At 41.2% G+C, this 72,089-nt stretch overlaps 1 protein-coding gene across 2 annotated transcripts; it reads left to right on the forward strand.

The window, feature by feature from the left end:
- The first annotated feature begins 2,251 nt into the window (after positions 1-2,251).
- MME (membrane metalloendopeptidase) lies at positions 2,252-57,782 on the forward strand. Of its 2 annotated transcripts, none has more exons than XM_080410201.1 (23): positions 2,252-3,436; positions 6,627-6,796; positions 8,197-8,232; positions 14,963-15,124; positions 16,735-16,815; positions 17,574-17,669; positions 17,775-17,893; positions 18,909-18,974; positions 22,328-22,462; positions 24,819-24,920; positions 27,971-28,107; positions 28,203-28,296; positions 29,667-29,795; positions 30,733-30,831; positions 31,806-31,886; positions 32,853-32,956; positions 34,661-34,719; positions 39,833-39,952; positions 40,646-40,779; positions 42,737-42,802; positions 46,163-46,258; positions 46,663-46,739; positions 49,746-57,782. In XM_080410201.1, exons 2-23 carry the CDS (start codon positions 6,637-6,639, stop codon positions 49,843-49,845), a joined length of 2,253 nt encoding a protein of 750 aa, XP_080266327.1. In that variant the 5' UTR covers positions 2,252-3,436; positions 6,627-6,636; the 3' UTR covers positions 49,846-57,782. The 2 variants fall into 2 exon arrangements, with proteins under 2 accessions (XP_080266327.1, XP_080266328.1); XM_080410202.1 differs by having other exon boundaries at positions 2,252-2,613.
- Positions 57,783-72,089: the final 14,307 nt, after the last annotated feature.

Raw genomic sequence — 72,089 nt, forward strand, 5'->3', positions numbered from 1 at the left:
CCACTGATTTTTAAGAAACAGTAGTCCTATCTCCTCTCAAATTAGTATTGAACAGAAACCTTTATTTTTCAAGGATACTGATTTAAGGACAATGTGCTCTTTCATTAACTCCTTTTTCATTATCTGACTCTGTAAATCGCATGCCGAGTTTTATTTGGTTCTATAAATTTACCATGTATTTGTTTCAACCTTGTCGTTGTCCATAAGAAGTCCAGAGAATTATTGGTGGTAGTGCCAGATCCTATTACACACACCCCCGAAGGATGAACCTGCAAACTCTTAATCCTGCTGTCTTTTCTCACTGAAAGTAGTAAGATTACTTGAGTGTAAGACAACTTGAGAAGATTGTAAGGACAGCCTATTTATTCCAATCTCTAAATGCGAGGGTTTAATTATTTTTTTTCAGTTCTGGGCTGAACCTTATGTTGCTGGTTTACTTTTTTGTTTCTTATCTCAGCGTTGTGAAATTACAGTACTAGAAAGATGAAGGTGAATAAGGTGAATAAGAGCACAGCAAATACTTAAGTGTTTGACAGGAATCAGTACAAGCTGTAATCTGCTTTTTGGTTCATGTTGGCATTGGGTGTACACCTTAGCAATCTCTAGGGCATTTCCAGTTAACCAAATGAAGCTATAGGTCTCTTATTATCCCTAAAAATACAGGACATAAAAATGACCAAATACACTATTGATCTCACCTAGGAATGTGTAGAAGTTGTTCATATGTGGAACCTGAGGGTCAGTGAAAGAATGAACTTCATGTGTATAGGACCTACTGAAACCCTCTGTTCAGCTGAGGTGCGCTGGGCTGGGTAGCAGAACAGCACCGTGTCCCCGTCACACCTCCCCGTGGGCTGAAAGCTGTGAGCAGCAGGCAGCAGGACAGCCATCCTGTGGCAGCGGCGGGGCTGTGCTGACCACAGAGCATTCCAGCTATAGCATGGGCCTAATTATAGAATCGTTTCGGTTGGAAAAGACCCGGAAGATCATTGAGTCCAACTGTTAACCCAGCACTGCCAAGCCCATCACTAAACCGTGTCTTCCCTAAGTTCCACCTCTACATGTCTGCTAAATACCTCCAGGGATGGTGACTCAATGACTTCCTTGGGCAGCCTGTTCCAATGCTTGACCACCCTTTTGGTGAAGAATTGTTTCCTAATACCCAATCTAAACCTCCCCTGGCACAATTTGAGGCCATTTCCTCTTTTCCTGTTGCTTGTTACTTGGGAAAAGCAACTGACCCCCACCTCACTGTTGTCTCCTGCTACAAAACTTGCTTCTCTGATTGTCCACAGGAGCATTGATAATAGGTCTTTGCTTATTCTTAGGCAGCATATTACACTATTGACTTGATGGGAGCTTTCCCTAAGTAAGGTCCAAACAGGAATCTCAGCATTTGACTCACAGATCACACCTCTTGCAGCCTGTGTACATAAAAATGTCAAACCCCTATTTCCAACCATAAAGTTGTACAAGAGCAGTAACTCTCACATTGCCTGTTGGGTGTGTTAGCCCTCTTCAGACTATTTACAGATTTCCAGTCAGCTTTCTCCCTTTTTCTCTCTCTCTTTGTGTTGAATTAGGCAGTTACACTTTTTTGGTTCACCAACAAATTTTGAAACAAGTCCTTTTTTGCCACTTCAGTCTGTTCACGCACAGGCATCACCCTCTCCTATTCAAGCTTCATTGTAGTTAAGGCTGTACAATAGGCATCTAGTTACAAAACCACATGTATTTTTAACGACTCCTCTATCACCTTGCTTGGTGGGGTTTTCTATTGTTTGCATCAGAGTGTCTTTAAGGTACCAGGTAATGTCACGACTGACCTGCAGGAACAGATGGCTTATTCCCGTAACCAGAATGGAACTCTGGAAGAATCAATGTAGGAAAGGTTGAAAGTGAGATATTTCTATTAATGTGAACACTGATTCTGGAAAGGATATAATCAGCATTTTCCCTGCTCCTGCCTGTAAGAGAATGAAGTATTTTTGTTCTCTAGACTTTTTGAAATGTTTTTCTTGCCTATTTTTGGTACTTCTATTGCCTTTTCTCTTTGGGGAATAAAACCTTATTTGTTCTTGTTCCTTCTTCAGATGCTTATTTTGTAGAAATGCCTCATTTTTACAGCTAATGCTCTGTTAATACCTTATCAGCCTCCCCTCTTCATTGCATCTGCTCTGCGGATCATTTGCTGTGCAGTTTCATAAAGAAGTCAGTATTCAGTTTCCACTTTTCTTAGAGAAGGAGGAATGTTGCCCCTCTCAAGCAGCAGACATTTTAGCATGTGTAGCTGGTCATAAAAGATTTCAGAAATTTCAGCTGCCATTTCTGCCTCAGAGGTAATAAAGGTGCTTTTAGGAAGGCAGCAAAAGTGAGTGTGATACCTGGTTTGAGCGAGAGGAATGACAGCAACTCATATTGTTTCTTCTGATGTTTGCCAATTTGTTAGTAAAAATGAAACTTGGGAAGAAGGAAAGAAATATCTTTTGATGTTTGGTTGGCTGGGAAATCTTATGACAGAGGTTGGAGCTGCCTCTCCGTGCAAGAAGTCACAGCTGTCTCCCTCCTGAGAAGAAATCACTCAGTGAATGAGGATACAGGATCTTGCAGAGTGTATGTGACTGCATTAATTTGACAAAGGCAATGAGTCTGCATGGAAACAGGCACCAAGCGTTGCAGACATGCAGCCGCTAACCTGCCCTGTGCATCATCTCTTTCCTTCTCTTGAACTGACGGGAAAGAAATGAAAAGCCAGAGAAAGGAGGCAGGTGCAGGCTGCTGCTCAGCTGTCGCTTTGCGTGCGGCCTCGGTGCCTTCCACTGCCCTGCGCAGCAGCGCGGCAGGCAGGGGTGGCCTCCCGAGCCCGCGGTCCCGGCCGGGAATGGGGCAGCTACCCCGGACACTGCGCTGCTCCGCACCGCCTGTCTCCCGGGCGGCGCCTCCTTCTCCCTCCTCTACCTAAGCGCTCGGGGAGACTTCGCGAGGTGAAGAGCGTGGTTTGTGACTGTCGGGGTGGGGGGGCTTGTTTGTTTCCTGCCCCATCGCATTTTTATGATCGCAAGGAGGAAGGAGCCTTCAGGTCACCCGGAGAACTGCTCGTCCGGCAGCCCGCAAACAAGGGCTCCTTTGATTGCCAGCAGCTTCGCTCTGCGGCGGCAGCGGCCGGCAGCCGGCGCGGGGAGCGGGGAGCGCCCTGGGCTTTGATGTCCCGGCGATGCCGGCGCCCCGCGCCCCTGCTGCTGCCCGCGGGCGGGCCGGGCGCTGAGCCCCGCCGGCGGCCGCCCGGCGCCCCGCCAGCCTAAGCCTGCGCGCCGCCTTCCCCCGGGACCCGCGGGCGCTGCCCCGCCGGCTCGGGGCGCCCCGCGCCGCCTCCGCCCGGCGCTGCTCGGGGATGCGTTTGGCGGCCCCGGGGCCGGACCCCTCCGAGCGCCAGCCGGTGAGTACGGGGAGCGGGGCTGGGGGAGCGGGGCGGGCGCGGCGCCGGGACGGGCGGGCGGACGGGTCCCCGCACGGCTCCATGCCCCGGCCGTCCGGCGGGGATTCCCACCGCCCCCAGGTTAGAACCCTCCCCAGCGTGCGCGCTCGGGGCGCCGGGCGCTCGGGCCCGGGGCGGCGTGCCGTCGCGGCCGGGCTGCGGCTCGGGCCGGGCTCCGGCCGCGGGGCGCGTCTCGTCGGGCAGCGCAACGAGCCCCGGGACGCCGAGGCGTCCCGGGCGGGGCTGAACCGGCGTGCGCTCCTCAGCTGCGGCGGGAGCCGAGCGCCCTCCCGGCGCGGCCCGGCCGGCTGCAGCCCGCGGCGGCCCCGGCCCGGCGGCCCCTCCCCGCCCGGGGCGGCCCCGGCCCGCCGGGCCCGCGGCGCCACCCAGCGGAGCGGGAGCCCGCGCCCGGGGCTGCCGGCGGGCGGCAGCGGGGAGAGGGGCAGCCCGGGGACCGGGCGGGCTGGCGCCGTTGCCCGTGGCGCTGCCGAGCCGGCCCTGCCGCTGGTCTCCTGCTTCTGCCGTGCCGGGGGTAGCTCATCCGCACAGTAGGCGCCACAGAAGTTATTCAGCAAAGGGAAGCGTGCCTGTGGCGTGCTGCGTTTTCTGTAGGGACTGCGCTGAGCACCGAGCAAGCCGCAAGTCGGCTTTAACGTACACATCCCAAGAAGATAAGCTAATGCAGTAACTCTCTCTACCACCTAGACCAGGATGGGTCAACATAGTATCAGCTCTCTGCTGTATCTCAGCTTTAGCAGGCGTAGCGGGGACCACAGAAACCAGAAGAGAAATGTAAGAAAACCATAATACCTAGGCTTCTGTCTGCTTAAATTATTCTTACAGTTTTGCTGTGCTTGCGCTTAGCACATAAGGCAGCTTTTACCTGGTGTTCTTTAATGCAGAGGGGATAAGTTTTAAATAACTGAAGTAAAAATTTGTCAGTGGGATGCCTTTAAATGTAAGGAACAATCCTGCAGGAACAGAAAGATTAGCTCACTTGGAAAAACTTAGCTGACTGTAAGGAACATATTTGTAAGGAACATGAAAGGTGCAGCATTTTTTGCTGCTCTAATAAACTGTTATTGGTGCTCTAAAACCACCATCAGAGTCAGAAGATAAGCATCATTTCTTATATTAGGCTTCACATATTCAGAGGATTCTGGGGACCAGTCAGCATTTAGTCAATATAAGTAACATCTTTCGCTGTTCAGTATGACTGAAAGTCATAGTAAGGAAGAAGGATATAATGGTTACTTTGCTTTTTTATTACCTATAAATTTATAGCTCACAGTTAATGCCGAGCAAATTTCTCTATGTAGCTCTTTTACATGGTTCTGTGGGATTTCAGTCCTGTGTCTCAGAAACCACTTGCTAATTTGACCAAAAACCCACTCTTCAGAGAAAAATAGCAACTTGTGAGTAACATGAAAACTGTTGTAATGATCCCTATAAGTTTGGAAGGGCAGGGGCTGGGCAGACCTTGCAGGATTCCAGCCTCCTGAGCCACAGAAGGCATGTGATTCTGGCACTGCCAGTCGCTTCATGCATTTTGATGTCCAGGGAGTAGTGACAAAAAGGGAGATGAGACACAAATAAAATGTTCTCTCATTTGTCTAGAGAAACAGTGTTATCGAGACAGCGTCTAGGGATCCACTGAGAGTTATTGTGTAAACTCGTGGAACACAAAATCTCTGTTTACTGAAGTCTGTTAATACTGATTTATTTGACATCTTTATTAATAAGCATACACGCTTTAGTGGCATGTTTTTGCAGTGGCAGAGCTAGCATTCTAGGTGAGGTGGACATCAAAGAGAGGAAGAAATTATTGGAAACTAAGGAATGTGAATCAGGCAGAAACAGAAGTTCCAGATGGAAAGCAAAGACTGGTTGTCTGAAAGATTGTAGCAGCTTGAGGAGACACAGATACAAACCAGCAATACAGCTAAACCAGTTTAATTAAAGTTCAAGTTTTTTACTTGAATGGATGCAGAAACTAAGAAGGGTTCCCTTACTGCTGCTACACCGACTTCCAGAGAGTGGGGGGGGGGGGGGGGGGGGGAAGGGTGTAATGAGTACTAAAGGACTTGAATGCCCTGAGCTGCACCACTGGTTGACCTCCTTGTGAGTAGTCTGGTGAATGTAGGTGTTTACATTATTTATCCCAGTGGAATTCTCGTATTCTTCCCCATTGAATGGAAAGGGTGTGTACTCTCATCTGTCAATGCAAAGATCCCCAGGAAATGTTGTAAATAGAAACTGTTGAGTTTTCATTGTGAAATACTGAGAAATACATTGTTGTATGTATAGGAATTCAAATCTCTGTCAGCAGAGGAAAATAGGGCCCTAAGTAAGTGGGAGAAGATGAAGAGACAGCAAAGGACTGAGTACTGCAAAAGGTGGCCAGGTTGCCTCTACAGAGTAACAGAAATACAATCTTAAAATCACATCCACGTTGCGTGAGTGAGTGTGAGTCCATTCATACTCCCACCAGTTTTGCATATATGTGTATAGATGCTCCTAGTTTACAGTGTTCTAACTCAAAAGAGAGGCTCGGTCACACTTCTATAAAAAATTACTCTGAAGACTCACTATCTTCAGTGTGAATTTGATAGGCTCCCAGCAGAGCCTGAATTATTTTCTTTTTCCCTAGAGTCACCTGTAAAGCTGTAGTCAAGAGTTACTTGCATAATATTTTAAGGAATGACAGTGAAGCACAATGGCATATTTTGACCTTTGTCATTAGATAAGTAATTGGCAGATAAAGTTAATATTTATTCAAGCAGGGAGACTTGCTTTTTGCCCTCTTATGAACTCCTGTACCATCGTACAAGATTAAACCACACGTGTACGTTTTTAAAACAGGGTTTGGTTTCTCGGCTTTCCTTTTCTGTTTGGTGGGCTCTTCATGTGAAGGAAAGTAACTTTTCTCTGTAAATGACAAGTGGTGAATGGTTCATACTTGTGTGTGTGTGCGCGCAGACGTGTGAGAGGGGGAAAGAATTTTTAACTTCATGACTGACATTCTAGTAGTGTTATAAATTATTTGAAAACTCACCTAGAAAACATCTTTGTTGCTGTGCAGTTGAGGAGCCAGTTTCAAGACCTATGACTTGGTGTAAGTCCTCCAATGAATTTCCCTTTTACTTTTCAGACGCTGGGTTATGGGCAAGTCGGAAAGCCAGATGGATATAACTGAAATGAATACTCCAAAACCAAAGAAGAAACTGCGATGGAGTGCCCTGGAAATAGGGCTAGCTGTTGTAGTGATTCTGCTAGCCATTGTAGCAATCACAATGATAGTTCTTTATGCAACATATGATGGTGAGTACACGTTAACTGTCTTTCAGTGTACAAATACATAGGGATATGGAAGTATTTTAAGAAATTATGAAAAAAATTTGTAATAAATGGAATCTAGATGTTAGTAAAAAAAAAAGAAGTTACATTATATTAAAATGTTGTATTAGAAAAGACTGTGTTGCATGGTGTATATAGCAATGCTTACATAAACCATTACAAAAATAAATGCAGTCAGATCAGAATTATTTGCCTGATAATAGAAAATTGTACCTTACCCAGTGTGTAAAATTAGATGATGAATAACTGTCACATCATAAGCATATTTCGTATGTATGTCACTAGACAGCCTGACACAATTTATGAAATGTAAAGCTGCATCCACACTTAATTCTTGCTGGACACTGACACAAAACTGCTTATTTCCAACAAGGACTCTATACATTCATTTGTTCATACAAACTTGTGGTAAACACAAAACAACTGCTTGTTCTAACTTAGCAATACCTCTGTTTGCAATTAATGCTTCAGTAAGCAAAAATGTCTACGAAATACAACCCTGCCGAAGAAAGCCAAATTACAGTGTTTCCTCCATATTCCTATATATGTATGAAACCCCTACTTTCTGCTTTTACAGGCTCTTGCAGCAAAGCCTCTTTGAGTGTAGTCATACTAAGAGGTTTTGTGATTCAGCAGCCATACCAAAATATTTGAAAATAAATACTCTGATAATTTTTGGAAAAAATAATACAGAGAAACTAGAATTTCCACTTGGGGTCAAACGAGAATGTTTCCATATATTGGAAATGAAATGTTTTGTTTCATTTTAAAGTACTTAATTTTGTTTAAACTTTTTTTATTATAGTCTAGTTCAATTATGGAATGGAAAAATGCCATCCTGAAATGAAAAACTAAAAAATGTTTTATTTCTAAGTCTCAAAAGGAAACATTTTGATGTTCCTGCAGCTTTTGTTTTGTTTGGAAGACTTCAGAGTGAATGTCTCAGCATTTTTGTGTAATTCCTCCAAAATCTTCTTGCCATTGTAAGGTATTGCTAAATTTAAACTGACTTTGCAACTGTCCTCACTCAGTCCATGTACTATTTTTCTTTAAATTTCTTCTTTGTTACAAAAATAATATTTTGACCACCTCTGATTGATAGGACATTTTCCTCTGATGACTACAAAAATTCCATATGATGAGTGACTAGCACTGAATGACCCTAAAAGGACGAAGATCATGGTATTTTTAGAGTCTGATCTTATAAATATTCACTTACTGAGTGTAAGATGTCCATTCATCTTTATCTTACTGTACACTGCAATTAAATGCAATTCTGAAGTGACTGTCAATAAAAATAATATTTACAGTAGGTTTTATTGTATTGACATTCAGTAAAGAATTATGATTTTACTGTCTTTTAGATGGGGTTTGCAAAACATCGGACTGTATAAAGTCAGGTAAGAATGAAAATATATACCTTCTAAATTAATTTATGTATTTTTAAACATAATTACCACCATGTAATGTCCCCATCTAACTGCAGACATGTACGGCACATTAAGGCTTGGGATCTTTTACCCCAAATAATTTTCTTAGCATAGTTCTACAAATGTAAAATCTTGTTCTGTCAGATCTTACAAAGTGATCAGGGTCTGGCTAGTTTAAGACTTAAGACTCTCCAAAGAATGCCTCCAGCTTCAGAAAATGCTTTAAGTCAATCAGAAGATGGCTCTTCCCCACACCCATCTCCAAGTCAGAACTCAAGCCGAGGCTATGTCTCTAAAGAAGGTGCATTAAAAGAAAGTCTTGACCATTGGTAGCTGCCATGTTACTGTTTGAGGAGATGCAATATTAATCTTCATGTTAAAAAAAAAATCAGAATTTTATAGTCTGACAAGCTAAATTCATCCTTTAATAGCAACTGTATAAACATTCTTAATTTACATCCTGAACTCTACTAGAAAGCTACTAAAACGCATCAGAGAAATACTGAATTCCATATTATATATACTCTTCTAGGAAGTGGTAGTTTATCCATGCTTTCCCTTTCTCACCTATAGTTCCTTCTTTCTGTTTTCTCCTCCAGATCAATTAGTGCTGGTTTCCCTTTTTTGCCCAATTTACTTCTACATGTCCCTGTTCTCTTTATAACACTACCTCCGCCTCATTAATACAGACTTATCCTAGGCTTGGAAGCAGCCTCTCTCTCTCACGTATGTGCCAACATACATTTCAAAGCGACTCTATGCCAGCTCTGCCCTGTTTTCTCCTTTCATGCCATCTTCCATGGTCAAACAGTTGACAGTTCTTCATGCCCTTGCAGCAGTCTTCTCCACGTCAGGAGGAGAGCCCTACATTGCCAATGTGTAACCACCTTGTCATATCCGTATACCCCCTGTAACAGGGCTCTTCTGATTATGTGTTTTTCTGGGAGGCTTCTGAGGGTGTGACCCCTGAAGTCACTCTCTTGGTGTTCCTTTCTGGCAGGCATTCCTCTTTTGCTTTTTCCACCCCTGTAGAATAACTGGGCCACACAGTTCATGAAGGCTGTGGCCAAGTCACAGAAGGTGGCAAGAAACCTAAAACACAAGCTCAGAACATGGATCGTTTCCCAGCACCTACACTGTGACCTCTCAGCTTACCAAGCAAACATCTAGCTTTTTGTTCAGCCTTGGTAACCTCCCATTGAACAGCATCATAAACATTTTAACAGCTGTTATCTTCATATAAGGTGGAACTCGTAACTTCTATGTAGATTCTGTACATCATGACTGGCCCCTCTGGAAGTTAAAAGACAGCCCTAGGAGAAGCAAGACACCCAGTATGTCAGTAGGAGACACAGAAAAGGTGGTGAGGAATCAAAAATGATTTGACAATCAACATACAAGAAAAATGTATATGCTTGCAAGCAAAGTGTATGCAATTTAGGTACAGTTGTTAAGGATTCTGAGGTATACAGCACCCATGGAGAGCTTCCAAAAGTTTTTGATTCATAGTCCCCATTTAGACTTGCATACATGCCAGAAACAGTGGAGAAAGGTCATTTTATTGGTTTTCTTACTGCCATGGGACTACTTGTTTTAGGGCTCATCTTAGACAGTAGCCAAGGTGGCTAGGGTAGTTGCTCCCACACTTCAGTCCTGCTGGAGCCATCCACTGGTGAAGCCCCAAGGCAGTCTGTTGTCTCAATAACTGCACATTGTCATCAGCACAGCCTAGGTATCTTACAGGATTTATTTCGCATGGTCATCACTGTCTTTTAGTTATACTTCCAAGGTGTTTTTCTGCCACCATGAAAGCTCATGCTGTGGTTTGTAAAAATGATCTAATTACTTATCTTACTTGATTATTTTTTTTTTTTAATCTCTGAGGATGCTCATTTTCAGCTAAATAAGCATCCCTTTTTAAAAGAAGTTCAGATAGACCCTGTAATGGCAAATGAACTCAAAAAGAAAAGCAGTAGAAGGTTTGGAGAAATGAGGCATAATGTAAACTGAAGATCTAGCAAGAAGTGGCTAAATGAATTAAGCAGAATAGTTTCACTTTTTTATGCTTCTGGTAGAACATTTAACAGCACACAAATACTTAAGGGAATAATTAAACATTCTTACTGAATGTTATATTCTCAATACAGAAGTAAAATTGTGAAAGGATTACAGTAAAGACATTAATGGGAAAACAGCAGGCTTACAAAATTACATAACAGGGTGAAGAAGGAGTATTAAAAAAAATATAGATTGTCTCGGTTCAACAGAGAAAATCACAAAATATAAAATGAGAAAAAAGGGTAAACAGACTAAAAGGTGCCCAAATTAGAAAGGTACAGTGTGGTTCCAATGTCATAATCTCTTTTCACTTTTTATTAAATACAACTTTATTTTATTCACACATTTCTTTCATTTATTCACTATCGTCTGCTCCATGTTCTACAAATTGCCTATTTCAAACATTAAAAGAATACATCCTAAAGAAATCGTGAGAATTCAGTCCCAAAACATGTAAAATGCCAGGGCAATGCTATAAATGTATTCTATGAAAATGTTTTCTACTGTCAGGAAAATGAGTTCTGTATCACAGAGCTTTTCTGTAAGCCACATTCTGCTGCCCCTATATAGGACATGGAAACTGACCCACTGCAGACAGGGGAACTGCTCTTGTGAGTAACTGCTACTACATGTGCAAGAACTGCACACTCCAGCCCGGAAGACATACAATTTACAACCAGGCAAAAAGTAGCTTTTGTATTTTAGCAGGTGTTAATACTTGGTATTTACATACCATACTGTAAGAGTCCTGGGAGGCAACCAGTGCAGCCCATTAAGTTATAGTGTTTGTAATTAAGTTTTAGCTGTGGGGCTGTACTTCAAATAAGATCTAAACAGATGCAAAAGCAATTATGTCAAACTGGAACACTTACTTCTGACCATATTATCTGTAGCATTAGTATGTGTTTCTGCATAGCAAGGGTCAGTTACCAGCAGCAGCTAAAAATGTGCATGGTCTGTTACGACTGCTGTCTCCATGAAGCCCTGCCATGCAGGAAGCAGTTAGGGTCAGGGAGCCCCCCCCCCACACCTCCCCTCCCCCGAGAAGTGTGGATGTGCCAGCCCTTACAGAACTGTCAGTTCCACACACTGCATCTGTCTGTAAGTGATTTAGAATGGGTAGCTCAAAGCAAAGTTGGGAAGGAAATGGCCAGTTTGGATTTAAAACTGTTATTTACTAACTGAGGCAGGATTTCCACGTCCCACTGTGGTATAATGCATTTAAGGTAGAAATTGCTATAGAAGTGTTGAGCCTTCTCCACACTTAAACGGCCATTAAATGAAATGAAGTCAGATTATGAAAAGGGGAAGCAAGTGTTGGTAAGGACATAATCACCCAGAAGACTTGTTTGATTAGGGGGTCGCTAGAGTGAGTTCTTGGCTCCGGAAGCAGAACACACTGAATCAGGACCACAGAATGGTTAGCTGGAATTTGCTTCTCAGGGCTCCAAGAGCTTTAAAAATAGTTCAAAGAGTTTGTCAGATTCGTATAATTTAGTAAAAAATAATATTTAAAAAATGTAAAGTGCTTAAATCAGAGAAATAAACTGTATTATTGCTGTTTAACAATAATCTTGCTGGGATTAACCTACAAGTTTAACACTGCTTCAAATCAGAATTTCATAAAAGTTCCCTTTTTAATTTGGCTGCTTCTTCCAGACCATGTAGGATAACACATAGGAAAAGTTAGGCAGATAGATAAAGATAGAAAGCAAGAACTCTTAACTTTGGAAAATTTATTGTGATCTTTCAAGAAATATAATTAGGAATAGACTTTAAGTGAAACGGTAATGCCTTACACCAGAACTCACCAATACTATGACAGTTTTTTAGCAGTTAATTTCAAAATTTTGCCATAGGTACAAGCCACTGAAAAAGAATAAAGTGAAGATGCTGACAGGATTTATAGTATGTTTAATAGAAAAGCTTCAAATAAATGACCAGAAGAAAAAATGTAATGAAAATTCGATGTGGGTAAAATAACAGTAACTGCATAATAATGTTATCAAGGTTTGTGAAATCCATTGCAGTGTAGCACATAAAGTTACCATGTAATTTGTATATTTGAGCAGTTTTTTGAATAAGCTGGCATACTGTGCTAATTTTCCCGAGCTCAGACAGCACAGGCTGATGAGAATGGGGAATTTTGATCTCTCTCATATAATTTTCACCTAGGTAAGCATATTGTGATTCTCCTATATCATCCCCAGGTCACTGATTTTTATGTCAGCTTATATTACTTTATTTGTAAGCTATTAAAACAACAACTGGTAATCAGAAGTACTATAATAAAATTAATCATTAAAAGTAATTGAGGTAAGGCTGTTCTTCAGTGACAGTTAGGAAATGGAATAAACAAGTGAGAACAGGAACAAACCCAAACACTGGTTCATCAAAGCAATACTGAGGACTAATAAAAAGTGTACCATGTATTATCTGTATTTGTATATGTACAAATTAACCTGTATTAGAATTAAAATAAAAAATATCCATCAGTCTCACACTTCTTATTTCCACAGCAAAAATGTCTCGGGATGTACAGCCATGAACTTAATATAAAACTTCGAGCACAAGTATCAATTTATTAATAACTTAGAGCATAACTTAGGATTCTGTGCAGCCTAATTGGTCCCACTGACTTTGACAGGGCAATTCATGTGTCATTATGCTTCTAGGCTTGGTTGATAACAAAATCACATTTCATATCCATGGTATCAGCCAAATAAGGAATGGTTATCCTGGGGTTCAGATGCAAATTACAACCTTGAGGAGAGTATTCTTCAGGAAAATACTTAATACCTGTATTTTGCATGAAGCCCTAAGTGAAAACTACAGTTTCTGTGACTGAGCTCTTTCTGTTTGCAGTATCTGAACTTCTAGTTTTGTTAAAACTTGATGAGCTAATATTGGCTAGCCTGGACTTTACAGCAGAAAAGTTATGATAGATGATTATTTTTGTGTGACAGCAGCAGGCAAGGAAGATTAAACAGATGCTAGCAACAAACAGACTAGCAACCTGGTTCCATAGTTAAAGCAAGATTTGATATTACATAGACTGGTAATAATTTCTCAAATTTTTGGAAGATGTGGATTTTTGTTGGGTTTTGTTGTTTGGGTTTTGGGTTTTTTTGCAAAAGTGACAAGACAGTGGATGAGGGCCATCTTTTCTTGGTGTCAGAAGATTTCTCTGTGAAACTTGCCTGCCAACCCATTCCAGCATTTTTTCTTATTTCTGTATGTGCCCGTTGCCAGTTGTCCAAGTTTACTGGCAGGGGGGACATTCCTTGCTGTAATAGACCGGACAGTAGGACTGGATGATTGACTTTCTCAAGAACGGGTACAAAGCAAATGCCAAACTTAGTAAAAGCATGACTGAATTTCCCAATCTCTGGCTGTTGGCATGATGCTGTATCCTTTCAAATTGAAGTCAGTCTGCAATTGACTTAAGAAGGAAAAGAATTGGGTGCTATGTATTGTACCTATTTCTGCAGTGATTTTTATGCTACTTAAGCAGTCCAAAATTGAAATTGCATGTGTTCATGGCCTTTTCCATCTGCCAAGTACTGGAACATCGTAAAACCATCAGATGTTGGCCTAAAATGTAACACTCATAAGCCAACTGAAGATCTCAAGAAAAACGGGGAGAGGCAAATCAACATAAATACTATACTCCGTCTATCCACTTCTCATTTCCACCAGCAAAAGAGACATGGAAAATATTGAAAATAGTGGAGAAATAACTGTAAATATTTGACTTACCCACATGGGAGGAATGAACACTTGAAATCACAAGCCTCACCATTTACTAAAAATAATGTCTGAAAGGATATTCATTATCCCGGGGAATTCAGAGGTATCGCTAGTCCTTGCTTGATTCCTAGCATCTCTCCTTTCTATGAGAGACTTTGTGCTAGCATGCTAGTGGTAAAAGCAGTCTAGGTGGAAGAGGAATACAAAAAAGAAAAAAACACAGAAGGTTGGTGAACACCAGTTGGGAAACTGTCATGAAGTAGTAAGATTTCACTAGTGAATCCCATGTCACGATCAGTCAGTGACTGGTTAGTCTTTGACAAGCCACTTCAGGAAGGTCAATAAGGATAGCAAGAGGCAGTAGCAATTCCAGAAGAAAATCAGTGTAGATTCAGGAAAGCATTAATAGGAGAACTTCCCTGACTCAAACTTAAATGGTACAACAAAATCATTCTTTCATTGAAATAGATTGGATTCAGCTGACCCTACATCATACTTAATTACTTAAATTACATTACAGTGGATACTTAACCTTTGATGTGCTTGTACTTTTAGTTTCTTTTTTTACCACATTTCAATACAAAGAAGTGTAAGTCAGTAAATGAAACATCTTAGTTTTTATTTAAAACTGAGCAACCACTCACAGGGAGTAGGAACATTAGTCTGTTTACCCATCAGTAAATAAGCAACAGAGAAATAGATGTTATGGGCAGCAAAGGCACAGTAATTCGTTGTTCACTTGCTAGTAATTTTGTTTGGTCTAGAACATGCAAGTAGGCTTAAGCCTATTCTAAGATAAAGGAAATAGATTTATTACTTCCCTCTTCAGAGAAAACAAGTGTATGCATTTATTTCCTCTAAAGACTTGACCTTGATTTGTCTCGTATTACAGCAGCCCGAATCCTTGAGAACATGGACACCACTGCAGAACCTTGTAATGATTTCTACCAATATGCCTGTGGAGGATGGCTTAAGAGGAACGTCATTCCAGAAACCAGCTCCCGTTATAGTAACTTTGACATTTTAAGAGACGAACTAGAAGTTGTTTTAAAAGGTCAGTGGGGTTTATGTTTGTAGACTATATAAAGTTTCTTCTTATACCCTAATAAGATATGGTTGTTACCCTAATAAGATATGGTTGTCTAGCAAAGCTTAAAACGCTACCAAATATTTCAGTTTCTTTGTGTTAGGTTCAGGGCAAATCTACCACAAGCTGTTTGCTTGGAGAATGCTGTGGAAGTTATGCTGTTGTGTCTGACACCGGAGTGGAGCTGACTAGTCCTGACCTTTCTGGTAGCTGGACTCTGTGTGCTCATCTGCACATTATAACAACTGAAATCCATATCATTACAGTAGCAGCCAAGCTAGGTGAAGAAGAAGGTCTGCCTGTGTCCAGGTCAGCTGAAACGCTGGAAGTTGCTCCTGGCAGCACTATGTCCTGCATATCTGTATTCCAAAGAGCAGGCAAGCAATTTTCTAACTAGTCAATCATAAACTTAGAAATACTCCTTTTCCCACGAAATGGAATAGTGTCAAATTGTCCATATTCCCCTTTTTCATATGGAAATAACAGAATTGGAGAAGTCATTTTATACTCATGAAACATTCTCCAAATCACTCTCTCCAGCCTGAATATCTGTTTTTTCACTTTGCACATCTTCTGATTTTGCCAATTTTGTAGTTTATGGGTGCCATGGTGTTCCTTAGACTTCAGTTTCTGTGGAGCAAAGCAATTGTAAAGTAGTAACTGGAGTAGTTGTAAAGTAGTGGCAAGAGTTGGCTGCCCCATAAGGAAAGGTGAACCAGGAGCTCAAGGTGACTCGAGGCAGGCAGGGACAGAGGCCTCACAGACAAGGGCATCAGTCCTATGGGACCCAAACCAGAAGAGCAGATCCAGTAGCAGGGACCAGGTTCAGCCAACAACGCCACGATCACCAGGCAAGTCCATAGTCAGTTAAGCAGTGGGTCTGCAGGCAAGTCAGCCAGGCAAGGTCAGGCTCAGCAAGGGAAAAGGCCAGGTCCAGCGTACCTACAAGAGCATGGGCAAGGACCATGGGCAAGGGCCTGACCGGGACTGCTGCTCCGGAGCCAGCAAGCATAGAGTGCAAAGTGGAGGCACCAGATGAGGTTTCTCATGGCTCTTTCTTACAGTGCAGCTGTTTTCACAGAAGTATGAACCACGGTCACACAGCTGCACTGTACCAACGCAGACCTTGAATGCAAACAGCTAAACTCCTGGCTGCAGTGACGAGGCTGCAGATTAGGATTACAGGAAACGATGGTTACAGGCTGCTCAGTACATTTAGAGCTTGCTGGTACACCTAGGGCCCTGACAGCAATTCTCTTTGTACACAATTTGGTCACCTAAAAACTGTCCCTGAAAAGTCAGAGCATTTGTATTTCACCAGGGGTCATCCACAGAGTATCTACTGGATGACTTTATGTCCAACATATCAGCACAGACTGGTGTAATTCCAAGCCATATAAACTCCAGAGCTTTTTCACCTCAGCTTTTGAAAGGCAAAGCTTCCCTGGAATTTGAGATGGATGGCGAGTACTTATCGCCCACCCTCTGCTCCTCAGGATGCTATCCACTATGGTTCCTTCAATGTCTTTCCAATAAAGATCAGATATTAAGATATATTTGCTATCTGTGTGTTTCAGATGTCCTTGCCACACCAAGAAGTAATGATATCATAGCAGTGCAGAAGGCAAAAACTCTGTATAGATCATGCATAAATGAAAGTAAGTCTCCTGAATTTATTGCATATGGGATATATATCATCCAGAGAACCCCACCTTCACAGTCAGCTATACCTATATTCTCCTAGATTCTGTGCATAATTTTTTCAGAAATCCTTTGTGAAAACTAAAAGGTATCTATTCTATAGAGTCAAATAAGAATGTCAATAGTAAAATTAGTATTGTATCTCCTGTTTTACCAGCTTTGGTATTTTAGGTGAGATTATTATATTACTCTTCAGTTACCAATTTGCTGCAGAAATTTAAACTCAAATCCCTTCAGTTAATTGTGAGTTAACTTCTTTTGTAGAAATTATCAGGCATGAGGTAAAAAACAACAGGCATACCAGCCTTCTAGGACAGGGAGATAATTTATTTCAAGAATTTGAGCTAGATGCTGCCACCAGAGTGAGAAGCAGTAAAATAGTTAGCAGCGCTTCCAAAATCACATGTTTTTATAGTTTCTATAATGTTATTAATACTTCTCAAAACTAGTATTTCAAGCTATCTGCAGAGTGAAAATACAATAGTTCTTCAGTGTCAAGGATGCAAGGATTTGTATATGCTGTTTGCAGCCATGACTGAAACGTTTTTGAAATTAAATATTAAAGCACAATCATACATCAGAGCCTAGTCCTATTGTGGTGATGGTGAAAACATTCTTCTCAGCATCATTATTCTGAACTCATTATAATAGTATAATATTTGTGTTTTAACTCACTTTATTTTATTTGTAACTCACTTTATTTTTTTTCCAAAAGCTACCATTGATAGCAGAGGTGGAGGGCCTTTAATTAGTTTGTTACCAAATGTATCTGACTGGCCTGTAGCAACAACTAACTGGGATTCTTCCTATGGTAAGATAATCTGTGTTTATTTCCTTTTCAGTTAAAATGTCTATATTATTGTACTTTTCATTGCTCACCAAAAATAGAGGCTGAGTATACCTTTCATTTGCTTAGGTACTACTTGGACAGCTGAGACAGCTATTGCACAGCTGAACTCCAGATATGGAAAAAAGGTCCTTATTAATTTTTTTGTTGGCACAGATGATAAAAATTCCACAGCACATATCATTCATGTAAGTCTCCCTGGGTGGCATTGCCTTGTTGATCATAAAAGTGCAACAGAATAACTAGAAGCACAGACATAAATGTTAACCAGGGGAAACATTAGTGATGTGAAATTTACCAGAGTAAGTTGTAGATTAATTTGTGAATCTATGTAGTTTTCAAACGTAAATTGTCAGTTTCACAGTTAGTTCTCAAAGTTTGGATATTTATTCTGTGCACTCATATCCTGTTATTCTCAGTGAGATGAGATAATGGAGATGTATATAGACATACAGACACAATTTATGTGTACGCTGGACAGAAGACAGACATGATCTACTTATATATGCATGCAAGCAAATAAGTAAACAGTATTTCCTTACCATGTACTGCAGGCAGAAAGCTCTGCCACTGATAACCTGGGCCACGCTCCCAGTGGCAGAAAGCCCACAAAAGGGGTTGTGTTTTACAAGGTAGTCAGATTCCTTAGGTACTAATGGGAACTGCAGTCAGCTGGCAGATATGAAAGTGGCTGAGGACGTTTGGATAAGGAGTATGTTGAGAGTGCCCTGCTTGTAAATGTAAGATGATCTCTGAAAATGGAAAATCCAGAGGAAGACAGTATTACCTATGGTGAATCTTCACCAGCTACTCATGAGATGCAACAGTTGCAAGTCTAATCTTTCTTGTCAGTGGGTAGATAGATCCTTGACTACTTTGCATGTATGAATTTCAAAGGTGCAGTAAATACCTTGCTTATCCGTAGACTGTTTTTCTCCTTTAAATCCACTGTTTTCACACTGGTTATATGTAGCATGCTTTGTTGAGCAACAGGAAAAAAAAAAGACTGGAAAGAAGGACAAAAAGTATAAGGGGAGTGAAAAGAATTAAAAGTGGGCAACAGTATGAGAGAGACACTCCCCTTTGGCCAGAAGATAATTTGGCAAGAGTGAAGCATCAGTGACCTGTAATTGACAAAAGAATAGTACAATGCTATGCCATTTTGTCCTTAAGCACTTTTTTAATTTTTATTTGAATTCATAGATTGATCAGCCTGGGCTTGGCCTGCCTTCTCGTGACTACTATGACTGCACTGGTGCATACAAAGAGGTAAGGCAATGCTGACAGATCAATGACTACCTTTTAGAAGTTTTAGCCATATATTTTCAAGGCAGACATATTCTCAAGAGGCGGGGATAGGCAAAGAGCGGGAACGGTCCTTCCCCAAAGAGATTCCAACACTGTGCCTGGGAAACATCAATGGGAGAATTGGGGAAACTGGAATAGAAAGGTAATGACGACAAGTATTTAAGCAAGGTTGATCTGCAGGTGAGACTAGCATGTGTAACAGACGAGAAAGAAGTTCTAATGGGGGTAAGTGTGCAAGAAGGCAAGAGAGCTGAAAGATACATGAAGATGATACAGGGAAATGAGATTAAGGGCAAGTAGAAATAAGTTAGCTAAGAATGGGACGGTGTGTAACGAGTGTCCTGAAGATGAGGTGTTACAATATTGTGCCATCAATGTTAGTGACCTAGTTTAATCTTCCTAGCAGCACTAGGAGCCACAGGTTTTTTGTCTAGGCTCCAGGTGCCAGTATGTACCAATTGTCTCTGCACTGGGTGAAAAGACTGCACATTTCTCTGGCATCACTACACCCTGGACATCCCAACCTGTCTTCCTTCCTGTGTCCCCCTCCCTTCTCTTCCATTCCTCTCGTAATCACTGAACATATGTGGAAGAAAAGGAGTTGCTTTCCCACACAATTTCTGTATGATTATGCAAGTCAGAAGAGGAACAGCTACTTAACTTTTTAGGACCTCTTGGAAGGAAATAAACATGAAACAATTTAGCTTCGTTACACAGCTTCTGCCAGGCTTCTTAGCTGAATCAAGAAGTACTCATAACTGTCAGAGTTGTACTAAGATAGAATATGAGCGCTTATGGCTCACCCTTGTGTCACTACTAAAAGAATGCCGTTTCTGAACTATGATCGACGGGAGTCAGTTAGCAAGTGCTACAGGTGTCGGTGGAGTCCAGGTGGACTAGTCATATCCCTAATAGGCTTAGAAAGAAAAAAAGAAACATTCGGGACCAAAGACAGTTTTCTGAATGAAAGATCTGGAAAGATCACTGTCCCCTAAGTCAACTGCTGAATGAAAATGCAGAGCTGAAGTATGTGATACCACAGAAATTGTTTCAGATACCTAAAATCTTATGTGGTCTTCTTTAATTCATGTTTAGTTATTAGTCGTATGCATTTTCATTAAGTTGTTAGCACTGATGCTGAGTATCCCTCCTTGCTAATCTTGGATGTGCTTTAAGTCCTTGAGAGCTGAAGTATGTGTATTTGCTGAAGTCATATAGATGAAATTGCTATCACAGTAATGCTTAATTAGCCAGTTTTCTTCTGTGTAATTACATGCAGAAGCAATGAAAACATTTTGGGTTTGTAGGTATTTTGCTTACAGTTACTACTCTAGTACTGATGACATTTAATTACAGATCATATGCTAGTAAAGACAGTCATTACCATATTAACTGTTCAGTTACATTATTATCATGTGTTTCGGCCTTTAGGAGCTGGCTCATGTATCAGAATTTGCTCCCTTCCTTGTATTACATTGACTGCAGCACTGAAAGGCAATTCCCCTTCTAATCTCTGACCTACCTTAAAGTATTGTACTACTTCCCACTGCTGAAAGTAGAGTGGGAAGTATTTTAAAAAAAACCAGAGATTTATCACTGAAAGGCAGATTCATAATACTCTTACAAGCGTGAATACTTTGAGCGAGAGCTGTTCTTCCTTTCAATCCCTGCACTCCGATAGCAGCCTTTTCCTGGCTCTGTTTCCTGCCGTGTCACTCTACTCTTTGAGCTGTACCTAACAGCCAAGATACCTGCCTCCTGCCCTTCAACCTCCGCCTTTGTCAGGACTTCCCACCACAAAGCTACAAGTGGAATCTGTGAACAAGATAGTTTTAAAATCTTTTTTTCTCTTGTAAGATATATGACTCCTCTGCTTATATAGGAGTTATTCTGATGTTGAAGTTCCCACTGAAAGATCCGAGAGTATTTATACAGTCCATCTGAAATTAGCTGACTGACTTCTTTGCTACCTGACCATAAAATGATCTGCACTTTAGGCCAAAATTAAAGTCCATTGATTGGTACCTGAAGAGCTCTGTTGACTTACTGGTTTGGGGTAATGTCTGTATTGAATTTTTATAAATTGTATTTAGATATTTTAAAATGGTATTTGCAGGCTTGGTATGTGCTCCCTTTCATGATTTGTAGTAGTCAGTGGTTTCACTGGCTTTTCTCTTTCTGGTAAAATAATCTATTTGAATTAAAAATAACGGGGAGAGTTCAGTCCTTCAAGATGCTGTGAGCCACCTGTCTTTTTGAAGTCTGCTGTCAGTACCTTTCATGAGCTGCTCAGGGTCTTCCAGGGCACGCAGCCTGTTCTAGGGCAGCGTTGTTGGTAGGGAGGGGAGTCTGACAAGAGGTGGATGGCAAGGAAGGTAGTTATCAGAATGGCTGTATCAATGTAGCATTCATTAAAGGGCTTCATCCTACTGCCTTAGGAGCTGAACTCATCAACATGTTTCTGTCAATGAAGTTGATTACATGCACACTATTAGTTCTAGATTTTATCACTGTTTCAGTAGATGACACTATTGTGCATAGAATAGATTATTAGATAGTTAATCTAATATTATGTATTTTTATGTGCATTTTAAAAGCGTATTGAAAAGACCATTTCTGTTGATAGAAAAATGAGTGTGGTTTATCAAAGAGGAATTAGAATAATATTCAGTTCCATAAAATATAATGAGATCTGTAGATATTTGACAGTGGAATATTTAAGAGAATATACTTCCATATTTACATTCTTATCCTTCGTGGATTCTTTTATGTTAAATTTAATATGTACTATATTGTCTATAGTATATCTAGCTATACTAAGTTTAGATACAGCAACATGATTTCTAAATGTTCCAAGAGGCAATTGAGGAGGTACACTGCTTCTGGGAGTAATTTTCCCACAATGTTAATTCAACACAGTCCATCAGCATTTCTCTTGGTTTTATGTTTCTGGGAACATTGCTTTTTGGAAGTGGTATTTTTGGAAGCTGTAATTAAAGTGAGCTAGAAAAAACACGGGTGATGGTTTAAATGTGGATTACAAATGTCTCATTTTAAGTAATGAAAACACAGTGCAGTAGTTGAGAGTGTTTAGCTTTGAACAGTGCTACAAATTATACAGCAATTTTCTATGAGGGAATTTTCAAAGTTAATTTCTATTTATGATCTAACAGTATTTCAGAACAAATTACTATTAAACTGTGTCAGAAAAGGATTAAGAACTGTAGTTCATAAAAATGAAGGTGAAATCTTAATAATCAAAGTATGTGATACTTCCAGTTTTGTCTTTAAAATGTTTGTGTTTTTTCCTGCAGGCATGTTCTGCCTATGTTGATTTCATGATTTCTGTAGCTAAACTAATCCTACAAGAAAGAAATATTTCTTTCAATGAGAATGAGATTGCTGCACAGATGAGAAGAGTTATGGACCTGGAGAAAGAGATTGCCAATGTAAGAAAAACATTTTAAAGTTATCCTTTAAATAACTAATTTTTTTCTTAATACCTAAGAAAGCTAACTGTAAACTGAGTTAAGTTACTTGCTAGTGTTATTTTGTGGGCCCAAAGGCTGACCCAAAATATATGGGGTGTGGAAGACCTAAGAGGAACACATAATAAGACAGACATGCCTTCTAACAAACAAGGGCAAATATTTCAGTTAGCTAGCTGTTTCACAAATAGCAAAATGTTTTATCTTAGGCTGTTCACAGAAGCTCTTCAAGACAAGAAAGAGCAAGAGAGAGACAGACTTGGTTTCTGCTAAGTCTGTTTCAGAAAATGAGTTTTGGGAGATGCTTTTGGGCCTCTTCTCACTTTGTCCTGCTTTCCCCGTGGGCTGCTGGGTTATCAGAGCAGTAGATTCCCAACCCTTGGCCTGCCATGCAGCAGCACAAAGTAATGTTTGTCCTGCACAAGCTGCTCCACAATGCTGATTGTTCCAAATGCATTTTTAATCAAACACTGTTCTCCATTAAAGTATGGCTTGGAGAAATAGCTAGAATTTGAACTTGCATGGAGAAAAACAAATGGAATTGTTTTGTCAAGCATTCATAAGCAAAAGCATGGTTTGTAATTGCTAAATGTTTCAGAAGGACCCAAAGCTGAGGAGGACTGTAAAACAAGCTAAATACAAATTTTCTAGCTTCAGCTATTTTTCAAGTTACACTGATAGTAAAGGCACGTGTTTGGCAAAGAAAGACCTTTCCCCCATTTGTATAAACTAAAACCATCTGATTTTGATTTTCTTCACGTTTTCCTGAGAAACACACCTCTGGGCTTAGATCAGACATGGAAAATTATTACAAGAGAAGAAATTCACTGGAGAAAGACTTAAGGGGGAGTACAAAAAGAAACCACAACTGAAATGTCTCTACAGCAGTTGCTGCTGGTAGAGAGTACAGCTCGTAGTGGGTAAGCTGCTATTGCCTCAGTTTTTAACCTCTTTGAAAACTTAGCACCAGCCTGAATGTTACTGGAAGCAAGCTGCCTTTGTGCTCTTGGGAATTCGTTAAAGAAATCACAGAAAAAAAGTACTTAATGCACAACAGAGTAGGACAAAGGAAGCGTAAATCTTTTAAAAAAAAATGATAGATAAAATCAGACTTGGCATGACCATTTTCCAAAACAGTTATGGGTAAAATCTACTATTCTCACTCCTGAGCAAGACATTTAAGAGTACTCGAGGCAGTAGTGATGTAGGTTCTCCCATGTATTACTCTATAATCAATCACAAGATCACTTTTTCTGTAGTCGTTACTGTACCTGCATATGTCTCTGCCATTTAAAAAAAAGGAAGTTAAAAGGGGGTGGAGTATGGGGGGAATGAGTGCTGATGCTGTCACACAAGGTACTTCTGCATGAGAACAAAGGTATGAAAGAGGATACAAGAATGCACTTCAGAAACCTACGGTAGTGTGCTAGCAAGCGACACACGAGTGTTTGAGGAAAAGAACACAGAGATACCCAAGAGAGTATTCAGAGACCAAGGGAGCATTTACCATTATGTGCTGGTTTTGTCTCCTCTCGGTGTATGTTGTCCATACCCTACCCTAATTCCAGAGACCTCCCTCTGACATCTGCTGTGGAGAGGCTCCAGTGATTCACTTGCCTCATAAAGCACTGCCATGGACACTTTCATTATCTGTAAGAAATGGCCCTAATACAGCTGTGCCATTAAGGTGTTAATGTATGCACATTTTTAACACACTGGTGCAAACCCACATTGCCTAGATCAATTCTAAGGCTGAGTTATGAGTTATAACTCCCTTTCTATACAGTGGTTCCAGAAGGAACGTATCGGATAGCACATGCATCATAATCAGAATGCTCACACAGCATTCCTGCCACAGCACACTGGTTGCCTTATACTCAAGAAGCACATCTCCTTTATTCCTTTCTCCCAAGATTTTGCACCTTGCATCATCCCAAGAATATCATCAGCATGTTCTTGTGTTGAGTGTTACCTACTGTTAACAGAGATTACTCAGCACTTTGAGTGGTATGGGGCTATGTTCCGGTCAGTGTTCCCGCACAGCCTAAGATTTTAATTTCTCACACAAAACAAATCCAAAAAGTAAAGGTCCATTTCACTATCAGAAAATTAGTACGTTTAATCTGTCCTTTTATATACTTTTTAATCTATAAAATGCTGTCCATATTTACACATAAGGTACTTTACAGTTAATCCAAACTTACAGTAATGTATTAAGACAGCAATACCCATTTTCTTTCTTTTTACTTCCACTTGCCAAAATTCCTGTGAACTGACTCAATGTACTTAGTAATTTTCTCATGATTAACTTCAATAGGCAACAACAAAATCAGAAGACAGAAATGATCCACTTTTGTTGTACAATAAAATGACCTTGGCACAACTCCAGAACAACTTCTCATTGGAAATAAATCATAAGGTGAGTGATCAACAAGCTGTTATTTTAACCTCTAATTTATGACTGATGAGATTAAACAATGAAGCCTGACTTCTTTTTTTAAAAAAGACATCTCTTTCTTGAGCTGAGATACATTTAAAATTGAACAGGATACTTTGTGTGCACACTAGCTTACCTAAACATCTGATGACATCAAAGCATATGTAAAAAACTGTGCTTCTGTACCCTATTTCTCCTAACTTGAGGGCAGATCTCGCCCTCTGCTTCAACATAAAGAGATGGAAAAGGAAAAAGGGGAAAAAAAATAATCACGAGTTTGACTTACCCTCATGGATTCAGGATGATAAATCTTGCAAAACTTGCACATACATAACCCTTGCTGGAACTCAAGAGAATATCCTTTGCAGAGTACAAGCAAGTTCCCTTCCTATAATGACCATACCAGTTCCAGAGAGCCCAGGACAAAAGTTAAGATTGCAGCCACCAACTGATTAAAATGTTGCAGTGTGACTATTCAGGCTCTCTCTGTCTATCCAGAGCTGCAGATTCAGAGAAAAAAGTCCTGTTTTTCCAACATTTCCTCCCTAAGATGGGCTCCCAAAGCAAAGAGAAAGGAGCCCAGGAAGTCATGGCCATGAACCAGGAAAATTCTCCCCCTGCCTCCCGCTGTAGCTCTCCCAGGACGTTTCAGCTCTGCCTTTTCTCTTGCCCTGAGCCATGTTCTGTTTGTGCAGTATAACCTTTAATTCATGGCACCACAATGTCTGCCTAAAGAACAGCCAAAGATTTGATAACAACATCTTGCTAGGCACAGATGGTTTTTATCATAAATGACTTCAGTTCAGCACCCTGCACAACAGGCAAGCAGGGTAACTCACGTGTTCCGTGGAGAGCACTTGGTCTGACTGGCAGGAGTGCATCATCGTGTCTTTGGAGGCCAGCTTAAGGTACTGTGAAATACTGTTAGTCCTACCACAGTTTCATAATCACCGCTATTTTTATTGACTTCAAGTTCTTCAAATTATATGACAGTTCACTTCTGCCTAGCTTAATTTGTTTCATAGTTTACCTTCTCCCACAGGTCTTGGTTGAACAGTTACCGTTACAGTCATAATGTCAGAAACTAACTGCTCTTGTCACAGAATGGTATTGCCCTGGTTATTTTTAGTTCCTGGGGAGTGCTGCAGATCAGCAATAATCATCTGCTCTAAATTTATCCAAAAATGCTCAAAAGACACATGATGGGAGTTGGTAGCGTTGTTGTAATGGTCTAAGGATAGAACAGCAATTAGTCCCAAGATTAGCTCAAAGTTTGCCGCTTCTCTTTCAAACCTGAAGTGATTCTATTCCTAAAACCTTATCTGCTTTCCTCAGCTACATTCGTTCATCTGATGAAAGATGCTACCTCTTCCAATAGAACTTTCCTCTCAAAAGATATAGACTCGGAAAAATCACCAATATTTTTCAAAGTAATAGGCACAATAAAATTTTTGAAAACTAGCAAAAAAAAAAAAAAGATGAAAAGTACAAAGCTTATTTGCTTTTCTTAAATGTAACACCTTCCTTTTCCTTACGAAAGTGAGTATCTACCCAGTGTGGTAGAAACACTGTGTAGCTCTAGAACTTTGATGACAATTTTCAGCTTCTGCTCTGAATCATTTTCTCAGATGAATGGTGGTGACAGAGGCCATGGATTAGGAAGGCTTGGGCCAACTGGAGAATCAGAAGCAGTGTATATAGTTAGCTGCAACACCAGTACCACTTATTAAAGAGGTGAATGGAGAGACTGGCGGAATATATAGCGCTTTACAATCTACTGTATTGCGAGCTGAAGGGTCTGTCTCAGCTGGTACCAGATAGAGGAAGACAACTTTATACTGGTGAAAATATTTTTCATGACATCAGCTGCAGGTGTGAACTTCCTGGGTAGGGGAATGCAGAGGTTATAACCTCCTGTGAATACTGCTCTGTTGCTTTGGGTTATGGGATGGAGGAACAGCGACGTGGCTGCACAGTCTGGTGTCTCTGCCCACTTCCAGCCTTGCTGCATGGCTCAGATGCCAGCGCTGTGCAGCTGAGCAATGACTGCAGTCCACATTCTCTTGGTAAGCAAGGCGGATGCCTGCGTTCTCCAGGCAGGCCTTTAACCCATCTACTGTCCGAGGCACACAATATCGCTAACCAAAGACTTATCACAGGGAAATTATTTTTCATATCAGCAAACAAGTAAGAATTTCCAGTTGAGAGTGCCCACACAGTAAAATAACGTTCTGGTCAGACTAGATGGACACTACAGAAAGAAAACTTAACAGAAAGTAATTTTCATAGGCACTGGGTCATGAAAGTTATGTGGGCCTCTTGCAAAGGTGAATACCAGCATAAAGAAAATGGGGGTTTAGGACCACAGAGGCAGAAAAAGAACAAGAAGTCTAAACTGTGGCTGGGATTTGTCTGTTGCAGCATGCTGCAGACTGGCCTGATATCAAACCAGTTGCTTCTCCAGTATCTAGTACTGTGGCATGTAGAGGAAAATTCATCATAGATCATGGATTTAGTCTGTCTGGTTTACAGCCTATTAATATGTATCTTTTTATGGACGTCAGTGTACTTCAGAACAAGTCCTTCCCATGTGCTTCAGAATGGATGGTCAAGTATACCATGAAGCTACAGAGACATATTGTAATTTGGGCTGTTAGTCCTGCTTTGAAAGTTCTTGGCCAAATACAGCAAAAAGGCAACTGAAAATTTTCCTTAAAACACCATTTCTGCTTTTCCAGGCTAAAAGGAAAGGGTTGTAACATTTTTAATGTGTTAGTTTGAAATGAAAAGAATGTCTTGAACCTTTCTGCTAAATACCACCCTATTTTACTAGGATTTTGGAGCACAGAGGATATAAATTATCTCAGATCAGTTAGTATTATTATGATGGTTCCATCTACAAGTAGTGCAGCTGTTAGGAAAACTAAAGGCAGAACGTTTGTGTTATGCAAACATAGTTAAACTGGAAAAAAACAAGCTAAATGCTGTTTCTTTATGATTTAACAATATACTAATGCATATTGATTTTACAGGTATTCAACTGGTCAAAATTCATAAATGATATAATGTCAACTGTACAAATTAATGTTGAGAACACTGAACATGTCATTGTTTATGACCCAGAATACCTTATCAAGCTGAAGTCTGTTCTTAGTAAATACACTCCCAGGTAGGTATGTTGGGTACTGTTGTACTTTGTGGTTTATTTCCAGTAAACTTAAACAGCCTAAGACCATTACCAACTTTTGTTGCTTTGTTCAACAGAGACCTTCAAAATTACATGATCTGGCGATTCGTAATGGATCTTGTCAACAGCCTAAGTCGTAACTACAAGGATACAAGGAATGCTTTTCGTAAGGTGCAGAAATTAATCTCTCTTTAAGTTGTAAAGATGATTTTGTGAACCACAAAAGATAACAGATGTAGTATATAAAAATGTAATGTATTTTGAAATTTGCACACAAAGCTAGATGTGTTCACTGAAGCCGCTGCTGAAGCGGACACAATTTATATGATATATGCTTGATAGTGGATTGGAAAAGCACTGTTCTGGTACTTGGTCTCCATGTTTTTCTGAATCTAAATTAATCCCCATTTTGATAACAGGACAGTCCCATTTATTTGCAAATTATTCCAGTTCTGATTGGCTTGTTGCAAACTCTTCAGCATCCAAAGTAATACATTCAAAGTCAAACATTATGGGCCCAATGTTGCTTCTCAGTCATTTGATCCTGCGGATTTTTTAGGGCTTTTAAGGAAAAGCTAAGCAATTTCACAAGTAGATTGGAGATGGAAGAGTCCTCTGTATTTCCACAGTAGAAGTTGCTACTTTATAAGTTTGCTGAGCTCCAACAAAAAAGGTTAAGGCCGTTTTGTTACATCTGTTAATGACATAAATACTTTAACATGCATATGCAGCTTTTTTAAAGGAGATTCTGCTTGTTACAGAAAAAGATAATAATTACTGCAGGCAGTCAACAAATGTTCAGTTTGGTCAGTTTTACACATCTGAACAGGGCAGTCTTACTCATTGATTATTTGGCCTGTTCCCCTACTCTTTGAAGTATGAAACTATTTTAATATAAAGCTTCATATTTGCTTATTCTGCATCATCAAGGTACATGTTTTGTACTCTATAAATGAAAGACATCTCCCACTACATCTTAGGACTTCACTGAGGAATTTTCATTTAGAAAAATATCAGAGTCTGAAGGAATAACAGAAAAAGCTTTTACCATAATCTGAGTATAAAAACCATACAATTTTCTTCTACTGAATTAATAATATATGATATAGGATAGGTGCAGCTTCTTACACTAAATGCAGTGAAAATAAACTAGCATTTGTCTTGTTAACTTTACTTTCAAATATCAAGATTAGGACAGTTATGGCATTACATGACTCTCCCATACAATGGTTTTTCTGGGTGTGTGGCTAGTTGGTCCCTTATTAATTCAAACCTCCATTTGTTTTAAATACAGCGTGCTTAAAATGTGCTACAGAAAGTGCCAGTCCTAGCACAAAGATCACTGGATCTGCAACCACTTCCTTAAGAAATCAGCAAAAAGATCTCAGCAGATCACTAGACTGGGCATGTAGATGTGCCTGTATGTGTCACTGAGGGGCTGTGCTTTCACTCAAAATGCACATCTGCCAGTCAGTCACCATTCTCCTCCACTGTACGTGGGCCCACATGTCACTGTCTTACCCAGTGTTTATGTTTCACAGGCACTTTATGGCACAACATCAGAAACTGCTGTTTGGCGTCGCTGTGCAAACTATGTCAATGGCAACATGGAGAATGCAGTGGGACGACTATACGTAGAGGAAGCATTTGCTGGAGACAGCAAACATGTGGTAAAGCTTTTAGCAAACTTAGCCTGTGTGCTGTCTGAGCATCACTTGTCCCTTACCATGCAGTTCTTTACACAGCTTTGATTACACTTTATATGAACCTTCTTTATATAGCAAGTCACTTTCTAAAAAACCTAATCTGCAGATTTGCTTCTCAACCCGTGTACTGCTGAGGAGTAACAAGAACGTATGTGCTAGGGAAGTCGTGCCTTTGCACCTAAGTACTTCTGCATTACCTGCCTTGAGCTGGCCCACTTTCCAGGCAGATGACCACAGTGTGAAATAACATGCAAAATATGAAGATGACATATGCACACTTGGAGGGAGAGAGGCATCTGCCTGCTCCACTCTCCTACGAGCCAGCCTTGAGCCCAAAGCACCACTGGCCCGCGAGTGATGGACTGTGTGCGAGCTACTACGCACACGCAAGGGACACCACTTACTGAAATGAATAGTCACTGTTTGTTCTTTGAGACTGACACTAGTTCACACGCTGCCAACGTGGGGTGTAGGGACAATTGGTTATGTCTGTTTGTCTTCAGTCACACAGAAAATTGGCGAAAATTAACTTGAAGTCAAGCCTTAGTTGACTCCTATCAGTCCTGCTGTAATCTGGGCTTAAGGTCCACCATTTTTTTGTGGTTGACATATACACAGTAATTTGATCCAACATCCAACAGATGGATATCTGATGCATTTTTTATAACCTGAATAACTGAATTGCATTGCCTTGTGAGCTCACGCCCGTTCCTTTTCCACCCACAGGTCAGGCGAAGCATGCTATTTAACCTGAGCTCCAGGTTTTGAGTGTGGCCTGTAAACAGCATACACTCAATCAGCTAGTGCAGGAAAAACAAGGCTGTAATAATCAAATTACAACTTTGGAAAAATAACTGGATCATTTCATGTGGATTTGTAACATTCTGATGTTTTTTCCAAGGTTGAGGAAATGATTGCAGATATACGTGATGTTTTTATAAAAACCTTATATGAACTTACTTGGATGGATGCAGAAACCAAAAAGAAAGCAGAAAAAAAAGTAAGTTAAATCTTAAATCTATCTTAACTCTAACATCTATCACTGTTTTATATGTACAAAACCACATCTATTTCTGTTTATATAGGCACAGATGCTTACAGACTTCCTGTATCAGATCCAGTTTACATGGGAAGGGGCCTCTGTGGAGATAAGCACACGAAACAGGAGTAATTTGTGTACAAGATTAGGACTTCCCAGGCAAATCACTGAATAAGGGCCTAGATAGTGAATATCTACAAGGAAGTAATACTGAAAATGAGAGGGAATGATTTATGGTGATTTGATCAGTATTAGGAGCAATAGGGCAAAACCAGAAAGTCAAACAGCAGGCTAGACATCATCAGTGAGTTCTCTTTTAAGGGGAGATTGTAGCTTCAGACAGTTCTTGTAAGTCTGGAGTAAATAACAGAAATCAATTGTAGAGAGCCCTGAACTGGGAGGGAAGCAACTGAAAGAACTATTTATTACATCTCTTTTGCTACTCCAGTGTAGATGGGGGAGCTAGTTAAGAAATATGGGTACAGACCCAACCTGAGCCAAACTGCACAAATCTCTGGAAATTTTTAAATGTGTTTTCCATTAAAAAATATCAAGTTATTAATTTTATTTTTATTTTAGGTGCTGTAAAATGTGTCATATATTTCAGGATTTCTACTATTTGTTTAAACCAGCCTTTCAACTCAAAAGCACAAAGTATGTTTGGCTGTCTTGTGCACATTTCTGTAACTTTACTTACAAAGGAAGGAACAGAATATACTTTCTAGAATTTTCTGTTGTTACAAGAAGCCATAAACTTTACAGTGCTTTCAATGAATAAAAAGATGCAAACAAAACCTATATACAATTAACATCCTGGGATTTATGCAGTTGCTTCCAATATTTATTATATGCTTCCATGCATTTGTTATATAATTTATAGTCACTTTTAAAATATGACTGTATTTGCTGTGGATATCAAATTATCTTGTCCCTAGGCAACAGCAATCAGAGAGAGGATTGGTTATCCAGATGAGATCGTGACTGACGACAATAAGCTAAACAGTGAGTACCAGGAGGTAAGTACCCACAATATGCAGTACAATTAGAAAAGGGTCTTAAGAGAAAAAATCTTCAATTTGTCCTCACAGCGAAGCTGAACCATAGGCATCCACACAGAATAACTCAATCTTCTGCTCAGTTGCACAGGTGTAAATAAGGATGTATTAAAAGCCAGTGTAGTACAGCTGATCCCGTACAGATGGTGGTATTTCATGGTTTCAAAGGAATGTATAAATTCTAGAGGAGTTGTGTTATAATAAAACATGGAGCCAATGGTGCTCAGTCCAGTATTTCTAAATGTGCTGCCACAGATGGGCATAACACTGGTTGAAGTGGATGCAAGTATATAACTTAGTAACTGTGCCCATTTATCCACGGATTGGAATTAGCCTCTGAGGTATGACATCAGATGACCCATATAATTTAAATCGTCTAAGCTTTTTCACTGCAAAATGTGACCTCGGTATTCTTTTGCCTTGTGGGTTCATTTGTAACAGTAACTCCACTAATGTGTTTAGTATACATGTATGTTCAGGCAGAGTATGTCTTAGAAGTCAAAGTTTCAATTTTGAAAAATACAGACATAGAACCAAAGTATGCTTTTCAAAACACCATTTGAGCCTTATTCATGTGTTCTTTCTAAAGTGGAATTGCAGCTTACCAAGCTGGTAGCTACTCATTTCAAGCAGGCAGCTCCCAGAGGTTAGGCTCAAAACCACAAATGCTCAACTCCACACAAAATATATATATATATGAAGAGGGAATACAGATCTCTTGAAAATATTATACAGCCACTAACATATATTGAGCTACAATATCAGCTCTGTGATGTGGCAGAGCACTGCAAACCAAGTTCTAATTGTAGATCAAAAAATACTTTAAAATGCGTTGCTTAGTTCATCATGCTTAAGACTAGATTTTCCAGATCCATGTATCTTTTATTGCAACACCACTACTAAGTACTTTTCCCTCTTTCTTTTTAGTTGAACTACAAAGAAGAAGAATACTTCGAAAATATTATTCAAAATCTAGTATTTACCCAGAAGAAGAGGTTGAAAAAGCTTAGAGAAAAGGTGGACAAAGAGGAGTAAGTATTTAAAAGGCTGTGAAATTTCCATATCTCCATTCTTGGAGATACTCAGATCTTGAATAGAAAAGCCTCTAAGCAACCTGATCAAGTTAGCTTTACGTGGGGCCATATGACTTCTAAAGGTCCTTTTTACCTAAATTATTCTGTGACTCCATGTTTTGATTTTTGATTACGTTATCATTGGCATAGTCCTGTTCCAGACTTCTTTTTTAAGGGGGAAAAAAATTATCAAAGCCTGCAACTTTTCGGACTCACTCTAGTCAGACATCTTGCTTCTTCAAACTCTCACTTTTTCAGAAGGTAAAGGATCTACTTCACACCTCTGGAATGACCACTATGAATTTTCCAAATACTGTGTCATATTTCAGAACTATAGTCATTATTGTGGATAAATAGTTCCAACAGCTGCTTTTGCTGTTCTGTATTTACGTATCATTAACTGAAAATTTATGTTCCACCTAACAGCCACCTCACTTCTGCTCTATTTTAACTTAAAGCTGTGTTTGGCCTTGGCTTGTTCAGTTGCTTCAGCTTGATTTAACACATCTCCTATTTCGCCCTTATAAGTGTATATTTGTTAGGTGTAACTACCGTAAGTTTAATCACATTCAAAGATTACCACAATTGTGGTAGTCTTTGAATGCAAAGTATTAAGCACAATTGATTATGCTCTGATAGTTCTAATTTATTCTGCAAATTAATTTTCACTTAGACAAGCAATAGCCACTGTTAGAATACTTGGCGTTGCCTAGGACTGGCATATGCAATACAGTTATCAAATAGATCATTTATCACAGAAATTAATTTCACTCAGAGAGCACACAGCCAGGAAATACAACTTCAGCTGTATAAGGCCCAGCTATTTGATTTTGTAGAACTGGTCTCATTTTCTCTGACATCTTTTCTGAAACACTATTAAATGTGTACAATAATGGCCCACATCAAAACACTAGCCCTGCTTGTGATGCTAGGAAATTCATTAGGTGATCATTGATGAAAGCCAGTAAAACTGTAAAAAAAATGGAAAAAGATTTAAAACTCATTATATTTCCCGTTAGTTCTCATTATGTCCAGATGGACCCAAAAGTAACAGTGAAATCCTTCATCTAGGCAAGTAGGTATTATTTAAGTTAAACCATAGGACTGTGAATCAAGCCATGCCTCTGCCACAAGAGCTCATGGTGATCTATGTACCTTCATTCCTCAAGACATTGTATTAAGGAAAAAATGGTAATAGTCTCAAATCTGATACTCATAATGTACTGGTATATGAGACAGCTGGATATATGACAATGACAGGTGACACAGAAATCCTTTTAAGTAAGCAATCTTAAAAAAGTTCCATTATGCCCAAATGTTTAGATACCATTATAACCTCAAGGTCTGTGTTTCAGTCTCTTTATATGGGAAATTCTGCCTGTACAGTGCTGCAGTGTGAGCAGAAATAGAAACAAAAACTAAGTATCATTGTTAATCAGTTTGGATAATGAAGGGAAAGGACTACTGAAGTGATTAAGGCATTAGAGTGTCTGACATACAATGAAAGGCTGAGTGCATGTTGGACTTGACAATGTCCAGAAGTTATCTTCCAACCTCAATTACTCCGTCATTCTGTTATTCAATTTCTAGGTTTGTTCCAGTAATCATTAACTCTGCCATTAAGAACTGAAATTCTAACTTCTGTTCTTCTGTTGTTGCTAGGTGGATAAGTGGAGCTGCTGTGGTCAATGCCTTTTATTCAGCAAGTAGAAATCAGATAGGTAAGGTTTACAGATATAATTGCCGAATTATTTTTATATATATGTATGTATGTATTTTTAAAATCAAGAAGTGAAACAATCATAATATTATGGGGGTTGAGAAGGGCCTCAAAAGGCAGCAAAGGGCAGCAAAATCAGCAGTTTTGTTTGTAGTGAATTGTTCATGTTTTGAATTGCCTTTGTGCAGAACAAGGGCAGACGCTTGGGATTCAGCCATGAAAACAGCAGCAGTGTGGAGTGGCTAGAAGTTTAATAAACAAGCAAATTTAGTGGCCCCACCAAATTTGTTTTTTTTAAGGGGAGGTAAAACGGTACCACCTTTACCTGAAGGAAATACTAATACAAAGTCCCGGAGCTTCCTGCTAGGTACAAATGGCTTCCGTTCCTTATAGCCCCTTCACGATCCCTTTGTCCACACTTGTTTAGTATATGGCTTTGGGAAGGATGTTGAATTTCATCCTGCTGGTTAATGAATACACCAGTTCATTGACTGAACTGCTCAGAATTCTGTAATGTTTTGCACAATAGGCCAGAATCAGAGCGCCTCATACTTGTTCTCAGGAAGCAGTACACTTTGCACTCCCCAAGAGTAATCCCAGAGAGTGAGACTGGTCTAAAACAAATGTCATATTACCAAGGCAAGTGTTCTGCATTCGATGATGAAATACCAGTGCAGAACCCAGCTTACTCTCAGTTTCTATCTCCTCATTTCCAGCACTTTCCCATACACAGCTGTAAGATCCAGTGCTCAGAAAAGACTCCAGCAATCAGCTTCACATAAGCTGTGCTAAGCAAACTTAGCCCATGCTGCATGGGACTGTTTGTCACTGTTCCAGAGCTGCTTCAGGTTCCAAGCAGACAGAAATCCTACATGGCTCTGTCACCACCTTCTGTAAAAATAATCAGGACAATTGGAACAAAGCATCTGAGGCTCAAGGAAACCAGCATTTCTCAAAAGACAAAGTCTTCTCAGAAAACCTCTCACCAGCTATCTCATCTATAGCACTTCAAGATCTGACTACGAACCCGTAGCATGTAGGGGCTCCATACTAGCATTACCTTCAAGCAGTCCCATTTAAATTGCAAGCCTTAACTGTTAGCTATCTTAAATGCAAAGTCCTAATATATATTCTTTTACATATGGCTTAAGAAAAGTTTAAGGAATTTTGGGGCATGCTTAATTGCTGTTCTTAAGATTTGAAGTGTGCCAGATCACTTCCAAGATCACTGTCTGATGTGTCATTTAGTTCTGCTGCTTTTGTTGGAAAAATGAAAATGGAAGCCTGGTAGATTAAACCAAGGAAAAAAGTGAAATTTAAAAAGTCAGAGAAGAGTTCAGTACAATTAAATAGTTTTTGTAAAGCTTTTGAGTATAAACATTTCTAATTTGAGCCTGCCCCAAACCATCCATGATTATAAATAACTTAAAATAGAAGAGAAAGCATTAAAATGCATATAAAGAAAATTTTAAAATATCTGTTAAGCTAAAGGTTAGAACCACATGGAAGCACTGAGGTTTCTCATCCTGTGAACCATACCAGCTCTCTTTACAGCGGCGCAGTCTTTCAAGAATCACAAACCATTTTACAATGTTACGTCTCACAAGATTTCTGTCATACCCATTCTGAAAATATTGTTATTATCCACATTTCATAAATGTCAGTGTCCTTCCTAAGCCATTAGTGAGGCACTATGATCCACATATAACTCCTGAAAACAAGTCTCTAAAAACAAAAAAACCCTTGTCCTGCAGGGCTCTGCGCGGAAATGAAACAATATCATTTCTTGTTTATTTATGAAGGCTTCCAAAGAAAATATTTGGTGGAGACATTATTTTCATTGCCAGGGATGTAATTACCATTTCTTTTCAATCTTCAGTAATGCCTTGCAATATAGTCCCACTTCTTTTATCAAACAAACCATTAAATCAAGGTGAAAAATGTCAGGTACCCTCTTCCACTGGGCTCTTGTAATACTAGTGTCAAAAATAATGTCACTGATCTGCACGACTGGCACCACCAGCAGGACTTCGGTAGCACCAGAGGTAATCTGAAGCTTTGCTTTGGGACCAAGTATCAGACTTCATTATGTGGCAAAAAGCACTCCCTGCTGTTCAGTCTGCAAGCACAGCTGCACTAAGCCAAATGGATGCAGGTTTTTTCCAGTTTTTACAGGGTATGTTTAATACAGCATACTAACATTTTCAGTCAGTGCTTTCTGTACCAAAAATATAGCACCCCTGATGACATGTCTTGATTCTGTGCGTGCAGGTTTAAAGGAATAGCATCAGGTTTGTAATGGAAGAAAACAAACTAAGCCAAACTTTCCAAAAGGATTTTTCCTTTTTAATTATTTCTGTCCCCACTGAAGAATTGAAAAAGACAAAAAAAAAGTCCCGCAGCCCTAGATTTTCAGATTTTACTGAGTGAGGTGATCTGTTAAAAGCAGAATTCCGTAAATATGATCCTGACTTCTCCTGCTAGTCACCTATGTTTTTGCAATTGCTTGCAATTTCAGAATCACAAGAGTACCGTTCTTGGGGATAGTGGGAACTGCAGCATTGTTAGCCTCAGCATCCTGCAGGCAAGAATGAGGCGGCATGGAGAAAACTCCTTGTATTGGTGCAGTCACAAACAGGACAAGAGAATGCAGCCCACTGCAAATGGAGCTGTTTGCGTAGGAATTCAGCAGCTACAATACTCACCTATTTTTAGGTTTCACATCCTAGTCAAAACTTCGGTGATTTTTGCCAAGGTTCGTGAACTTTCCCAGTTAACCCAAACCGTTCTGGCTTTGCAGTGGGTTCTAAAGGTAAAACATGAAATAAGCACTGTGAAATCCAAGATGGCTTCAGAGAGACAAAACTCTGTTGACTTAACCGACCAACACTGCTTGGGTAAGGATGGCAAGGCAGTGCAGGCAGTTTGGCAGGTGGTAATGCTAAGTGAACATTCAGCTCATTACTGAACGTTTAGCACAAAAATTCGCTCCAAAGGCTTTGTTTAAAATAGCTTTGTTCACCAATTCATAGAAAAGGAATCATGATTTGGAAAACTGAAACTGGTGACTGGCAGTTAATATGAGCCATAAATTATTACCTCATCCTTTAGCTATGGCATGCCACAGGATAATTAAAGCAGTCTGATCTTTCAAGCGATGTCTGAATTAGCTTAGTATTATACTTAGAAAAAAAAAAAAAAAGAAAAAAAAAAGAGTTCTGTGCATGATATGTAGGAAATTTAGAGCTCTGATACTACATTTTAATATGGTCTGATCTTCACTGTTCCATCAGCAGCACTGATCCTAAGAAAGCTGCTCAACCTCAAAAAAATCAGCTGAGCTGCTGCTAGCAAGGTGGCCCACCGTATGTGCCTTTAGATCCCAGCTGCCTCTGACCCAGAGGCAGGTATGCAAGACAGAACTGACCTGTGCCTCTGGCCCGTGGGGGGTACTGTGCAAAGTCAGTCTGGCAAAGGCATTGCTGTTCTCAAACACATTCAAGAAGAAAAGCAGCATGTTTTCCTCTGTCCAGGGCTGCACAGACTCTGAGGGAATACTTTATACCTTTTCCTGCCTTGAATATTCACGAAGCTGAAAGTGCATTCTGCCCTTCAGATCCCAAAGGATTTGCACTTCCCTTTTCTTTACTTCTCTACTTGAAATGTATCCCACTGTAGGAGGAACGCCTGCCCACTTCAGACCTGTATTTTGCAACAGAAATGGTGGAATAAGTTGTTTTCAGAAAGGTGGAGTTAAATAAAATCTATGGATTCTGACATTTCACTCTAAAAATGGAAGTAACGGTGTTAATTAAACTGAACTGAAAGTTGTGGGGAACTGTCTCCCTCAGGGAGGGAAGGTCATCCTACAGTTCTAAGCAAAAGACGAGCTGAGCTCCAAGCGACTTACAGTTGTAACACTCTAGGCCATTGACTGATGTGCGTCATTTTTGAGCAAAGATCTTGCAAGCAGTGATCTCCAAAAAGAATAGTGGTCTGATGCTGTGCACTCCACATATTACTCTGTTCTGCCAGTCATCAAAATAGCCCATCATGCAGTATGGCATTTACACTCTTGTCTTTGCTGTCAATACTTTCTCATAGTAACATTGAAACATTTCAATATTTAATTCCATGCCAAACTAAAAGTGTAATAGAATTACTGTGACAGCAGGAAGCAGTTTGGACAGGACAGCAGAAATAGGAGTTTTTCTAACCTGTTTATTATTTTTCAATTTTCCTATGGTTCTTTCTCCTCCTGAAAGAAACTGCTAGAACTGTGCTTGATTTATTCTGTTCTCTTTTTCTGTTGTGTGAAAACTGTCATCCTATTAGTCTTTTTTGTTCAAGTTTTGTAGAGTTTCATACATCTTATTCACAGTGAGAACTGATACTTTCTATTGCTGCAACAGGCTGAAGTACAGGGAAAAGGCCTGCATGAAATACAAAACGTAACTGAATATTTTATAAATTTTTAAAAATCTTCATATATATATTCATATAAAAAGATCACAATTGCAACATGATTTCTTTTTTACTAATTTGTTTCTTAAAAGCCTACAAAATTGATCACAGAAGTGGGTGAAAATATCCGCTTTGTTCTAGTTCTTTCATGGCCAGCTTGGCCTATTTTTATTAATTCTACTGGGAGTTACTGATATTTTCAGTGGAATAAATTCCTTTCTCTGAGACTGGTTTGTGGTGGGGGCAATAATCGAATAACTTACTCTGCTAGGGGAACACCCTCTCACTTTCCATGATGTTGTGAGGTTTATTCAATAATGGTACTGATGTTTATTTAATAGTGACACAGGAGTCTGAGAATGCTAGGTGCTGTAGATTAGAAAAGTAAACTGCATTTCCACAAAGTGAAATAGTAATGAAGACAAAGTAAAAGCTGATCGTGATTTTGCAAATGTCTGAAGAGGGGAGTGGTCCTGCTGATCTGTTTCTACCATCCTACAGCCATTACCATGTGTCAGTTCACTTACTGTTGCTGGTAGGTCTGAGAGAACAGCATGACTTTAGTTGAAGCCCATAAAAATGGTCTGTTCACACTGGATTCACGTAGAATAATGAGGCAGGGACTTAATTGTATTGTGGTTTTTTTGCAGTCTTCCCCGCCGGCATTCTGCAGCCCCCTTTCTTCAGTGCATCCCAGCCCAAATCTCTGAATTACGGTGGCATAGGCATGGTCATCGGTCATGAAATCACACATGGTTTTGATGACAATGGTAAGGCACTGAATTTCTAGTTATAAAACTTGCAATGCACAGAGTGCATTATGTGCTTTAGTGGTTAATCATTCCAGGAAGCAGATAAAATGAAGTTTCCATATAAAAGACCAGATCTGGATTTCTGAGGCTTTACAGCATTCTTCCCCATGATGACTCCCAAAAGCGTGATCTAGAGGATCCCACACACTCCTGTAGCTGCTAGGCTGCAGCAGCAGCCCTGAACATGGGCCTGTGGCACACAACGGGTTTTAATAATACTCCCTGTTCACTTGCTTTTCCCAAAGGCTACATCAAAACCCATCACAAATTACACAACTGTGAACAGGGTGTGTCACTAGGTGGGCACAGGCATGAACCCCAGGGTCTAGCTACCAGACCTGCTGCCCAGCCACGTCGTTCATATCTAGACCCGCACTATGATCAATCCAGCATTCACTGACAGGTCACAACCACACCAGGCTTCCTAGAAGAGCCTTATTCCCATCTTCTGATTCTGAATTTGTTTGGTTTTCTTCTCCACTGAAATAGGGCCCTCTTAGAAAAGAAAAGCAAAAAAAAAAAAAAAAGCATCATCTGCATGACTGCCTCATTACAGCAGTTTTTTTGCATGAGCAATTATACTTACTTGCTACCCTTCTTACTGCATCAAAACCCTCTTTTCCTGTGTACATAATTCTGTTATTATTACAGGCAGAAATTTTAATGAGAACGGAGACCTTGTAGACTGGTGGACTGAAGAATCGGCCCGCAGTTTTAAGGAGCTATCCCAGTGTATGGTGTACCAGTATGGAAACTTTTCATGGGACCTAGCAGGTGGACAGCATGTATGTCATATTTATTCATAACTACCAATGTTGTTTTTAATGGGGAAGCACAAAACCTTATGTCCTATTTACATGAATGCTGTCTTGGCCTATGGCCAACACTGTTACCACTACACCAAATAAAAAACCCCAAAAGATATTTTTAAAGACAGCAGTAAACATACACTGACTGTTCTGAAAAAGGCAGAATTTATGTTCTGAGTGAGTGGCAGTCTTGGAAGTCTTTGCCCTAGAAGCCTTTTTGGGCCCTCAAAGGCTCTTTTTTAATTCCACAAAGGAACAGGGGAAAAAAAAATAATCAGAAGTTTGTACCTCATTTCCCCAAACCTGACGGGTAAATAATACATATCCCTATGCAAACAAATCCTGCCTGCTCCTGTTCTTCACTCAAAAGTTTCTTGCTCTTTCCACCAGAGAAACATCTGGACTACAGAGTGAAAAGGTCTGAGAAGAATTAGGGCACAGCAGGAGAGGAAAAGATGACAGGCAGATTTAGGAGAGGCAGGCAATCTACATGTGACTGCATTTGCAGCATTCTGCACAGTTACAGCTCTTGGGCATTCAGTGTCATTCATGTCTGTGCCTGGAAGCCCTAATTCCATGAGAACAGTTAGCAGGATCAGGTCTGTTCTGTGTCCCAGTGACATCAGTATGCCATTAACTCACAGAAACAGGTGGCAGTGATGTATAATTACATACACTGAACAGTAGACCAGTCCTTTTCCTGTTAAAATGCAAGCTGCAAAACTGCCCCTGGAAGGAGACAGACAGCCCTGGAGAGGTAACACAGCACTTCACAGCTTGTCCTTTCGGGGGTGTCAAGGTGCTCTGCCAATGCACTGCACCGTCTGTAGCACGCAAGCCAGCTTTAATCATCTAGGGACCGCTTCATTATCTACACAGTGCTCCCGCCCTGCTGCACTGCACTGTGGAAGACCACTTACTTTTAACATCCATCTTGTTTATTTTGGACCTCACTGGATAACCACGTGTGGCATTGAAATGCGCCACCACCTGCTTTTCTGTAAGGAACAAAATTTCTCTCTTGGATGGGACCTCCTACAGTTAAATGGGTAAATGAGAAGACACAAGAAGATATTTCTCCAGCTACTACTGTCTGCTTTTTTAGAGCCTGACAATACATACCATCATATAGAATAGGGAAAAGATAAAACTTCCAGCCCTGAGGTTTTCCTAATCTATGTGTTAAACTGGTGGGACCCACAGAGAGGCCAGTAAAAACAGCGAAGAATACTTCAACGTATTCTTCTGCCTTTTTTTCCACACATTAAGGCATTCAAGGTTTTGCAGCTTTGAATATCATAGCCCAGTATCTTAGGCTAAAGGTTGAAAATACAATTTTTTAAAGATAAAATTACAGATTCTCCATTACCAGAGCTTCAGCATCTTTAGTGGTACTTCACTGACTTATGAATAACATATCAGCTAAATAGGTATCTTTCACGTATCCTGCCACCAAAGAGCTACCTAACTTGCTGAACACACAGAGAAATATTTTGTAACAGATTTGCTGATGCCTGTTAACTGATTATTTCAACTATTTGGAGTCTGGATTTTAACTTCTGGAGACTATACAGATTTTACTTCCTCTAACTGGAAATGCAGTAAGAAACTGAGGGTTAAAGACATGGAGAAAATAGGAAGATTGCATGAGCAATGACTAAGCATCAAAAAATCTAAGTAAGAGAGATACAAGAGCTTAGAAAGTTGCCTGTAGGGGAAAGAAGAGGATTAGGAAAAGCAATAGTATCCACATGGATTTTGAGACAAGGGAGACAAAGACTTTTTGCAGATGTTAACATACTCTCCTGCTAAAACTTCAGATTTTAAGGGAATTCTTGCTTGTAAAAAGTGAAAAACACACAAAACTTGACATTGCAGGTCCTGGATAAGCTCTTCTTTTCAGAAAACTATACTTTTCCTTTCTATTTTACAGCTGAGTGGAATCAACACACTAGGAGAAAACATTGCTGATAATGGGGGTGTTAGACAAGCATATAAGGTAAGAAGTATCCATTTTTCTGTTTTAGCTGAAACCATCATAGATTAAGAAAATACATTTCAGAGCCTCTGAAGAAGAAACATTATTGTTGTGTTAGGTACAGGACCATACGTACTGCATCATCGAGGCACAGTTTAAAACTATTGGCCAGCTGTTGTATTGCTTTTATCCTGTTAATTATTGCAGGATACATATTACCTGTTCCTAGTACACTCTTTCTCAGCTGACCTCTTTCTATTTTTTATTTATTTATTTTTTCCTTTTGTGAATAAGGAACACGTAGACTGAAAACATGTAATGAATCAGACTTGGACCATCACCCAACTAAACTGATGATACTGAGCAGCTGTCTGCCTCTGGCAGTCTCTCTTCACCAGCTTTTTTTATGCCAGGAGGGAGGGACAGAATGACTTTCTTCTGACCCATAAACAGTCTCTGCCTACATGAAATACTATTCACTGTTCGAAACACTGTTCAAAATACCATCTTGTACTACTGACTTGGGTCCCCTGTACAGGTATCCAAAGATGTCAGTGACATCTGGACTCCTTGCGCTAAGCCTTCCATGGGAGCTGTACGCTCTCTGGCTTTCCTTTCATTCTCTCCCTGAAGTCAACACTTAACTCCTTAGACTGGCCAACTTTGAGACTGAAACTGAAAGCAGCAGAGGTCTTCTCTTGGTGACTGCAGGTTGGGAGGTGAGAAGCCAGTCAGCTTCTCTATGATTTTTTCTGGTTACTTGCAGATCTGATGGTCGCAGGCCTTAATAACACAATCCTCCCTCTCTTCCCCTAAACACCTGGTTCTGTGGCAAAACATACACACTTGACAACTGGAGTGCTGTCACTCCCCAGCAGAGTGCCCACTGGCATGCATGGGCCAACTCACACCTCTCAAAGTTACCATCACAGCTTCCACAAAGACAGCCATCGGCAGCACATACTTCACTAGAAATATACGTTTGAGGGCAAATACAATTATTTATGAGAGTCTGAAGAATGATTTGGAAGCCAAAAAAAGGCATCAGTATGGCATATTAGATTAGTCTGATCTTCAATTACTAGAACATTTGTGTATTTAAAAAAAAAACACAGTACAAACCCAGGAAAGGGGATAGTCTTTCTGAAAGGAATGGGAGTAGCCAGAGAAAAACAGGTCAGAAGTTCTACAAAAAATAATTCAGTATTCATAGTTATTATGACACCACATAAATAGTAAAAAGAGGTCCGAAAGGAATCTTGAGAGGTCATCCAGTCCACCCCCCATCTTCTAGCAGGTAGAATCAACCATTTCTGTATCATTCAGACATACCGTAAGCGAAGTTCTGTTACCTCCTTGCTGCAGTGCGAGCATCATCATGTCTCTGCTTTCAACAGTGGAAACGGAGAGCAATCTGCTCCTTCCTTTTCTGCGACCTTTTACATATTTGAAGACTGTTACTTGAAGGCCCAGACTTCTCTTCTTTAGACTAAACAAACCCAATTCTTTCAATCTTTCCTCATAGGTCATGTTTGCTAGACCTCTGCTCATTCTTGCTGCTTTCTTCTGGACTCCCTCCAGTTGATCCACATCTTTGTTGAAGTGCAGTGCCCAAAACTGGACAGAGCGCTCCAGCTGAGACCTGGCCAGTGCCAAGTAGAGTAGAAGGACTACTTCATGTATCTTATATAAGACACTCCTGTTTATACATCCCAGTATGACACTTCCCTTTTTTGCAGTACTGCGGCACTGCTGGCTCTTGTTCAGCTTGTTATTCACTAAAACTTTCAGAGCCTTTTCAGTAGAACCATTAACTACTCATCCCTCAACTTGCACTTGTGCAGCTGATTGGCTTTACTCAAGTGGTAGCTTGGCACTGACTTTAGTCAGAACATTTCTCGAATTTGCCGGCATCCTTCTATCAGTAATGGCATACTAACACCACATTGTTTGACACATGGTCCTCATAAGAAACATGAAAGCAGCTGGTTTTACTATGGAAAGGTTTCAAAAGTCATCTGCATTTTGCTTAGTAAAAAAAAGAACAAAACCACAATAAAAAAAAAAGGTAACTTTCATTATGCAAAATTAGATAATTGATAAAATTCATGTTTTCTCCCTGCAGAATCACTTTTGTGCTACTAAAATTGGATCCTGGAACTCTGCATTGTATACAGGGAAAGCATATCTTACCCTAAGTGCAATATTTTAAACTCTAAGCCAACAGTTGGCAAAAAACCCATGAAAAACGTGATAAACGTATGAGGGCAAAGCACACTGTAAACAGGACAGCGCATACATATGTTCTGTAGAATCAGAGAGAATGATTTTTTGACACAGCTTAAGCTTTTTACCCCACACCTCTCAAGCCTAATGGGAAGAAGAAGGGAAAGAGGGACAGATGAACAAATGGGGGAGTAACAAATCTTCTGATCACATCTTTGTCTTGGAGCTCATTTGTGCCTCCTTGAGCAGAGGCAGGCTGGGCTGCCCTGAGCAGTTGCTTAGCCCAGGGATCCACACACAGGGAATCCCCAAATCATGCGAGACACCTCAGCTACGCTCATTTTGGGACTGTGCCTTAGAAAGCAGCACAGCAGTATGGTTTTCTGTATGGACCTTCAAGCCCTGATCCACAGAACCTGCAGGAGGCAGAGCTGCTGTGGGTGAATCTTTATACAGAGAGCTCTGAAATCTGAGAGTTTGGAGGCTGGTTTAGCACAGAGCTTGCTGATGCCTCACTACACCTACCCTTCGGAGAATCTCACAGTCATTTCCATTACAGAACATATTCTATTTTTTAACACAGAACCACTTTCCTTTCTGCTGTCATTAATTAACCCTCTGAAAGGATTTGCCAGGTAAATATGTAACAGTCCAATGGAATTTAATTACAATAAAGCTTGCTGAAGAATAGTACTAACTCTCCATAGTTACTATATTTCAGAACACAACTGTCCTCTGCATTCTTAATTTCTTCCCCTGTAAATCATAGTTATGCAAAAGTCTTGTTGAGCATACCCATCTTACCAAAGTTATTCCATTAGACTTGCCTTCTTTTTGCTACAATAAACTGCCTTCTTTAAGCCTATTTCTCTTACCATTTATTCCAATATAAGTCAGGCAGCTTCACTAAACCTGGTATAAAACAGTACTGTAAGGCCCATTGCATGAGAAAACTGTCTTCAGTCAGTCAGGCCACTGGTATCACAGTGCTAAGAAATGGCCCTGTTGTCTTCTGCTTAAAGGTGGCATGTGGGTATGGGCAGCCAAGGTAGTACATTATTAATTGCGTTGAAGAATCCATGTTCCTCCTTGTCATCATTGCATTTTGATTGGTGGGGCTGGAAGCTGTAACATTTCTACTCATTCATTCTACAGGCCTATGAAAACTTTGTGAAAAAGCATGGAAAAGAAAAACTTCTTCCTGGTCTTGAAATGAACCACAAACAGCTGTTTTTTCTGAACTTCGCACAGGTATTCTATATGCTCCTTGACTGAAGGCTTTGAAAATCACTTGAAGTTGCAGTTTAACAGTAAGTCAGAGCAGGCTGCCTTTCACAGTTCTGCTAAGAGCTGGCAGAGTTGCTAAGCTGAGCAGTGTTCACTACAAAGTAGTGAAGATAAAGTCGTCTTTGGTAATTTTTATCTTCCCTAAATGAATTAATCCATGAGTAAGTCTGGTAGACAGTTTCTTGTGCCCAAGTGCCTTTGTCTGAGGACAACAGGTTACTTCTTTTTTTTTAACAAAATATATCTTTTTTCTCTATGCTCTAATGTGAAATTTATTCTTATGACATTAAGTATTTTGTATGAAATGACAACAGGTTTCTTCCTGGATAATCTCATGGCTGACAAATGCTCTTCTTTGTTACGTGTAGGTATGGTGTGGAACATACAGACCAGAATATGCTGTGAACTCCATCAAAACTGACGTGCACAGCCCAGGCAAATTCAGGTCAGCATGTGTAATAATCTTCAGTGCAGTTCCTAGGTGCAACACAGCTTTTAGATAAAGAATTTAAAGAACTCTACACAAAAGGCTACGTTGCACTGACCAGGATAGATCTAGGCACATACACATATATAGGCACAGCGCATTGAAGATGGTTAAGAGAGAGAAAGATGGACTGTCCCTCCAGACCTCCCAGCCCTGGCATAGCTCTGTGCTGACAGAAACAGGCACAGTCCTTCCCAGGAAGCTCCACAGGCTTTAAGGTTGTGGGGAGTTGTCCTCTCCCTTGAGATGATACAACTTAATTCTCTCCACATTATTGAGAAGCTTTGAACAACCATCATCACAGGGCACAAACCCATCACCTGGCTGTTATCAAACCTGCACAACTCTTGCAGCTGATCCCAGTGACTGCATCCAGAAGCCAGTGCTTTTCCAGGAGTCCCCTGGCTCCCGCAATAGCTCCTGATAGGGTTCTCACAAAGACCAAAGGCTATGGATGGACTTCCATCCTCCACTAAAGTCACAGGTAAAATGTCCAGTTAACCTGTGGAGTGCAAGGATTTTACTCTTCCAAGCATGGGGCAGAATTCCATCTTCTTTTAAATGGTAATAGTGACATGAGAGAGAAATCACTTTCTGCCAGTAGCCTTTGCTGTCATTAGAATGAGGAATGCCTTTGTCATCTAGAGCTAGAAAGACGTTCTGTTCAGCAGAGCAGACAGGCCCGTCTTTGCTGTGATGTTAACAGCGTTACTGGTAATGCCTGTAGCCCAGAACCGGGGCTCCCACACGCTCACTGTTTTTGGTCTAATAAATGTTTGGTCAAATGCCACGAGATCAAGTAGGAACGTAGACATCACAACATCTGTTAGCTTTGAAAGGCTGTGTCATCTCCAGGATTCACGTACACAATAGCTGATTTCTCTCCTGATACAATTCAGTACATTAATTCCACTACCTTTGTTTCAATGGCTTTTCACCAAAGATTTATTTTGTTTATCCCACATTCTCAAATATTTAGTGAAAGCAGTGACTGTTCCTTCAATTGCTACTTGACTGGCATTTCACTGTGGGTGGTTTCTGTACGATCTGCAGATCCCTCCCAGGGGCAGTTCATGCTTCAAGTCGCACAATTGGCCAAATTTGCTAATGAGGCTCTGCAGCGGTTCTTCAGAACTGTGCCTTCTCCTTGCATATCTAATTTGCATGAGGCACAAGTCCTTTGAAATTCACTAGCTCAGCATCTTTGTGTAATTGCATGTGTATATATCTTGGATATATTACATCTCATGTTGTGCTGTTTTTACATTGGTCTGAAAAGCTATAAGCTTTATGTGGAATTACACATGTACTGAGAAACCATATTAATATTTTTAGAATGTGAAGTAATTTTCAGGATGAGCCCCCCCCCCCCCCCAACAGCTCTAAAATAGAAAGTGTTTCAGTACATGAGACATACCCACAAAGTTACTGCCTAATGATATACTATTCAAATGTCACAATGTCCCCCAATGTGCCTTGGGTTTTTATAATTATTATTATTTGGGGTGGAGAGTGTTTGTTTTAACACCTGCTACACTGACGGGAGGATATTTCTCCTTATAGGTAGGACAGGCAGGTCTCCATAAAAACTATTAATTGTGTAGTACAATTTTAGTTCATGGGCTACCAACTCTTGAGTACTAGACAGGTGGAAACTTTTGCCTGCTAGAAAAATAAGAAGTTAACAGAAAGATGCCTTGGATCAGGTGATTGTCAAAGGCAGGCGAAGGAGTGTCTGTATCTGAGTGTTAACATGCAAAATTAGAACACAGCAAGTACAGTAACAGATACAGGTCAAGCCCTGCTTATAGACCACATCTCTGTAAGTCCTGGAGGTGTTAGTAAATGAAGCAGGATTCTTATCCCACTGCTGTTTTATCTGTTTGTTAACAACTAATGTAAGTAGAGTTTTATTACACCCAAAATACTTTTTGCTCTGTATCTGACAAAATCCCATTTTGGGAGTTCTAGTCCTTAAGAGCAATGAAGCACTGCTAGATCACTTAAATCCATGACTTCCTTTGTGATCATTTTTCTGTGCCATCTCCTGTTTGGCTGGTGGCTCCTGAGACTGGTTAGAAAGTACTCTCACTTTTGCTGTTGTAGAGACAGTCAAATTGTTGCAGATGTCAGCTGCTGAGCTTCAGCTCAACTTCTGTGGGCACTTTCTGGGTCTGTTGAATCTAATGGCTGAGATTATTCACAGTATAATCACAAATTACTCAAAGAAACAGTTCTTCAAATAATTCCTGGCCCACAATCAACATGCATCAGTATCTATATTTGACTTTTGAAGCTGAAATTGTTTTCCTGCATAGGTACGTGCATGCTGTATTTCTGTTCTTGAAGAAATGAGCAACTCTTAGCAGATATATTCACAGATGTTCACAATTACCCATATAAAAGCTGGTTTAGCTGGAACGTCCTCATATTCACTTGAAAGCTGTTCTTTGTGTGAGTGTTTTTTTTCAGGAAACTCATTCACTGGAACATTTGTGGAAAATGCCCAGAGAAGCAGTGTGATCTCAGTTAAAATTTGACTGGTGTAAAAGTGTAAACGAATATTCACTGAAAAGTTACATGACAGCCCTCTACTTCAGGTCCTTGTTTTCCCTTTACCAAGAAACTTGTCAGCAAAACATAGCTGAAAAAATTCTTAGTGAAAGCTAACAACAAGCAATAAACCTGTCCCTAGTGAAATAAATGGAAGTATTGTGAGAGCCAGTAAGGAAGAAGGGACAGGTCCTTTATCCTGGGGGGGTTGTGACAGGGACCATGGAAACTCAGAAGAGAGAATACAGCCACTGCTGGAGGTGAAGTGGAAGCAATAGCCAGAGTTCAGAAATACAGGTGTTTCCCACACTATTTTGAAGTGATGCAAAAAAGAAGTTAAGAAACATGAGTCAAATAGTTTGTTTTGAACAAAGGCAAGCAACAATGACAAGATGATGTTTTGTTTTAAAGGGTCATAGGATCATTGCAAAACTCTCCGGAGTTCTCTGAAGCCTTTTCATGCACCAAGACAAACTACATGGATCCTGCTAAGAAGTGCCAAGTTTGGTGATGGAGCTGTAAACCTTGCATCTCAAGAAGCTTTCCAGAAAAAAAGAGAAATTTTGAAGTAATTTTGAGAAGGGGAGGAAGGAGGAAAACTGAGGGGAATATGCCAGAGTAGTCACTGTAATTCTTAGTAAACAGGCAAAAACATACAAACAAAAAGATCACACATCAAAACATGCAATGAAGGACGAACGCCCATGCAGCAGTGAGCTGCCCTAGCTGATCAGCTGCTTTTCCTGTCACTGAACCCTGTAGAACCTAAATCATTTGATGATGTACAGTAACACATCCCTTGTAATTAATCCTGTTTCCCAATGGCTTTTTGGATTTATTTTTAAATGTCAAAGCATAACACATTATTGCCCACTGGGCGGCGAATGCATATTTCTGATCAAGTGGAGGAAGGAAATGCTAAATGACCCACAGTTTTAGACATCATAACATGATAATGAGACAACAGTTTATTTCTTAAGTGTCAGACTTTGTACCCTCAGCTGTTATGATAAATCTGTTCTACCAAATGTTTTCATTTTTACTTGAAACCATTTATACAAGAGGAGTCCAAAGACCTGCTGTAATTAAGTAACTTCTCACTAATTATTCCATGTGTGTTACCTGAAGTCACTATTTACAACAGTTTATTTACTGCTTTCCAGCCAAACTGAAACTGTAGGTAATTTATTAATTTTTGAACATATAATCTGTAAGATTGTGATCAAAGACCCTTTCACAGTTTTCTAAGCCTTTTCTTGCTTTCTCTAAAGTTGGTCTTTTTTAAAGTTTCTAGTAATGTATAAATCATAGTTTTTATATTTAAATCTGAGCTACACTTTTGAAGTATTGTAATATATTTTAACAGTGGCTGCATAGAACTGGGGAATTTGAGTAAAGCATGGTATCAGGCAATAAGATAAAGTCTACAAAACTGAGCTCTGCACTCGGAGCACACTAATATTCAAGTTTTCTGATTTTCTCAGAGTTTAGGGTCTGATCCTGCGCATAATTTGTACACGTTCTGATCTATGTCAGTCCTCACATCAGTAAAGCTGCACAGCTGATTGCAAGAATCAGAAGGAGCTTTAAGAAGGTAAAAGGCTTTAAATCTGCAATGATATGTATTAAACATCCTCATGCAGATTGCAAAGGAACTTACTGCTTTGTATATCAAAGCAAACATTTTCAAAAATAAGTACCAGATACCTCAGATGACTGCTACAATAGGTATATTTAAAAACCTATGTTCCTTTTAGCTTTCCAAGTTTGTCATCTGATAAAAACATTTTGATAATAAACTGAAATTATGAGCCAAATGTAATGTGTGTTCTTTAGAGGAAATCAAAGTAGAAAAAATATTATCTGCAAATGATCTCTGTACTCGCCCCTGAGCGCCACACCTCAACATCTGTAACAACTGACAAAAGGAGAATTAAAATCATTTTGTTCTAGTTTAAAAGCAGATGTTAATGTTAGTTAGTATCTTAAGGAAATCACACCAAAATTGCCTGCAGACAACTTCCTCTTCCAGGACTTTTCCCCAACAGTATGACAAAGAGAACAGAAAACAGAATCCTTTTCACAAATTCCCAGCTGGAAGACTCGTGCTTAATGCAAGAGGAGCAGCAAAGGTGCCGGGTAGCATCCATCCCAGCCCCTGTGGTGCTGGAACTCTGGTGCCTGGGCCTGCAGTTTCCAAACAGCAGCTGAAGGGTCTTTGCTTGTGGTGTGCTGGGCAGAGCACGCGGCTGCAAGCAGCCACAGACCCCTCCGAAGGCACATCGTGCCCAGGAGACCACACCACTGCCTGCTCGCGGCTGCCTTGGCTGTAAGTCACTCCTCGCCACAAAAGGGAAGCAAAGTGTGAAAACCAGTCAAATTTAGAGAAAAGCGCCAGAAAAAACTAATGATCGAGTTCACCGGGTTTTCACCTCCCTGCTGGGCCCCTTGCTTCACTCCTCTCCATGTATTTGTCAGAGATTTTTTTATACTCTTTATCATTACCCTGATGCATGCAAGTGAAACTCAACCCTTTACGAATTCAGGCCCATAGAACTGTGAGACAGGATCCCCACGTCACAGCTAGACATGGTAACAGTCGTCAGGGAGAGAAAAGAAATTCAGAAGGTAACTAAATAAACCAGTGGATCAATAAATACAGAATAAATAGCATTAAATGTAATAATAAATATAAAATCATTAATAATTAGCAAGTAGATAATATATCCCTCATAAAAACTGAGTAATCAATACAGGTCAGTCACTTCTAAAGTGTGTTCGGTAGCCTATTGGCAAGCTTTTCTGATACGCCTTGTGTTTCATTTACCTGCTAGACAAGAAACTACAAAGAGCATATTTATTGTTGGAGATAGTGTCCTCCCTTTAGGCACACTACACAGTGAAGGTTTTTTCACTTCTCAGTGGCCTACCTACACACAAAAATAGTTGTGTCTTGATTCACACTACCTTCTGATGGAGCAGGAAAGGTGAATTCCTATATATTACTGAGGATATGGTAATTTCTATCACCGCCACAGTGAGAAATAAAGCTGCCTTTGTAGAAAGTAGCCAGCAAAGCTCTGGCTGGAGCAGCGACAGATACCTCTAAGGACAGAACACATACATATTTGACAGCTGGCTTTAGACACGTCATCAAACCTAGCTTTTACACTCACGAATTTTTAGACTCCCCTCCCAGAACCCCCATTTCATCACTGCTCCCTCACCTTTATTTCACTACAGAAAATCCATCTGTGACAATAAGACAGAGCTTGGAAAGAAGTTTGTGAAACATAAACCAAACATAATGCTTCTGACCAAAAGAAATTGCAAGTTCCCCTAGGGATTGTTGGCTATGCAAAGGGCCAGAAATATCCCCCTTTCATTGTGTGAAATCATGAAATGAAGTGAATGGACATCTAGAAAACAACACAAAAGCACCCCAGGATTTGATGTGAGTGAGAAGGATTTGAAGACAAAGGACCTGGTCAATATAGGAACCTAAATGGTCAAACTGTTTGTACAAGTCCTGTTCATACATGCCCATGCACTTGTATCACTTTGCAGAATCACAGCACGGTCAGGGCTGGAAAGCACCTCTGGAGATCACCCAGCCCAGTCTCCTGCCACAGCAGGCTCTCCAAGAGCAGGCTGCACAGGGCTGCACTGGGAATATCTCCAGCAAAAGAGACTGCACAGCCTCTCTGGGCAGCCTGCTCCAGTGCTCTGCCACCCTCCAGGTAAAGCAGTTTTTCCTCATATTCAGATGGACCTTCCTGTGCTGCAGTTTGTGCCTGTTGCCCTTTGTCCTGTCGCTGGGCACTGCAGAAAAGAGCCTGGACCCATCCTCTGGACACTCACCTTCAAGATACTTGCAGACAGAAGTTCCCCACTTGGTCTTCTCCAGGCTAACATCCCCCTGAGAAGCCCCCTCCTTCCTTCCCACAACTGTTCTACTACACTCACCACAGGCTCAAGCCTGCAGGTGCAAACGAGCCTGCTCATTTCCTTATTCCCCTTTGGAGCAGGTGGGGAAATACATGTAGGGTTGGCCTCCTGGCTACAGCAGCTCAACCAGAACTGTGTGGGTAGCTGCAACTACTGAAATAAGCCCTAATAGGAAAAGATTACACTCCAGAACAAAGAGAAAACAAAGAAATCATCTGCAGCACAGATCTGAATCTCAATGTCTTGTGACATCAGTCCTGGGCCTAGGCACATCATACACCACCACTCATCAATGTAGTGTTCTCCAAAAGTCACTTGGCACATCAGCATTATTAGTATTTAGTAATAGTATTTAACAGAAATCTAAAATGCAAAATACACATCTTAGAAACCAGACTTTAACCAGTAGCAATTACAATTTCCTTGCTCATGCAAAAGTGAAATTCAGGTCTTCATAAAAGAAAAAGCACTCGTCATTCAGATGCAAGGTACTCGACATTAAACAAGCAGTGACAATCAGAATGTATCTTTCATCACAGCTTGCAAACTAATTAATGCCTGCAAGTATTCTCCTTCTCAGAGCATTATTATGTCAGGGAAGTATTAATAGACATGCCATGGAAGGTATTTACCAAAGGCCTCAAAAACAACAAACAAGGATGCAGAACACGTCACTGTGCAGCATTCAGATTTTACTGCTTCAGTTCTAAGCTTCACGAGAGTTCACATGGAGTGCAAATGCACTGGTCCTTTCTAGCATGCCCATGAGCTTGGCATGAGGCACCTGTGCACTCAGTAAATTGGCAGGTTTACTGCCAAAAGTTATAAAAGCAGTAAACATGATATCACTAACACAAACACTGTGTTGCTTAAGTGTTTGCATTTTCTGTAGATTTTACTTGCCTTGGCTACACTACCTAAGAAAGCCTGTCTCTGTTTTATTTAAAAGATGCTTAGAATCAAGTTGGCATGAACACCAGAAATATGAAGAATTTTTGACAATATGCAGGAAAAAAATTAACTAGTGCTTTACGAAGTGTGCATCAATGTGCGTTTGTTAATGTTCAAAACCAGAAAGAGTCAAATACAGTGAAAAAGAACAAAACCCCATCAGTATTGCCACAATGGAAGTCCAAGGGATTTCTGGAAGAGTATTCAATACCTAAAAGAAAGAAAAATATGTTAATACCTAATGAGAATTTAAACTGATTTGTAGATGAATATGGGCTCTCCCCTCCTTATCAGATTCCTCTAATTCCCTTGCCATTGATAAGTTTTATTCTTGGTTTTTGTTCTCCAGCTTCTTAAATCACCTTCCTTCTATACGCTCTCAGATAAATCAATTCCTTGCAAATAACCACACAAGCACATACCCCATCTGCAGTGTTTTTCCTTATTTCCTGCCCATTTAAGCTCCAACTTCTCCCTCATCTGTATTTTCCTTCAAATACATTCATACAAATTCTGGCACTGTCATCTTTGATGCAAAAAGCAGTTTTGGAGCCTGCTGCTGCATAGGTCTACTCTTAAATCCAACATCTTATAATTTATAATATAGCAGAAGCATCTGCTCCCATCTGTCTATTACTGGCCACCTGATCTGCAGTTAGAAATGCACGAGCAAGCACTAGTCAAACAAAAGCTAAGTAGTATGGTACAAACAGTCCTTGTGGAAACAGTTAATACTGCCCAAATATCGGTTACATCTATCACTTTCATTTCCTAACCACCAGAGAAAAAAGGGATGAAACAAAATATCTAAATGAATTATATAAAATAATTCTGTTCCCTTGCATGGTGGCTTTGCAGAGCCATTTCCAGTATCTGTTTGCATGAAGACTGCTGCAAGCCCAGGAGGACTTACACTCAATCTGGGGGCTAGAAAAGGTCACCTACAGAGCATCACAGTCCCTTTCCCCAAAAGTCTGGTCAGGCTGCAGTTGTCAAATCCTGCCCCTGCCCCCACCCCCTTCTAAAAAGCTCTCAAGTTCTGTGGAGAGCATCAAAATGTGAAGGGAAAAACTGGAGGGAGCACCCTCTCTTTCTCATGATACATTTTACATTTTTTCATTTTGGCTGAAATATCAGTTCACCTTTTTGGTCTATCACAGTATCCTCAACACCAATGAAATGTACAGGAAAAAAACCAAACACAGGTATGAGAAAATAGTTACTTATCAGCTTTCTCTGATCTACTTCAGTGCAAGATAGGACTAAATTAAACTCTAAAATAAGTTTAATAAAGAGTGAGAATGAAATACAGCAGGATCCAATGGGCAAACAGCTGCATTTTTTCATACTTCTGGGAAAAAAATCCACTCAATTTTACCTAAAGAAAAAATCCAAAACACTGTAAACAATTTACAGTATCGTTGTCAGCTTCTGTAAAATCTAAGTCAGTCACTACAGTTCTACAGATGCCTTTTGATTGTTTCAGATGACTTAACGTGGCTTTCCATAGCAGTAGGCAGACAAAACTTTGGAGACTACACAAAACATATAAATACTGACATCGGCCAATTAATTGACAATGTATTAATGAAACAGCTACCAAACACACACGATACACAACCATCACTAAATAATCTCAGTCTTGCTGAGATGCTGTGATGCACAGTCAGACAGCTTCACGGCTGCTGCCCCGGGGCTCGGGCCAGACGCTTGCTAAGGCCCAGGGCAGATCTCCGAGGAGCTGTGCAGCCAGGACAGTGCTCCGAGAGGTGCTGGGCCACCCTCCAGCCATGACCAGCGTCTGGACTAAGCCTGGAGAAAAGCTCCAACAGTGAAGATGCTGCTGCTAACAACCCTCGGGGACTTTTTCTTCTGGATGAGTGACTAACCATGATTTCTTAACCAGGTGTTACTTATTTTCCTACCTATGCTACATTTGCTTCCCCCCCCCCTTTTTGAACCTATCATTTTTGGATATTGTATCATGGGCCTTTAAATTAACTCCAAAACAGAAACGACCTGAGTTTTCTCAATCTTTTAGAACGTCCAGTGGAAAATCAAATACAGCAAGATGCAAGTATGATACAGCACATACTGTGTCCACAGAAGCCATGATGGACTAACATCTTCTGTAACATTGTGAGGAGAGCTTTTTACCCAAGTGGCTAATGAGCAGTAATTGCCCAAGAAAGGATTTTCCCCAATGTTGTGCTTAATCACAAAGAAAAATGGCAGCAGATTTAAGAAGAAAACTGAAGTGATTCAACCCCACATCCTACAGGCTGTGTGGGAGCTGAAGCTGGAGATGCCTGGCATTCCGTCCTGCCCCTGGATCATTCAGAGCAGGCTGTGCGCTTCACTTCATCCCCTGCCCGCACCCTAAGGTTTTCTTCCAATGCAAAACAAGGCACAGAGGCAGCAACCTGCCATTGGAGCCCATCCCTAGTACCTTAGTTCCTTTCCTCAAAGGGCATTACTGGGTGACTGTGCTCAGTAAAGTATCTTGTTCCTTCCAGACCCTAGCACTGCCACATCCTAAACTAGTTCACAGTTTGAGGACACAGCCTGATTCAAAGGCTACCATAATGTCGTTTCAATTCTCACTGGGATGGAGCTTCTTGATGTTAGTCCTTTATCTTAAAAATCACCCTTCACTCATGGCAAATTCAGATGAAAGCAAGCAGGTAACCAAAAAAACCCACAGCACATAGGGTGAAAGATTTAGCAGACACAGATGTCCAGAAATGAAACTAAGGCTAGACTGTCATGGAACAGAGATTAACTTTTTTCCCCACTGCTTATTTCAGCTACTGACCCAGAGAACACGCTTCACTCTTCCCAGCACAACAGCAACCTTTGCACTGCCAGGCTGCCCCCCCAGGAAAAGCCCAGCACTCGGGAGCTCCTTCTATTCAGAGTCCAAATCCCTTGTCCTTCCTTCCCCTTTCTCCTGGACTTCTTACTTTTTACCTCCACACAGGGAAAGTTTTGATGTTACCGTAATATATCACAGTATTTGGCAATTTTCCTTTGGATATGCCCCAGTGCTTTTCTTACTTGACCAGCCGCTGACAGACTGCTAAGTACAACATTCATTTTCTTAGCTAAACCACCAAGGAATTCTTACTCCATGATGAGGCAAAAATCTTTCCAGCTGCTCTGGGACATGTTTGCTCCAAGTGAAGCCCCTCCATATATTGATCATTATTACCTTACAACCACACAGAAACAGGCAATTGTATTTCACAGAGACATGCGCATGAGCTCAGTGCACATGGCTAATGACTGGTGTTTCACTAAAATCAGTGGGTCATTTTATTGCTCTGTCACATTACGGGTGTTACTGACTTCGTAAGAAAGGCAATTAAGATAACTGCTACAGGAACACAGACAACTTACAGTATCTACCATACAGAGACATAATCTTAAAAAAGTATTTTTTAAAAGATTTTTAAAATAAATTCTGAATTTAATCTCCTTCTATGAATATTAAGTATCTCAAAAGTTATCTGAAAATTAAATCCTCCCACTAACCTAAAAAAAAAAAAAGTCCAAATATTATTTTATCAGGAGGCACTGGAACAAATTCTCTTCCAGAAGAATCAAAGATGCACATATTGAGTCAGTCACACTGTGAGTGAGCAGAGCCGAATTTGGAATTACTTCATATAATACAACCAACTTTACGCCGTTGGAGCAATGTTCCACAGAACAAAAAGCAGTCAGTTCAGAAAACAAATGAAAGTGGTAATAATGATCATCATAATAATATATATACACACTGAATTTTTACAGTAGGCAGATTTTCCCCAAATTATTCAGATTCCACAAGTCTCGATATCTCCTTTGCTCTGCATTAACTCAAGCTGTTCTTGTCACATCACACATTGAGACACCAGAACCAAAGATGGGAGGAAGTGATGGTGCTGACCCAAGACTAAAATAAATTCCTCATAAAATCAGTGTTTAATAGGAGTGAGGCCTAATGAGCTCAGACTCAGTAATGGACAGAAGGCTGGATCTGTGCCCTGAAGTCCTACTCACCTCCTCTTTTATTAAATTATATTCATTCCCTCATGCAGGCTCAGCTGGCTGCTGTGTTGCCTGGGACTCCTATGTGATGACTTTAGCACACTTCTCACCAAACATGATTACCTCTGGTGAGGGAGGCGTTTCCTTTATCCAGGAAAGAAATACACACACTGAGTTCTAAACAATGCAACCCCCTTAGAGCCTTTACAGATACCATCCAAAAATCTTACAAACATAGCAGAATCTATCAATCATACATTTAGGACAACATTTCTCATACTGGCACTGTTCAGACTTCCCATCCACAGCTGCTGTTTTACACTGATCTCCTGGCAACAACAGTACCATTCAGTACATTCTGCACGGTCCATGCAGACCCTCACGTAGCAGTTGGCTATTACACTGACAGGAACAACAGAAAACAAGAAAGTAGTTTGGAATAATCCTTTGTGAGGTTACACATTTCAGGCTACTAAATAGACCATTTTATTGTTCTAAGGCTTCCTTCCTTATATGGGGATTTTATTGATGAAGTTTTACAGTTATCTGAGAAGATTGATCTATTTCCACTTGATTGCTACCAAACATCCCACATCTATTCCAAGTCAACCACGATATGCCAGCAGAATACTAAACAAGAATACGCTTGCTGTTGCTCTCCTCACTACAATATCAGATATGCAATACAGCATCCACTTTCATTTAGTTATATACAAGCACTGCTATATACATTCATGTTGGAGAAGACATGGTCAAAGGTGCATGCAAGTAAGGTGGACACAGAGAGTTGTATGATATGGTTTCTGTTGGACCTTAGAAGTCAGATTTCAATCCAGAGTTCAACCAGCTCCTGAGAAAGAGCCCCCTCCTCCTGCACAGGCCACCTCCTGGCAGTTACACAGTGCTTCAAAAATAGGTTTGTCTGTCAATTACATTCTTCACCCAGAATTGTTTAGATATCCTGGTGTTGTGTCAGTTAGAGCCTTGAACGTAAGGACTGACACGGCCAACCTAATCTAGTATTTTATGAAAGCTAGCATAGGAGCAGAAGTCAGTTGTCCTGCTGGTGTTGAGACTCACTATATTAGGCGGGACTTTCTTACAGACTGGGCTTCATGCCCACATGAATTACGTGCCTGTAGTCCAGCTATGAGGCGATGAAGTGAGGTAAAGTCATTAATCACCATTATGAGATATGGCAACCTGGTCAAAACAGATGGCAGAAAGCCACACATAACTTACAACTGCTCTTATGAAAGAGCTTGCATCAGTGAGGAAACCACCAGTAACCCCCAAGCTCTTCCCTAAATAAACCAGTTATCCAGTGCATCTACAACCAGATGCAAATACAGAAGGCTACAGACTCATCAAAATGTTTTCACCTGTTTAAAAGAAACACTTCCTGCCCTTGCTGAGGGCAGCTTTCCGGACTGGACCTGGTAAACCCAGCTGCCTTTGTCAGCCCTACATTCCTAATTCTAATTTACCTGTTGCTCTCCAGGAGGGGATCTCATCCAACTGCTGAGCTTCTCTAGTGATTTTCTCCCTTCGTCATCACCCAGAATAAGATACCTACACAAAGCACTAGTAGCTACCATTTTATTATAAAAATCAATAAGCTGTTAAATCAGTTTTAAATAGTTCAACTTAAGGCACGTAAGTTTGGCAGAATAACTCTTAATTCTGTTAAGAGTTAATATATCCAACAACAACAGCTATCTTGATACGCAAGGGGTTCAAATCACCAACTAAATCATACAACTTCATGAGCAGCAACAGAAGAGGCCATCACAGGTGTGAACCTTATTTGCCCCCCAGCCTGTCATTACACCTCAGCTCACAAATCACTGGCACTGAATGGGCCGATAGACTACGCTTCCTTGCATCGCACCAGGCTCATGAGGCTGCAGTCTGGAGGGCCTTGTGCACCGCTGCTGTAAAATCATTAAAGACTGACATATTTTAATCAACATGCCGTGCCTGCAAACAGGTACAAGCTGACCTCTCTGTGAATGCCTGAGACTGTGACCCTCTTTCTAGACAACGGGAAGAGAGTATGCACTTTGGAGAGATGGCTGGAGATGAAGAATGGGTCTCATCCCCCAAGGGATCCTTTGTCCTGCTCTCTGGTTAAGTGCAGCTTGCTCACCGCACCCAGATCCTGCGTCAATGTCAAAAGCGAGAGGTTGCTGTTAAGTCTGACCTGCTGAAGCTATTGGCGATGCGCGGCGCCCAGCCTAGGATATGCCCACGCGGCTGCCTACAGAGGTCAGACCCTTTGACTGGGGGCAGTGTGAGGGTGGATTCACCTCCAGCTGGTCAAGCACAAGAAGGTCCCACAAATAACTGACCCAAACAGGCCACCAATTTCCCAGGGTCAGTTTCCTAAACATCAGTAACCAAAACCTGCAATAAACAAAACACAAGCTTGCTACATAACATGGAGTATTTGTTTGAACAGAAAAAAGCCTCTCATGGAACAGGAAAAACAAGTGCTCATTTTTCACACAGGAACCAACATTCTCTTCAGTTTTGTACAAAAAAAAGCATTTTTGCAAGCAGATGTAATTAATCAGGTGCTACTAATCCTAGTAAAGCTGCATGGCTGCAGAGCCTCTGCTGCACTCTCACATGGGAGCCAGGAACAGGTTGCAACCTTGGGCAGGAGCCGAGTTATGCCTGGATTTCTACACAGAGGAAAAAACACCATTGCTGTTGTACTTGGAAGTATTTCAGTTTCATGCCGCACAGACAGGGTTAAAGACTCACCAGCTATGTCCATAGGTGGCCCCATCTTGGCTGCAGGTTAAACGTAGAGCGAGGCTTCGGGCAGCCTGAGCCCTTGCAACACAGCCCGGGGTGGGCTCAGGGCTGAGCCCTGCGCCAGGCCTTGCTGAAATATGTCCCAGAGATGGCTGCGAGGAAAACGGGGGGTCCCACCCCGGGGCGAGGAGCTGCAGCTGCCTCCTGGGCCTCTCCTGCAATACCTGGGCTGCCAGGGATGGCGGACAAGCAGATGGCGACCTTCGCCTCAGCCCCAGTGTGCCACAGAGCCTTCCTCCTGCCTGCCACAGGGCTACTGCCATGGCCCAGCCCTACCCCTCAGCTCCTCCCCCTTCCAGAAGGTTCCTCGACCCCACCCCTCAGCACCTCAGCTCCTCCCCCTTCCAGAAGGTTCCCCAGCCCTGCTCCTCCTCCTTCCAGAATGTTCCCTGCCCCTCAGCGCCTCAGTTCTTCCCACTTCCAGAAGGTTCCCTGCCCCTGCCCCTCAGCTCCTCCTTCCAGAAGGTTCCCTGCCCCTCAGCGCCTCAGTTCTTCCCGCTTCCAGAAGGTTCCTTGCCCCTGCCCCTCAGCTCCTCCTCCTTCCAAAAGGTTCCCTGCCCCTCAGCGCCTCAGTTCTTCCCACTTCCAGAAGGTTCCCTGCCCCTCAGCGCCTCCCATTTCCAGAAGGCTCCCTGCCCCTCAGTACCTCAGCTCCTCCTGCTTCCAGAAGGCTCCCTGGTGGCTAAGCCTCAGCTTGCAGGAAGGGCAGCCCAGGCCATGCCGCAGCCCCAGCAGCACGAGGGGGTGAGCATCGCCGCCATCTCCATCGGCCCCCCAGGCACAGAGCTGTGCCGCCCGCCGGGATCGCTGCGGGACAGGCCGGGGCTGCCATGTCAGCGTGGGGGGCAGAGCTGGCCACCTGTCTTCCCCTTTCCACTTGTACCCAAGGGAAGATGAAAAGCATCGTCCCCCTGACGCTGCTGGGGAGCTGGGGAAAGGGGGCTGCCTTTCCTAAGGAGTGAGGCCAGGGCTCACCCCAGGTGTGAAAGGAACTGCCAAGCCGGGCAAGGAGCTGGTGGGCAGCAGGTTAAAGTGACCTCAAGATCACACAAGAGATGTAAGAGGCATCTTTAGAGCCACTGTCTCTGGTTTAGGTCTGGAGCAGGAAGGGTCTCCTTAAGATAAACTCCAGTCTACAGGCAGGCTTTCCCGCAGTGGCTCCACTCTGCACGCAGCAGAGGAAAACGCAGCTATGCTCTTGTGTACACTAATAACCTTAAATTGGATTACAAGCACTGAAAGAATATAAACAAGACACTGGAACGGTTACCAGGAAGCCTCGTGCAGCATCCCAGGACAGATGGGCAGAGAGAGACTCATCCCTAACCAACTCACCCAAACAGCTGTTCAGTGGGTAACAGGGAAAGCCAAGCAGAGGCTGTGGGGCAAACTCAGCAACCAACCTCTGGAGCAATAGGAACCCAAATGTTCCCACTTTGCTTTTGTAAACAAACAGATGAAGAATAAGTTAATCAGTAAAAATAATCTTAGATCACAGAAAGCATCATCCTATCTGAAAGGCAACAACAGAAATGAAAAGGGGGCTTGAAAAAGACGCCCATCCCAGGCATGTGCAGGCCAGCTTTGCCAACCAAGAACGAGTCTTGGGTGATGTGATACAGTTCTTTAGACCTCGTTATACTGTAATGAAGCCAGAGTCCTCTCCCGCATCAAAATTCAGATGTTCTACATACTGGCATAGCAACAGAGAAACTGAAGTTATTGCTACACTTTAATAGCAATGCACCTGAATTCTGGAAGAAATCTGAACATGTATGTTTTCTTCCTCTCCTAAATCCTAGCATTTCTCCATTTGAGAGAAAAAGTTTAGTACCCAAGCACTTATTTTTCAAGAAGAAAAAACCCCAAACCTTTTGTTGCTCAATACACCCCTGCAAGTGTGGGAAGCTTCAGCAGTGCATTGCATGACTTCATTATGAAAAGACACCCAGGCGTGTTGTCCTGAAGGTGGTTGCAAAAGGCCACTTTGCAGAGTGGTCAGTGGACTTCTTTAAATAGTGTGTGGGATGCCTATTTTCTTGGAATAATCCTCTTTTTATTACTCTGCAAAACTGACAGGAACTTCCTTTCCTTTGTATATAGCAAGTTGCTTGGCAATATTGAAGCCAGCCTAGAAAGTTATTTTGTTTTGCTCTGCTAAATCAAATCTTTCAGCTCTTAAAACTCAGGTAAAGCAAAACCATACTGTAACATTTATATTTTAGCTCTGTAACATTTTAGTTTTAAATACTTGATTTGAAATGTTACAACACCTGAAAGTAGCCAGTTGGGTCCACTGGATCTTTCAGAACTATTTTCACCTGTGCCTGGTAAATAAACTGAAGTGTGAAAATCTGTATGTGGCCACTATGAAGTCACTCTGTGCCTGTTTGTCCTGGCAGTGGCTGCGGCCAGGCAGGGAGCGAGCAGCTGGCACGCTCACCCGCACGGTGCCGGCCGTGGGTATGCTGCAGCTGTGCAGCTCGGAGCCCAGGCGGTGCTGCCAGGCAGCTGCTAAGAGAGCTGCTGCTGGCTCTGCATCGTGCTGCTGGCGTAACGCAAACTCCTTACAGGTGACAAGTTGTGCTGGGTAAGAAACTCCCTACTTGCTTTGTCAAAGGAAGAATCTGGGAGATTTTAAAAAAACACCAGAGAACTGAACTACATGTGCACCTACCTCCATCTTCAAGGAGCCTCCCTGTTGCCTAGGGTTCAGTCTGGATGGTCTCAGCCTTAGAAAATGAGGCACTGGTCCTTAAAATAAGATAACGAGGTATCTGCTAGAAGTATATGCTTAAACTAGTCTCTTAGCTTACACAGTCTACATGTAAGAGTGACTTAGAATGGATGTTCTCATCTGAAGTGACTAGAAGGCAGCTGGTGATGCTGGAGCTCCTCACATGGAAGCTGCAGCTGCTGCAGAGGTTGGGAATCTCCAGCTCTCCAAGAGACTACACGGTTTATCCCCTCTCCTTCAGGAGATTCAGTGAAACAGGATTGCCCCTTTGCCCTCAGTTCATTCACAGGGTGAAGTAATTTGGTGTTAAGACAATTCCCAGAATTGAAGATCACGCTCCAGTGCTTCTGCTAATAGTTGCTGGAGTTGCGAAGGGATGTCCACGGTTGCATTACAGTCAAATACATTTCTTTTTTGTTTGCATTCTCACAGGACAATAGAAACTGGCCACAGATAGAGACAGGACATCTGATTGACATGCCTTCCTCACAGTCTCAAAATTATACAAATTGCATGAGCAGGAGTCAAAAAAATAGTTTCTTTCTCTATCTAACCCCCATCAAGGGTCATTAAGATTTTTTTCACATTCTCTTACACATACATCTTGCTAGAACCTTCAAGACACGCGTTCCCCAGTCAGTTCTCTTTAACTGGGGATTGAATTATTAATGATTTAGTCTTCCGAGAACTAAAACTTTTTAGTATAAAAATCTTTGAGCTCAAAAGCTCAAAGCTGCTGGTGAAAATGCAGTGGCTCAGATTATCTGAGGATCATTTCTGATTTAAATGACCAGGTCACTGGAAGGTATCAAGGCACATTATTTAGTGGGTGAATATAATTATCTCCAATTATAATTTCAAAATGCAAAACCCTTAGTACAGGATAATCAGAAAGCCACAGGGAGTCTGAGCCACAATTCTAGACACTATGCTGTACAACGGACCTCCCCAAACTTAAATAAGTCTGATGTTTTCTTTTTGAAGGACATACAAGTTTCTATTTCATAACAATAGATTCCAAGAAATTTTCCCCATAATAAGGCTCATGAGAAATTAACTCTTGCCTCTTTCTAAAAAGTTTGAAGTTCCTTAGCCAGTGGCAGCTATTTTAAAAGTTTGATATTCAGCGACATGTCATCTTAAAGCCAAGCTTCTAAAGAAAGGCATAAGAATACCGTACCAGGGCTGATTCAGGCAACACCACAGTATCTTCAGATGACTGTAAGGCAAACAGTTTAGTATACTACATTTTGGTTTGTCATGCGATACCTACCAGCACTTGTGTGGTACCACCTGTCTCACCTAAAGGTCTGTGATCCTCTCAGCTTCTGCACTAGTTTGATAGGTGAGTTTGAACTGCCTCTGTAGCTGCATGTGAGCACGCTGATAATAGAGCACAAAAAACTGGGAAACTGGGAGAATTGGCCGACCTGCCCCTTGGATCAAACTAAAGAAACAGTTCTCTCATGCCTCTTCCTCCTCTTAATGACTCAGGAAACATCTAGGAGGTTTTAAGAAAACAGGAAATTAAAGCATTAAATATGTGACAGAAGGCTCAGCCCTTTCTGCTACACAGTCCACAGTATGCTGGAGACGACTGACGTGCCATGCATTCATTGAACATCAGCCTCCACGGTCAGTCTCACTGCTCTAATAGCACCGCTGCCTTTCTTCACACAGCTTTACCGACGTGCCGCATGCGTGATCTGCAGCTCACCTCCTATTCTGTGTTATACAGACTTTTCCTAACACTGCACCCAGTATTAAAACGTTTCCCTTGTATGCTAAAAAGCCTGATGTTGGATGTAGTACTTGCCTGTTGTTACTGTCAGTCAGTTCTGTCTCTTCTCTGCAAACAGTCCCACAGAATTTCACAGCAGTATTTACAGTCATGAAGACTCGTGCATGAAGAGATGTCAAATAGTTGCCCTCAGGCACCAAGGCAGGGTCACCTGTACTCCTGCAGCACGCCCAAGAGATGTTTGTCCACCCGTTCTCAAAGGCCTCCAGTGATCAACAATAATACTATTATGCCTAAAAATTTCTTCTAGTACTTCTGTGTCTTTGCCATAAGGACAGCCTGAATCTATCTTTCTTGTTCTTCATTACTTCTTGCCCTGTGTATCACCAAGAAGCGATTGCTCCCCTTGCTCCTTCAAGAAGTCTGATATATTTAAGACTTAAATTTTCTTCAGTCTGCTCCGGCTGAACCACTCCAGCATGCTCATTTTCTCCCTGGTTAAACGTTACAAACCTCGGTTCCCTCTTGCTGCTCTCCCCCGAGTTCCATCGGTCACAGCCAGCTTCTGTGGTGCCCAAGGCGAGCAGGCTGGGGAGGACATGCTGCCACCGGTAGAGCAGGGCACAATTTCATGCATCTCTCCAGCCATTTTTCTGGTATTCATCCCAGGACAATGTTTTGCTTTTCACACCAACATTATGACATTGCTGACCTGAATTCAGGTTGTGATACATGGCAATTCCCAGGCTTTTTTCTGAAAATTGCTACCCAGCCAGCAGTTCCCTGTCCCGTGCTTGCACTTTTTAACAGTTCCTGCAAGGTGTAGAAATTGAATTTTCACCTATTGCAGAGCATTTTTTCCAGACTAGTTATTTAGTTATTTAGTTTCATTCTTAATTCTAGCTTTGTTCTCCAGTCTCCTTGAATTGCAGTCTGGCTGGTGCCAGCAGAGCAGGGCTGCCAGCATGCCAGAAAACAGGGCTAGAATTCCACATGGTCTCGATTCAGTTCAGTGCCCGCTGAGTCCAGCAGCATTTAATTTGACAAGGACTGGATTGGTTGCCAGTGGAAAAATACAAAATTGGGCCCTGAACATCATGTAAACAGAAGAGACCGGCAGTTAACTTGATAGTTCTCTATATACTATTAAACAAAACCCAAAAGTTTTAGGATTTAGAAAGTAAGTCATATATTTTAGGATGCATTGCTTCCAGGTATGTTTTCCTCTCTGCCTTTCTGAAGGACTTATTTTGATTTATGTATTAGTGTGCTTGTATGACTGACTGCTTTTTAAAAATAGGAAGTTAATGTAGTTTCAGAAAATTTAGACACTAACACTTCAGATCTTGGGACAGGGAGAGTGTACCACCTCAATTTTTTAAATTCAATAGTTTTTTTTTAATTACAAAACTTAAAAAAAAAAAAAAAAGTCTTAACTCACTTTAAAATGTTCCCAAATACATTGAGATACTTCTCCCCCAGCCCAGCACACCTCACAAATGAGCTTAACTCTCTTTTTTGCCCACCATTGCATCACTAACTCGGGGAATACTGTTTCCAATACTGCTTAAATTCAAGGTGGCAACAACAGAAGAACAGGCTGCAGAACAGGCAGGTATTGGACCTACCACTGGACTCCCAAAAACTACTCTGTCAATTACAAACCATTTTAAAACTGGTAAATTGGTTTGATGATTCTTCTTAATGCTCTAATTAGCACACAAAACTTTTGTTGTGGATAAAAAGCATACACCATGTTTACAGTGTTGATATTATAAATAACTCATTTTATACAAATTTTAGTCAATAGAAATTTCAATTTAGCTTCCAGATTCTTCTAATAAACATCATTGTAAATTCTTCTGTCCTGTAAGACAAAGAAAATAACATTTTAAAAGGTGGCAGTGCAAACCAAAGAAAGCATGGATAGTATGTGATACTGCACGAGTCACTTACTTCCATCAAGAGAAGACAATGTAAACCATCAGTGCACAACCCACTATCCAGCCAACGGCAAGGAGTATAGGTACAACAAGATGTGAAAGTGGGACTTGGGCTGAAAGAGAAAAGATGGTCTTTTTCAGAAAGGCCACATTACGCTGATGTCAAATTCACTAAATTAAACACATCAAAACCACAATTATCGGAGCAAAAAGATACCTGTGAGCTTAGGCCATGTTATCTATGATTTCTATTTTTAGCACTATGTCACCATATCTTGGCAGGCCTTCTAATGGGAATACATAGCAAAAGCCCAAACAGATTTCCACACAGTGGCCTCTGCAATCGGATAGGTACAAGGCTTAGCACTTCCAAAAGCAGCAGGGTATGGGGAGACAGAAAGCACAGTTCTGTCCTTGCTCCCCATAGGTCACCAGGAGAACATCTGTACTGGACTTTATTGACAGTAGCTGTCCTGGCAGATTCAGGATTCAATTGCTGACATGTACAACACCTTCTAGAAGCCTTGTTAGGTTGGCAACAGTAAACCAAATATACAGTGATTATATAACACCACACCTATTTAAGATCAATGCACCTGGGACTGCAATGAGGCGATGCTGTATGAGTTCCCACACCCTGGAGGGACATTTGCCAGCAGCTGTGCATCAGGCCATGCTTTCTGCACACCATGCCCGACTTAGCCCTCTCCTATCCTGGCACTGCAGCGATATGGAGTAGTTAAGGTTGATGTAATTAACCACTGCAAGAGTGTTTCCCACTTTCAAGTAAGAAAATAACATAGAGTTTCCAGTGGGATGTACCACCTGCCTGGCCGAGTTGGGCCAGGCACAAACATTGAACATATTGCCTGTATTGCCCACTATTAATAGAACAAGCTAAAAAATTACATGGAGATGTGGAGTCCCATGCAGCCAACGGGTCTTCAAGGAGCATGCAGAAAGCAGAACTACAGCTCTATATAAATACGTTTCTGTACAGCATCAGAATTTCAAAGACCCTTCTATCAATTTCCTGCAAATAGCAGAACCTTGCCAGAAAGTAGCTTATCAGCCTTTGAGATCATATTACTTACCAATATATTACAGTGTTTTAAAGCACATCTTTCTGCAGTTAAAAGACTTCCAGGTTTTTGAAGGGATTAATAAATAATTTAAAACTATTCACAACACCTTGCACAGTTTAGATCAAGCAGACAGACTTCGGAGGGATGCTTAATAAATTAAAGTTTTCCACATCGCTTTTGTAAAGCTATGCACAACACAAACACATCTCACCATGACATTACATGGTGTATCTACCTAGAGGGAAAGAGAGAACACACAGACAGAAAATCTGCATGTGCTGCCATTACAATATCAAGCAGATAAGCAATTGCACAGCAAAAAGATAAAACCCTGCACTGAAGCTGGGGTGTCCTTTTGACACAGGGGAGTCCCTCACCCATTTCATTTAAAGTCTGTTATTCCTTTGACACTTTGTAAGGTAAAGTTACTTCTGATGGGAATCATTTCTATTTACTTGCCATTTTTTCTAAAGGTTCTATTATAGACAAAGGGCTGGATCCTACTACAGTACATGGAAGAGTTTTGGCAGAGCTCTGTTGAGTTGCTGTTGTGCCTACTGAATATGGTGTGTTGTTATATGAGATCCAGTTTAAATGCAGTAAGGTAAGAGAGGCAGGCATGTCCTGAAGGGTCAGCAGGAATGCTGTGCCCAGCATTTGTCATGAGGCAGCAAGCAGCTGGCTCCAAGGGATAGAGTTTCATGGGCACCATTGGGAGTACTTGTGTTTCACAGTTTAAGAACAGAAATGACCATGAGAGCATTTGGTCTGGTCTCCTGTATGTCAAAGGACAAGATACCCCAAGAGTTGAGTTCTAGTAAAGCAACTGCTTGGAAGACAGTATTTTATGCCATGAGCAGGAGACAGTGAAGTGCAAGACATGCACAAGGCTATAGGGCTTGGCAGAGTGAGACATCCAAGCAGGTAACCCCTTCGTAAGGCCTCAGAAGGTGACAAATTCCAAGGTCCTGATATTTGGTCCAAGGGAAAACTATCCCAAGCCTAAACCTGAGAAGCAGTATTACCCTTGCCGTGGAGTAAGGCTGTGGGCACCACCAGCCGGAGAACATCCACATTGTCTGCTTCCCAGCCTGCGGTGGTGATGGGGTGTGGAGGGACTAGCAGCAAGGGAGCAGAATCCTTCTAAGCAACTGTGTTTTGGAAAGAACGAAATCTTTACTGACACCGGCAGGTAACCAGCTAAAACCCTAAAACGTGAGGTTTCATTATAATTGCTGTTTAAATGAGTGCACGTGTAAGCAAATACCAAGGGAAATTTCGTGGGTTGTTGAGGAACAGTCAGAAGTATTGCTTTAAACAGACCTGGCTTCATGGGTTTAAGCCAGAGCCTGATGAGATAAAAAAGCCAATTCTGGATGGCAGTGAGAAAAAATAAAGGAATCTCACTGTGATCTATGTATGTAAACTGTCATTCTAGCTACAAATTACTTTCTTTTTCCCCCATTGTAGTTATCTTTCTCTACTTCAAACATAAATTTATCTCAAAATAAACAGAAGGAGGCTGCTCAGAGCAGCAAACACACAGCACTTTTGCTGTGCTACAGCAGGGTTCCTCTGCACATGATAAACACACCCTCAAGCTTTCTGCTTCTGCAAGTCAGAAGCCCCAGGAATTGCCCAGCATGGGATGCCCAAGTACCACTGTGAAGTCAAGGATCCCTCAACTACAGGATACAGCAGCAGAGGTTTCCAAGCTAAACACAGCCTAAATATATTGATAAACTTAACCTGACCACGATCTTCTTTTTTCCTAGGGTTTAGCTTTTATCCAGCCCTGTACATTGGCTTGGTTTCACTGACCGTAGTCAGCCAAAACTCTTACCAGTTACCATGAGCAAAATGATGCCTCTGGTCTCACTGAGCTGCTGCCTTCACCCTGAAATGTCTGGCCCCAACTGCACTGACAAGGATACCCCAAGATACCATGTGGAAAAACTCCCGTTTACTTTAAACAGGCAGAGGCTTGGCAGGTAAAAAAGGGGAACGTTTCCCTGCCTGAGCCTGTCAAGCTCAAACTCACAGACTTATGTTCCCTACTCCAAAATGCCTCAGAATTTCATGCAGGTTTTCTTCGTATCTCATCCAGGCTACACGTGCACACACACAACCAAAGCGCTAACCCATCACTGGGATGGCAGTCTGAGCACCACACTGGGCAGCAGACTAGGAGGGAATGTGAGGGCATGCCCGGAGGACTATCAGAGGGGCTTTTTACAAGGGCATGTAGTGACAGGATAAGGGGAATGGCTTTAAACTCAAAGAGGGTAGGTTTAGATGAGATATTAGGAAGAAATTCTGTGCTGTGGGGGTGGGAGGCGCTGGCCCAGTCTGCCCAGAGCAGCTGTGGGTGCCCCGTCCCTGGCAGGGCTCAAGGCCAGGCTGGACGGGGCTCTGGGCAACCTGGGCTGGGGGGAGGTGGCCCTGCCCGGGGCAGGGGGCTGGAGCTAGGTGGGCTTTAAGGGCCCTGCCGACACAAACCGTTCTGTGATTCTGTCTCCCAGTTGCCAGTCCTAACAGACTAGTTTTTCCATGTTTCTCGTGTGCTGCCCGTAGAGGCTGTGGTGCTCTGAAATCTGATTTAACCACAGAACTGACATGGACAGGTTTTTGTGTTGAAGGCATTTGCCAGCTTCGTATTTAAAAAACATGCAAACCCTGCAGTTACTCATTTCAGTGAGGTTGCCCAACCATTTCTAATCTGCTCCCTGAGGTTTCCAGGGAGGTGTGTGTCTCCCCAGGCAGGGCACGCAGGCACTCGTGGCTGGGAGGCAGTCAAGCCCAGTTGCCTGGGTTGCCACTGCTGCCCAAGGGCTAGTGCTGAGAGATTATGGCCACATGACTTTTTTTTTTTAATTATATCCCCCCCCCAAAAAAAAAAAAAAACACAAACCTCCCACAAACCAAAACCAACAACAAAAAACCAAATCCAAAATACCCCACCCTACACACACATAACAAAACACATCCTACTAATGTGAAATATGATTAAGTACTAATTCCTGGTAGAATACCAGTATAATTTCTGTGGATATCAATGAAAACTAAAATTAGGAAACATTCAGGTACATTCAGTAACCTGTTCTGAGTTTAGCAGAATTCCACTATCCTTAGATAACAGTGGTAATGGTGCAAAACAAGGGTGATAATAAAGACTTTCAATATAGCTATGAAGATGTATATAAAGTTACTTTTACAAAGAAAAGTACTACCTGAACAACTGTGTACACACCTAACATCACATTAAAACTTCTGGATGATTCACCATCAAAATCTCTTACATTTAAATAAAGAGAAAATTGCAATGAATATAAAATGGATTTTTTAATGAAATGCATTTTCTCCTTGGAGAAAGTGGAAATGTGCTTATAACGAAAAGGCCATTTTTAAAATTTCATTTTGCTCTGCCACTTGGGCTTTGTCGGGTTAAAATCTAGATTATTATATGTTCGCCTAGTATTACACTCAGATTTCAGC

This window comes from Falco punctatus, assembly GCF_963210335.1.
Source record: "Falco punctatus genome assembly, chromosome: 13".
NCBI classification, from domain to species: domain Eukaryota; kingdom Metazoa; phylum Chordata; class Aves; order Falconiformes; family Falconidae; genus Falco; species Falco punctatus.

Coding starts and splice junctions, on each gene's coding strand:
- MME (XM_080410201.1), top strand. CDS start 6,637: ATGGGCAAGTCGGAAAGCCAGATGGATATAACTGAAATGAATACTCCA. Junction 31,887..32,852: donor TAAACAGTGAGTACCAGGAG/GTAAGTACCCAC, acceptor CTTTCTTTTTAG/TTGAACTACAAAGAAGAAGA. Junction 42,803..46,162: donor GTGTTAGACAAGCATATAAG/GTAAGAAGTATC, acceptor TTCATTCTACAG/GCCTATGAAAACTTTGTGAA.